General features: G+C 38.2%; 2 protein-coding genes and 1 long non-coding RNA gene across 3 annotated transcripts; 1 reads left to right on the top strand and 2 right to left on the bottom strand.

The window, feature by feature from the left end:
- Positions 1–45,826: 45,826 nt before the first annotated feature.
- LOC110920132 lies at positions 45,827–46,381 on the bottom strand. The gene has a single exon (XM_022164366.1). The coding sequence runs from the start codon at positions 46,379–46,381 to the stop codon at positions 45,827–45,829; it is 555 nt and encodes a 184-aa protein (XP_022020058.1).
- Positions 46,382–52,060: 5,679 nt separating this feature from the next.
- Positions 52,061–52,701, bottom strand: LOC110917296. The gene is made up of 3 exons (XR_002580463.2): positions 52,665–52,701; positions 52,316–52,561; positions 52,061–52,194 (listed from the first exon to the last, which is right to left on the bottom strand). It is a non-coding gene; the product is annotated as an uncharacterized LOC110917296 (long non-coding RNA).
- Positions 52,702–69,227: 16,526 nt separating this feature from the next.
- LOC118488313 (protein transport protein SEC31-like) lies at positions 69,228–71,047 on the top strand. The gene is made up of 2 exons (XM_035985683.1): positions 69,228–69,250; positions 70,246–71,047. Exons 1-2 carry the CDS (start codon positions 69,228–69,230, stop codon positions 71,045–71,047), a joined length of 825 nt encoding a protein of 274 aa, XP_035841576.1.
- The last annotated feature ends 1,042 nt before the right edge of the window (positions 71,048–72,089 follow it).

The following is a 72,089-nucleotide window of genomic DNA, read 5'->3' as shown; positions in this document are numbered from 1 at the left end:
GTTGAACTGAGTGGTTCATGTTTAACCGATGTTTTTGTCGAGACTATTTTGTATATGTGTGACAGCCTTGTATATTGTCTCGTGTGAGATATGTTGTTCTGGTTACAAATTGTGTAATTTTGTGTTTAATCAGGATTTGTTTGGCTGTGTCTTATAGTCTTGGTTCTTGAATGTATGTGATGTTAGCCTTGTAAGTTTTCTCTTGTTTAAGAGGTGTGTTTCTGGTTGTGTATTTTTGCCAGAACCGTGTAGGCTATCATCGTTGTCTGGTGTTCTTAGTCATAACAGTTTTATCTGTTTTGTTAACTATCTGTTATACAGAGTTCCTTGATTTGTTGTTTGTATTTGTGTCGTGTTATTTCAAGGGATCTCATGTCTTATCTCGTCTTATAACTTGTCTGAATTCTTGTTTGTCTGAGTTAGGATATTGGTTAGAAATCCTACCGTTTTGATTTGTTTCTCTATGATGTCCATGTATATGGCTTTGTTACATGTGGTTAGGTTGTATTTTGCATTGTATGTTTTTTGGTAAATATTTGGTGTTAGCTGCAATTTGCCTGTTAAAGTGCCATATCATTTGTATGAATCATGTTATCCATAAGAGGTCTTGTCGCTTTGAAATAAAACTGCATTTTGAGAAAGCAAGTTAGTGCTAGTATTATTGAACCTGAAAAGGTTCATACAGATATTCAGGTTGCGGATATTTTTTATAAAGGGATTGAGTGTTAACCAACATCAATTTTTTGTTGAGGAACTTGGTAATTTAGACATGTTTGCCACCTGAATGAAGGGGGCGTGTTAAAAGTGGCTTTTTAGGCTGTTATTCAGGTTACAACATGATCTTATGTGTGATAAAATTGGTATTATAGAGATGTATAATAAATGAATGATGGGGGGATGTTGAAATATATGAATAAATCATTCATTTATTATACAGTTGGGCTTGTGATCTGTATATGTGTTTGTTATAACATCAGAATTGGGCTTTATACGAGCTGTTGTTATAAGCTATATGTTGGGCTCATGTCAGTGTAACTGGTTACGTGCCAAGATTGTAAACAAGTGGAAGTTAAGGGGGCTGTATGTTATATTCGAGGGACCGTGATCATCATATTGCATACATTTGGGCTAAAGTATAAATATGAAAGATAGGATATATAAAATAGTGGGGCGTTGCGCAGATGGTAATTCACAATAGTTCACCCCTAAATTTCTTTCATTACTTTCTCTGTTCCTTCAACGATGCAGGTCGGTAATGGTTCTTGGTCAGCAATTAATCCAGTGGTGGTTCCAGTATCATTGAAAAGATTAGTTCGGTTGTTTCTTTGTGAGGGCCTGCACATCGTTCTTACTTGTGAAGATCTGCCTGTCTTGTTGTTAATCTTATCCGTGTGATCAGTTCACCCTTTTGTAGATCTTGTCTATATAAATCAGGTTGTATATGTTTTTATTTCTTTATATCTTTGTATTCTATAGATCAACTGATTAATCAGTCGATCAAAATGTTTGTATGATCTAGGGTTTGGGGGGGTGTTTTTGGTTTGGGTTAAATAATATAGTTTTACGTCACGTTTTGTCGCTTCTCTTGTGTTTTGTATCGTTTTTTGTGTTGTTTCTTTGTGTTGTGTGGAACAATCATACCATTTGACAAATATACCAGTAGAGTGGTAATAAAGACAAAGGTGAAGAAGTAAAGAACGAATGTACATTGTAGATTTTTTTAACGGCCGACAGAATAATTTTATTTATTATAGCAAGGTGCAATACACTATAATTACAAAGAACCAAACAAAACCAACAAGATTACATAGAACTTAGCCAGAAACACTAAACCGACTCCAACTTTCCCGTGATAAATTCACCTCCTTCGACCGATTTTTACCCAAAAAACGCCATTGATTTCACCTCGTCTCTTTTGTGGTGTTCGGAGTTGCTTGCCCAAATGAAACCACATTTCGCATTTTCCAAATACTCCACATTGGTACTAGAATGATAGCATATAGAGTTTTTTTTTTTCCTTTTCCTCGAACCCGGACTGAACCCGTGCAAGTCTAGAAGATCCTTAATGTCAAAAGCAATAATTGGAGGTATCTTACACTAATCCGCAATATTTTGCCAGACGACTTGGGCAAAATGACACGCCACGAGTAGATGTTCACTAGTCTCTTCAAAATCACCACATAAAGAGCAAAAACAATTCTGCACGTTAATATTCCGATTCGATAGTGCACATTTAGTCGGTAACCGTTTAATTTCCGCTCTCCATGCCACAATTGCCACTTTCTTCGGTACCTAGTTATTCCAATCAAAAACTCTAACGGGCTGAACTCTATTATGTGAACTTAGAATTTTTTTTTAAGACTTAAAACACTGAACGAACCTGTTTGATCATAGTTCCGGCGCCAGCCATCTCGGCCCGGTTTCAATCTAGCCGCACCAATGACACCTTCGATTTGTTGCAGATCAAGTTGCTCCTGGTTACTTAAAGCCGGCTTCGACCAGTTCCAGTTGAAAGATACACCAAGACTTCCCATAACCATTCGATCAGCCACCGAGCAATTCTTCTCGTTTACAAGTCTAAATAAATTTGAGAAACACTTATATAACGGATCCGACCCAACCCAACTGTCACACCCCGATATTTCCACGTATTACCGGTGGGCCCGGTGGAGAGTATCGTGACGTAGTTGATATCATCATAGTCAAACAACACAATATTTAAATGCACAGCGGAAGCAAAAGATATATATATATTACAATCCGATATAAAGTAATATCAAAGTATTACAAACGGAAAGTAAAGGATCCACAGGCGGATCGAATAAAAAGGAAAATTGTTCAACACACTTTAACATCTAAAGCTTGCGAGACTTGAGTAATGATGCCTGGAGTAGCCAGCCTATTACGTATAGTACCTGCACTTAGCCTTTTTGGAAAATACGTCAGTTTGCACTGGTAAATACAACTTAACTGACTCATTTTGAAAACGTTTTAAGAAAAATTTATTTGTATGCACGTAGGCAAAATATATTTTTATAACTTGGGACAATTATTTAAAAATAATCTTGTATACAGTTTTACTCATTTGTCGTCCATTAGGGCCGGTTTGTAGGGCCGGACTTAAGTTAACTGACACGCCATAGGTATAATGCCCACAAGGTTGATTCCTTTAAGTGGGATACCAGTTTTTACATAATGCATCTGTCAGGTGTACGCCTACACCCCGTGCTTAGGTCATGGCCATTTCTTTGAATGATGCCAAGGATATCCGGGACATGGTCATTTAACCCCCAAAAGCCATACACCAAATAATACATATTAAATAGGTTATGTAAATACATCAATCACAATCCGATTTAAATGACTACATACACCCGACCAAGCGGTACTTTTATAGTACCGTATCCCAAGCCCGTATAGGGAAAATAAGTTAAGAGTATTTACCTGAGCAATGTATAAATCAATACAGCAAGTGCACGTAGTTTTTACTGGGCTCATAATTTGGAACGAAGGTTTTAATAACCTATTAGAATCCTAACGGGTCTTTAATTAAGCTTAGACTTAGACCGGTTAGTTTTCAAAAGGAAGACACGGTTCAAACGCATGATAAAGCGAAGACCGGTTTAGAATGTGGTTTTGACCTGAAAAGTTTGGAGACTTGTTTAATATGGGTAAACTAAACACATTCTGGATTTTGAGATGAAAACGATATGGTTTGACCCGTTTCGGCTAACATATGCAAACTGGTCACATAAGCTGATCCGAACGCGAAAAATGCGTAACGAGTAACCAATTGAGTCATATGCAAGTTTCCTAAATTAATATGCCTTAAATATGTTGTGATATCAGTAAGATATCTTCTATTATGCCCCATATGAATTTAAACTCAAATTATGCCCCGTAAGGGCATTTTGGTCATTTTAAAGGTTATAAAAGAGTTTAAATATAAATCTTAGTTTCGGGTATGATGTAATTAGTGAAAATACTTAATTTACTAAGTTATATCAGTTGGGTATAATCTATATGTGAAATTTATCATTTCTAACCATATTATGCACCGAAAGGGCATTTTGGTAATTTCACTTAAGGTTTAAAGGTTAAATCTGGAAATCTGAGTTTAAAACTTTTGCTTATTGATAAATTATATAAATTTACTTAAAACATCAGTAGGTATCATGTCTTATATATCTAATATGGTTTTAATACCTACTATGCGTTAAAAATGCTTAAAAACGCTTAAAATGGCGATTTTGAGCTATTTCCGGGTTCTTAAAGGAAAGCTGGTATTCTTACTATTCCAGAAGGCTTAAAATATTCTATTTATCATACTGGATCAGTAGAAAAAGGTTTGGTGTCAAAAGGTTTGGTAAAACTCATTTTATAGCTTAAAAAGGGTAAAACCGACAACTACCGATTTAAGCTTAGAACTCTAGGTTATGCTTAGGCTAAAGATAAATAAAAATCTTCAAAAATCTCAAAATATTATTTTATATCAGTAGGTAAAAGGTTTGGTATCAAGAATTGGGTTTAGATAGGCTACATACTAATTACGCCATTTAATTACTAAAGAGTTTTCTAATTACGCTAATTAGCATAACTCTTAATCTAGAACTCAAACTGAAGTCAAATTTTAGGTACAAGTTTATAAATCAGTAACTAAGGTTTTTACTCTTTTATATTTTCAAAATTCATGTTTTAAGGTCATATGGGCATAATAGTCAACATTTAGGCATTTAACGGAAATATGCATATGAATCGGATAACTAATGAACCAAGTTGTATAATAACAGAGGGTTATACTTATATGAAACCTGGTCCCAAATAAGCTCTAAGGCATTCCTAAATCATGCTCAAACGGGCCAGAATTGAAAGTCAAAGCATAAGTCAAACTATGCGACTTTCGGTCCCGAACCGAGCCTAAACTGGAAATTGTCGAGTTGAACATGTTTAGACATGTTCTTACATTAATTACCAAGTGATATTAATGACAAAACAGGTTACATAGCCTTTACATTGCTAATTATGCATTTATTTGAAAATAGGCTTCCTGTTGACTTTTTATAATCAAGTTTGACTTGACAATTGACCTAGTTAGAGTGGGAATCAGAGGGTTCCCTTTTAAGGGTTTATTGCCCACATAATTACCAACTCATAGGTATTTTCAATTTGGAATTTGACTGGAGGTATTAAGATTAATGACGAAGTCAAATCTTAATTACGACGGTTTGACTTTACGCTAAACAACTAAGCTAAACAGAATTAAGAAGGGTTAAATACACTTACAATAGTCCTAAGAACGACTAATGATCACAAGGAATGAGTCTTGAGCTCCAGGAACCTCTAAGAAGTGAGTTGTGAAGTTTACAAGTGAATGAGCAATGAAGAACCCAAGTTCATGGCCTTTATATAGGTTTCTCAATGCAATTTGATCATGCCAAACAAGTCTATGGATGTTATGGGATCATTCCAAGTGTCCCTAGGCTCTTTAAAACCATCAAACAAGCTCCAAGTATTGAAAACCAGGCTTCTAAGTCGGTTAAACCGGCTGGAACAGGCAGTTGTGCACATTTTCTGCATTTAAGGACTTTAGGCGGGCCGCGTAAGATCCCATAGAGGGTTTACGCGGGTCGTGTGAGGGTCTGATCCGGTCACCAAGTTTCAATAATTGCAATTTTGGTCCCTGGTCCTTCCAAACTTGATTTTAAGCTCATTTCTTGCAATTTAAACCCCCACACTTGACTTTTAAGGACTCCAAGTTATAAAACAACTTTGTTAAGTCCCTAGTTATTCATACGTTCACCGAAAAGTCTTAAATTTCAACGTTGACGCTTTTAACCCCTCGTATACGAATATTGTCATAACTTTCTCATACTTAATCGAAACCTTGTGAAATTTTTATCACACATTCTAGTGAGTATAATTTATCATTACAAAGATTAGGGTTTGCTAAAAGGTCACTCAGAGGTATACTTTAAACATGTTGACACTTTTAACCCCTGTAGTTTGTAATTCCTCACTTTCTTTCACAATTCGCTTCGTATGATCCATGATTTATTCGTTTAAGGGTATAAACATAATGTAGGGTCATTGAAAGATATATTTATTCATTGTTGACACTTTGAACCCTTATATTCACATACTTTCTCTGTTTGTCAACTTTAGTCCCTCTAAAGTATTCTTGCACACGTTCAAAGCTTATGACACGTGTCAGTACATTAATGGACATGAATTTTCGAGGTGTTACATCCTCACCCCCTTAAAATAAATCTCGACCTTGAGATTTACTGAAACAAATGAGGGTACTTTTCTTTCATTGTGGACTCTACCTCCCACGTGTATTCGGGACCTCTACGGGCATCCCATTTAACCTTTACATTAGGCACATGCTTCCTCCGAAGCTTCTTAACCTGTCGATCCTCAATCGACAAAGGTTTCTCCACAAATTTAAAGATCTCATCTATGTGCACATTTGTATGTGGTATGACTAGTGATTTATCAGCTAGACATTTCTTCAGATTACAGATGTGGAATACATTGTGAATACCACTGAGCTCTTTAGGTAAGTTCAACTTATAAGCCACAAATCCTACACATTCGATGATCTCAAATGGTCCTATATATCTTGGGCTTAACTTACCTTTCTTACCAAATCGCATTACTCCCTTCCAAGGTGATACTTTTAGCAGAACCTTATCACCAACCTCAAACCTGAGAGGTTTTCGCCTTTTATCAGCATAGCTTTTCTGCCTATCCCTGGCAGCTTTCAGGCGGTCACGAATCTGGACAATCTTGTCCGTCGTTTCAAAGACAATGTCAGGTCCTGATAACTGAGCTTCCCCTACTTCTACCCAACAAATAGGCATTCTGCACTTCCTACCATATAATGCCTCAAAAGGCGCAGCCTGAATGCTTGTATGGTAGCTATTATTATAGGAGAATTCGATCAATGTGTAGGTCCCCTTGAGTCTTATGGATCGTCACAGAATCGTCTTTCCAATCAAGAGTGCGGAATCCTCTTGATCAGAATTAGCAGAAAACGTGTAGAAACAGAAACTGCAATTCACTTTCAAACCGGATCTTTATTGATTATCTATCAAACTGATTACAATCAATCAAGATCCCTCACAAACCCTAATTTCGTCCAAGTCCTAGCTCTCACGAAATTCTATCTGTCACAAACTGTTTTGGCTGATTAACTGATCAACCACGAACTGTCCTGCAAACCTTCAAATCAACAAACAAACAAAACCAAAATATCAAAACAACCAATTTTGATTAAAAACAACTTTCGAAAATAACTCAAAACCCAAAAATTTTCGAAACCCTAATTCAGGTTTTAAAAATTTTCGAAAATTTCAAGCCAATCCACCCGAATTCTGCAGCAACAAATTCTGAACCGAGCAATCAAGAGCCTAATGCTCTGATACCAATTGTAGGTCCCCTTGAGTCTTATCGATCGTCACAGAATCGTCTTTCCAATCAAGAGTGCGGAATCCTCTTGATCAGAATTAGCAGAAAACGTGTAGAAACAGAAACTGCAATTCACTTTCAAACCGGATCTTTATTGATTATCTATCAAACTGATTACAATCAATCAAGATCCCTCACAAACCCTAATTTCGTCCAAGTCCTAGCTCTCACGAAATTCTATCTCTCACAAACTGTTTTGGTTGATTAACTGATCAACCTAAACCCTAAAGCCTAACCTTGTTTATATAACACAAGGTTTACTATTTGGGCTAGGGTTTCCTACATGGGCAAAGCCCAATTCGTTCCCCCTTAACCCAAATGGGTTTAGTGTAGCCCAAACTCTATAATCTCACTAATACAAAGCTAAACCCGCTAACTGTTTATCGTTTAACTAATTACAAGATATCCAAAGACCAAATCTAAGCTGTTGTCACAAATATGCACCAACAAACTCCCCCTTGACAATAGCTTCATAAAAACTTTGTCTTGAGTCAAAACTTTGTCTTTACTCTTCTTGCAATCTTCAAGTAGTCTTGCACTGTCTTTGGTCTTTGGATAGCTTCAGCTTCAACAGCTTCTTTCAGCAACAGCTTCTTTAAGTTCATCATACTGTTTTCGAGAATTTACTGATATTTTGCTGTTGTGATTTTGCAGGATTGTGTTGGAGAGGAGATAAAATCTTCAGAATTTCGAGAAGATTGAATTTCCGAAATTACAGACCAGCGAATTTGTATGTACTAGCGAAATTATCACGGTTTCAGCGAAATTAAGCAGCGAATTTGACCAGCGAAAGTAAACCATACAAACCAGCGAATTTGTATGGTAGCTATTATTATAGGAGAATTCGATCAATGGTAGGTGGTTATCCCAACTACCACCTAAGTCAATCACACATGCTCGAAGCATGTCTTCTAAAGTTTGAATGGTACGCTCACTCTGCCCATCCGTCTAAGGATGATAAGCCGTACTGAAATTTAAGCGCGTGCCCAAAGACTGTTGGAAACTTTTACAAAAATGAGATGTGTATCTGGTATCTCTGTCCGAGATGATAGATACTGGTACGCCATGAAGAGCTACAATCTTATCTACGTACAATTGGGCTAACATATCGGAGCTATAGGTCTCCTTAATGGGCAGGAAATGTGCTGACTTAGTCAGTCTATCTACTATTACCCATATAGTATCATTTCCTTTCTTTGTCTTTGGCAACTTGGTGATGAAATCCATTGTCACCATTTCCCATTTCCAAGTGGGAATTTCAGGTTGTTGCAGCAAACCTGACGATTTCTGATGTTCAGCTTTGACTTGCACGTATGTCAAACACTTGGCTACATAGGCAGTTATAGACTTCTTCAAGCCTATCCACCAATAGTTTGCCTTTAAATCCTGGTACATCTTATCAGCTCCAGGATGAATGGAATATTTAGAGCTGTGGGCTTCCTGGAGGATAACATCCTGTAGTCCTCCATACACGGGAACCCATATTCATCCATTTAACCTCAGGATTCCATCCTTGCCATAGGATAACTGCTCTTCAGTTACTCCTAGCTTTTCATTAGGATAGTTAGCTTCCAAAACAGCTTCCTTCTACGCAGCTAACAACCTTTCATTCAAACTATTCTTTATCTCAATGCTCTTGGCATTGATTCTTATGGGCTTCACTCTTTCTTTTCTACTTAAGGAATCGGCAACCACATTTGCCTTGCCATGATGGTATCTTATTTCACAGTCATAATCATTCAAAGTTTTCATCCAACGTCTTTGCCTCATGTTTAAATCCTTCTGATTAAACAAGTGTTGAAGGTTCTTGTGATCAGAATAGATCACACACTTAGTTCCATACAAATAATGCCTCCATAGTTTTAGTGCGAATACAACGGCACCCAGCTCCAAGTCATGGGTGGTGTAGTTCTTCTCGTGCACTTTTAACTGAAGCGAAGCATAGGCAATAACCTTGCCTTTCTGCATAAGCACACATCCCATACCAGTGTGCGATGCATCACAATATACCACAAACTCATCGATTCCATCAGGCAACGTCAACACTGGAGCGTTGCTCAACTTCTGCTTCAGAATGTCGAAGGATTCTTGCTGCTTAGGCCCCCAATTAAACTTGCTATTCTTGCGGGTGAGTAGAGTTAGGGGTGCTGCAATTCTTGAGAAGTTTTCAATAAATCGCCTATAATATCCTGCCAGTCCTAGAAAGCTGCGAATTTCCGTAGGCGTCTATAGCTCTTGCCAATTCATGACGGCTTCAACCTTAGCGGGATCGACTTGGATTCCACACTCACTGACCACATGTCCAAGAAATTGGACTTCACGAAGCCAAAATTCACACTTTGAAATTTTGGCATAAAGCTTTTCTCGCTGAAGTAGTTTAAGAATGCAACGGAGGTGCTTCTCGTGGTCAGCTTGATTCTTCAAATAAATCAGAATGTCGTCAATGAAGACGATAACAAATTTGTCCAAGTATGGATTGCAGACACGATTCATGAGATCCATGAATGCGGCAGGTGCATTAGTGAGCCCAAAAGGCATCACTAGTAACTCGTAATGACCATAGCGTGTCCTATACGCAGTCTTGTGCACATCTTCATCTCTAACTTTCAATTGATGATAGCCTGACCTTAAATCAATCTTTGAGAAGTAACTTGCCCCTTGTAACTGATCGAACAGATCATCGATCCTGGGCAAAGGATACCTATTCTTGATAGTAACCTTATTAAGCTCGCGGTAATCGATGCACAGACGCATCGATCCATCCTTTTTCTTGACAAACATGATAGGTGCTCCCCATGGAGACGAACTAGGTCTAATGAATCCTTTAGCTAGCAAATCATCTAGTTGCGTCCTCAACTCCATCATCTCTGTTGGTGCTAACCTATAAGGTGCTCTTGCAACGGGCGCTGCTCCAGGGATGATGTCGATTCTGAATTCTACTTGCCTATCCGGTGGTAAACCAGGTAGTTCTTCAGGGAATACTTCAGGGTACTCAGAAATGACGGGGATGTCTTCGATCTTGGGCTTCTGCTCATCAATAGTCACTTGTGCCATATAAATGACACAACCCTTCTTCAAGCATCTAGATGCTTTGAGCATAGACATTTGCCCAGGTAATCCATACTGGGTATCTCCTTGAATGGTAAGTGACTCACCGGATGGAGTCTTGACCACCACTTGCTTCTTGTTGCAGACGATCTGGGCTTGATTATTAGATAACCAATCCATGCCTATAACTATATCGAACCCGGCTAACTTCAAAGGAAGCAAGACAAAGGAAAAGAGTGGTTCCTAACGGATATAGAACATCCATCTAACACAGTTGACGCGGTTTCTAAGGTTCCATCAGCTAACTCCACCTCATATTTCACACTTAAGGTTTTAACAGGTAAATTCAGCAACTTACAAAACTTATTATCTACGAACGACTTATCTGCTCCAGAATCAAAAGTACTCTTGCATAGACATCATTTACGAGAAAGGTACCTGTGATCACATTGTCGTCCCGAATGGCTTCATGTACGTTCATCTGGAAGACCCTAGCATTGGTCTTCTTGGCTTCCTCAGGTTTCTTAGCGTATTTAGGGCAGTTAGTCTTAATGTGCCCTTTCTCATTGCAGCCGTAGCAGGTAGCATCTTTAATCCTCTTGCAGTCAATAGTCTTGTGCTCTTTAGACTTGCACAACCCACATGCAGGTGATCCCGATTGAGACTTGGTCTCAAGCCTGCATTTTCCAAAGTGGTGTCTTTGGCAATTCGTGCACTTTGGCTTCTCCTCTGCTCGCTGATTACGTTTTCCAGACCCAAACTTCTTGGAATCAGTGTTTCCCTTCTGCTTCTTCTCTGACCCTCGTGAGTTATCATCCTCACGCTTCCTCTTACTTTCTTCAGAATTCTTTAGCGATCTCAACCTGACCGCATCTAAAGTAAGGGACAAAGAGAGATCAGCTGCTGACCTAAATGTAGCAGGTCTTGAAGCCTTAACACTGGCTTTGATTTCTGGGGCTAAACCCCCAATGAAGCGAGCAATCCTTTTGGGTTCTGGTGTCACCAGGTAAGGAACCAATCTAGACATGGTATTGAAACTGGTGAGGTAAGCTTGACAATCTAAATTCCTCATTACCAATGATAAGAAATCTGACTCAATTCTTTCCACCTCATGTTGTGGACAATAATTCTCCTTAATGAGGACTACAAACTGCTCCCATGACATATTATAGAGTGGGATCTTCCCAGCAGCTTGAATGAGAGACTTCCACCATGCCAGTGCCTCTCCTTTGAACGATTGGGATACATACTTCACTATATCCTTTTCAGCACAACCGCTCATATCAACAACGTTGTCCATTTCATCTAACAAAGTCATACAATCTATTGCCCCTTTCTCCCCAGTGAAATCCCGGGGTTTGCAGGAAACAAAGTACTTATAAGTACAGGACTTGGTACGCGCTCCATCATCGAACACTATCCTCTTGGATGGAACACTGTGTTGGTTTGAGGAATGTTCAACATCCTCTTTCTTGGGTTCATCTTTCTTAGAGGGTGGCTTGCTGTGAGCTTCTGAATGAGTCTTAGGAACAGACTTAGAGTGTGGTACTGAAGCAGTTCTACTATGCGTCCCACTAATGTCACACCCCGGTTTTCACACGTTTCACCGGTTGGCCCGGTGGGGGATTATCGTGACGTAGTTGGTAACATTACAGTCAAACAACACAATATTTAAATGCACATCGGAAGCACAAGATATATATATTTCAACCTTAATAAATTGTAATATCAAGTATCACAATAGTTGAAAGTAATCCACAGGGGGGTCGAAAATAAAATAGGAAACATTGTTCAACAGTTTTGACATCCAAGCTTGCGAGACTTATGAGGATGCTAGGAGAAAGCTAGCCTAGTTCGCGTAGTACCTGCACTTAACCTTTTTGGGAAAATACGTCAGTTTACACTGGTAAATACATTCAACCGACTCATTTTGAAAAGTTTAATAAAATTGATTTGAATGCACGAGGCACAAACTTTTATAACTTGGGATAATTATTTGAATATAATACTTGTAAACGAATTACATGTTCCTTATGCGTTCAGTAGCCCGATCCGTAGACCGGGTTAAAGATCAATAGACACACCACATTATTTATTCAATTATGCACTGACGGGTGTACGCCTACACCCCGTGCTCAGGTCGTGGCCATCTCGTAAGATGATGCCAAGGATATCCGGGACATGGTCATTAACCCCTCAAAGGCTTTAAGCAAACAAAACATTTCAAAACAGAGCATATATACGATTTAATCTCTATTCGATTAAAGATTCAATGCTGGACCAAGCGGTATTTTATATACCGTACCCCAAGCCCGTATAAGGGAAATTAAGTTAAAAGTATTTACCTTTGCAAGTATCAATCACATATAGCAAGTGCGTGTAGCTTTTACCGGGTCACCTATTCTGGAACGAAGGTTTAATATAACCTATTAGAATCCTAACGGGTCTTTAATTAAGCCTAAGCTTAGACCGGTTAGTTTTAACGAAAGATACGGTTCGAGCGCACGGTTAGGCGAAGACAGGAATAGAATGTGTTTTAGTCCTGACAAGTTTAAGACTTGTGTAATGTGGGTGAACTAAACACCTTCTGGATTTTGAGATAAAAACGATGAGGTTTGACCCCTTTCGGCTAATTTATGTAAACTAGTTACATAAACCGAACCGAACGCGCAGAAAGCGTAACGGGTAACCATGAGAGTCACTTACAAGTTTCCTAAGTTAATATGTCCTAAACATGTTGTGGTATCAGTAGGATACCTTCCATTATGCCCAAAACGAGTTTAGTCTCAATATAAGCCCCGTAGGGGTATTTTGGTCATTTTAAAGATTATAAAAGTGATTAATTAAACTCTCGTGATTCAGGTCTGAATAATTCAGTGAAATAACTTATTTTAGCAGGGTAAATCAGTTGGTGTTAAGTCTTATGTGACAAAATGGTTTTTAAAGCTATACTAGGCGTTTAATACACGTAAAAAGCTATTTTAAGCGAATTCCGGGTTAAAAAGGAAATCTGAGTTTTCTGATCAGGTTACATAGTTCAAAATACTTTATTTATTATATAAAATCAGTAGCAATTGGATTTGTGTCAAAATACTATGTAGAACTCATTTTATGCCCGAAAAGGGTATAATCGGTATTTACCGAACTAACGCCATAACCTTAGGTTATGAGCAGGTTAAAAATATTTAAAAATCTTTAAAATTCTAAAAATATTGTATTACATCAGTGTGCAAAAGGTTTGGTGTCGAAATTGGGTTTTGGATAGGCTTTATGCTAAGTGCGTCGTTTAATTAACAAAAGTTCCTTAATTGCGCTATTTAGCATAACTCCTATTCTGGACCTCGAACCGTTATGAAATTTTAGGGACATGTTTATAAATCAGTAACTAATATTTTTGCTCTCTCACATTCCCAAAAATCTCGTTTTATGATCAAAAGGGCATTATGGTCAACTTTTAAGCATTTAACGGAAATGTGCAAACGACTCGGACAATCAACGAACCAGTCACAGAGGGTTTTAAAATGCTTTTTTCGCACATGACACGTATCATTATTTAATTGGACACAAATTTTCGAGGTGTTACATCCTCACCCCCTTAAAAGAAATCTCGACCTCGAGATTTACCGAAACAAATGAGGGTACTTTTCTTTCATCGTGGACTCTACCTCCCACGTGTACTCGGGACCTCTACGGGCATCCCATTTAACCTTTACAATCGGCACATGTTTCCTTCAAAGCTTCTTAACCTGTCGATCCTCGATCGACACAGGTTTTTCAACAAACTTCAAGCTTTCTTCTATGTGCACATCTGTATGTGGTATTACTAGTGATTCATCAGCGAAACACTTCTTCAGGTTGCAGATGTGGACTATATTGTGAATACCACTGAGCTCTTCAGGTAATTTTAACCTATAAGCAACTGATCCGACACATTCGATGACTTCGAATGGTCCTATGTATCTCGGGCTTAACTTACCCTTCTTACCAAATCGCATCACTCCCTTCCAGGGTGATACTTTAAGCAACACTTTGTCGCCTACCTCGAATTTCAGAGGTTTACGCTTTAGATCTGCGTAGCTTTTCTGCCTATCCCTGGCAGCTTTCAGGCGTTCACGAATCTGGACAATCTTGTCCGTCGTTTCAAAGACTATTTCTGGTCCTGTCAGTTGAACATCTCCAACTTTCGCCCAACACACAGGAGTTCTGCACTTCCTGCCGTACAAGGCTTCGAAAGGCGCAGCCTTGATGCTGGTATGATAGCTATTGTTGTACGAGAACTCGATTAATGGCAGGTGGTTATCCCAACTGCCACCTAAGTCAATCACACATGCACGAAGCATGTCTTCCAAAGTTTGGATTGTACGCTCACTCTGCCCATCCGTCTGAGGATGGTAAGCCGTACTGAAATTTAAGCGCGTGCCCAAAGATTGTTGGAAACTTTTCCAAAAATGAGATGTGTATCTAGTATCTCTGTCGGAGCTATAAGTCTCCTTAATGGGTAGGAAATGTGCTGACTTAGTCAACCTATCGACTATCACCCATATCGTATCATTTCCTTTCCTTGTCTTCGGCAACTTGGTGATGAAATCCATCGTCACCATTTCCCACTTCCATGTGGGAAGTTCAGGCTGTTGTAGCAAACCTGACGGCTTCTGATGTTTCGCTTTGACTTGAGCACATGTCAGACATTTAGTTACATAGGCAGCTATAGACTTCTTCAAGCCTATCCACCAAAAGTTTGCCTTCAAATCTTGGTACATCTTGTCTGCTCCAGGATGAACGGAGTATTTGGAACTGTGGGCTTCCTGGAGGATGACATCCCGAAGTCCTCCATAAACAGGAACCCATATTCTTCCATTTAGTCTCAAGATTCCGTCCTTGCCACAGGATAACTGTTCTTCAGTTACTCCTAGCTTTTCATTAGGATAGTTAGCTTCCAGTACAGCTTCTTTCTGAGCAGCTAACAGTCTTTCATTTAAATTATTCTTTATTTCAATGCTCTTGGCATTGATTCTTATAGGCTTCACCCTTTCCTTTCGACTCAAGGCATCGACGACTACATTTTCCTTGCCAGGATGGTATCTTATCTCACAATCATAATCATTTAAAGTTTCCATCCATCGTCGCTGCCTCATGTTCAAATCCTTTTGGTTGAACAGATGCTGGAGGCTCTTGTGATCAGAATAGATCACACACTTGATGCCATATAAATAGTGCCTCCATAGTTTCAGTGCGAATACAACGGCACCCAACTCCAATTCATGGGTGGTGTAATTCTTTTCGTGCACTTTTAACTGACGTGAAGCATAGGCAATAACCTTGCCGTTCTGCATAAGCACACATCCCATCCCGGTGTGTGATGCATCACAATATACCACAAACTCTTCTATTCCTTCAGGGAATGTCAACACCGGTGCATTGCTTAGCTTCTGCTTAAGGATATCAAAGGCTTCTTGTTGCTTCAGCCCCCAGTCGAACTTAACTTTCTTCCTAGTCGGAGAAGTTAGGGGTGCAGCAATCCTTGAAAATTTTTCAATAAAACGCCTGTAATATCCTGCCAGTCCCAAGAAGCTGCGAATTTCTGTGGGCGTCTTCGGCTCTTGCCAATTCATGACAGCTTCCACCTTAGCGGGATCCACTTGGATACCACGCTCACTAACCATATGTCCAAGGAATTGGACTTCTCGAAGCCAGAATTCACACTTTGAAAATTTGGCGTAAAGCTTCTCCTGTTGAAGTAGTGAAAGAATACATCGAAGGTGCTCCTCATGATCAGCTTGGTTCTTTGAGTAGATGAGGATGTCATCAATGAAGACGATAATAAATTTGTCCAAGTATGGTTTACAGACACGGTTCATGAGATCCATGAATGCCGCTGGTGCATTAGTGAGCCTGAAAGGCATCACCAGAAATTCGTAGTGACCATAACGAGTCCTAAATGCAGTCTTGTGCACGTCTTCTTCTCTAACCTTCAATTAGTGATAGCCTGACCTCAGATTGATCTTAGAGAAATTACTTGCCCCTTGAAGTTGATCGAACAGATCGTCGATCCTGGGTAATGGATACCTATTCTTGATAGTGACCTTGTTAAGCTCATGGTAATCGATGCACAGACGCATCGATCCATCCTTCTTCTTGACAAATAAGATTGGTGCTCCCCAAGGAGACGAACTAGGTCTAATGAAACCTTTGGCTAGCAAATCATCCAGTTGTGTTCTCAATTCGTTCATCTCTGTTGGTGCCAATCTATAAGGCACCATTGCTACTGGTGCTGCTCCAGGGATAATGTCAATTCTGAATTCTACTTGTCTATCTGGTGGTAAACCAGGTAGTTCTTCGGGAAAAACTTTAGTGTATTCAGAAATGACGGGGATATCCTCAATCTTGGGTTTCGGCTCATCGATAGTCACTTGTGCCATGTAGATGACACAACCCTTTTTCAAACACCTAGAGGCCTTGAGCATAGTCACTTGCTCAGGCAGTCCATACTGGGTATCTCCCTGAATTGTAAGTGATTCACCAGACGGAGTCTTGATCACCACTTGCTTCTTATCGCAGACAATCTGGGCTTGGTTATGAGACAACCAGTCCATGCCTAAAACTATGTCGAACCCGGCTAACTTTAAAGGGAGTAGGGACAACGGAAAAGAGTGGTTCTTAATGGATATAAAACATCCATCTAATATGGTTGAGGCGATTTCTAAGGTGCCATCTGCTAATTCCACTTCATACTTCACACTTAAGGTTTTAACAGGTAAATTCAGCAATTTACAAAACTTATTATCTACGAAGGATTTATCAGCCCCTGAATCAAATAGCACTCTCGCATAAACATCATTTATAAGGAAGGTACTTGTGATCACATTGTCGTCTTGCACAGCTTCCTTTGCATCCATTCTGAAGACTCTAGCATTGGTCTTCTTTCCTTCATCAGCTTTCTTTGCATACTTTGGGCAATTTGTCTTGATGTGCCCCTTCTCGTTGCAACTGTAGCATGTTGCGTCTTTCAGTTTCTTGCACTCAAGGGTCTTATGTTCCGTGGATTTGCAAATCCCACAAGACCTCGACTAAGATTGGGATTTTGAGTCAAGTCTGCACTTTCCAAAGTGGTACTATTGACATGTCTTACACTTAGGCTTATCTCCAGATTGATGCCCATCCTTCTTTGAACCAAATCCCTTCTTGTGGTCATTGTTTCCTCGATGCTTCTTGTTTGACCGACGTGAATTGTCATCATCACGTTTCCTTTTCTCGGCATTCGTGTTCCTCAGCGATCTCTGCCTGACCGCGTCCAGAGTGAGGGACAAGGATATATCAGCTGCGGACCTGAAAGTAGCTAGCCGAGATGCTTTCACACTTGCCTTTATCTCTGGGGCTAAACCCCCGATGAAACGAGCTATCCTTTTGGGTTCCGGGGTTACCAGATACGGGACCAATCTTGACATTGTATTAAAGCTCGTAAGGTAAGCTTGACAATCCAGATTCTTCATAACCAACGACAGAAAATCTGACTCAATCTTCTCTACCTCATGCTGAGGGCAGTAGTTCTCCTTGATGAGGGCAACAAATTGCTCCCATGACATATTGTACAGTGGAATCTTTCCCGTAGCTTGAATTAACGTTCTCCACCAAGCTAAGGCCTCGCCCTTGAACGACTGAGACACAAATTTTACCACATCCTTCTCAGCGCACCCGATGATATCGACCACTGTGTCCATTTCATCTAACCAAGTCATGCAGTCTATAGCCCCTTTCTCCCCGGTGAAATCCCTGGGTTTGCATGACACAAAGTATTTGTAGGAACAACCCTTATCACGGGGTCCTTGATTCGGCACGATCTTTTGAGATGGGGCACTTTGTCGGTTTGAAGAGTGACGATCATCATCGTCTTTCTTTGATACTTCCTTCTTGGAGGGAGGCTTGTTATGTGTCTCAGAATGAGTCTTGGGCTTAGTATGCGGTGCGGATAGGGTACGACTCCGAGTACCGCTCGACTCACTATACTGCCTTTCCAAGGCTTTTGCAACAGCATTGTCAATTAGCGTCTAAATCTCTACACCCGCTATGTTAATCTGGGTGTTATCGTGATTTTCTTTTGGGTGACTGTTGATCTCATCCGAGTCAGCCATGTGGTTGAACTGTTACATAAGATTTTGACACTGGTTTATTATGGAATTGTCTTTTTATGGCAATTCATTAACCATGGTAAACATAGACCATATTTGGTTAATTTTTATTTTGGATTTTAATTATAATTTATCCTATTTACCAAACAATAACAGTATTATTAGCACAAAAGGCCTAGTCACAGGGACATTTTAAATAACAAGTCATGATGTCAGAAAATCATGGCATGCAGGTTTGAATATAGTTCCTTACCTTTTTCTGATAGGGAGTCGTAGACTACTACTGTCTTTTGTCTTATATGACAAGGGGTATGGCCCGTAGGCACTATACTACCAATGTATAGTCAACATATGACCATCTTACTTGGTGATTTAAACCCATGATTTATAGATCATTAATTTAGGTTTAGGAATCCTTTGAAGAATCCTTATAGAAATGACACGTGTGATTCTTAACGAATCACTTCTGCCGGATTGTTAACATGTTTACAAAGGTCAACAGGGATTTGAATCTTCTAAACATGTCTTACCATCTTGGCCAAGTCTTATAAAGACATGTAAGCTAGGTTATACCCTTGAGATTCTTATTTAATATACGGTAGGCAGATTATTTTAAAAAAAGAATGAATTTTGAGTTATTTACTTCATAATGTATTTATGCATATAATGACAAAATGAAATTTATAAACTTAGCATTCCATTAGATATAAAAAGGAATACATATTGCCCTAAACGGGAATTTTTTGAATAGACAAAATACCCTTATAGAGGTTACACTAGAATACAAGTCCACGCAGGGACCAATACTAGAATAGATGTCCACACGGGGACTAAAAAGACAAGTCCACGCAGGGACTAAAAGACAAGTCCACGCAGGGACTAAACACACAGATAAATCTCCACGCAGGGACTAAATTGTAACAACTCACACTAAAATTAATAATTAGGATGATAATTATCCAATAAGGAAGCCCTAACTGAGACACCCAATTGATTTGGCATAAACCCTAAAACTTCCGGAACAATCGGAATCAGGATCAGGGCCCCTAAAATTCAAGGGGGGGTAAAACCCTATTGATGATTATCACTAGAATTCGTTGTTTAAATTCTATTGGCCAAAACTATTGAATCAGCCAAGCTAGTCCCGAACCTAGGCACCTATAATTAGACTGCTTCCCTTACGGACCGTAAGGGAAGTGGCATACGGTCCGTAAGCGTGTCCCAAAAATCACTATAAATAGCCGACCTTGGCACTGGAATCTGGGCACAAAATCGACGTTAAAAGTCGAAATTACACACGGAGTTATACTCTGTTTACTTCTAAAAACACACACGGGTCACGAAGTGCTGCCGCAATCAGGGAAATAACTCGATCGCTATTACGATTCAACGTCCGATCGATTATAACTATCCAACGATTGTTCGAGTGCTGCTCAAATTGAGCTTATACTTTGTTATTCATCGTGATTTCGACTTGAATATTTGAGTGCTGTTCGAATTCGGACTATGCTCTGTTATTCGTTGTGAATCCGTTGAATTGTTAAGTATTTCACTTGTTGATCGTTGTGAGGGTTTAATCTCGTGAATTGTCGTAACCGCTGTATTAAGTTACTAACCCATTGTGTGTGCATTATTATCAAATTAGGTTTAATCAAGGCTAATCAGTAGGCTTATACTTTGCTCATTAAACTTGCAAGGTGAGTCATTCTCTTTTTATCAACTGTTTTACAATACTCCAAATTATTTTTCAAAATGTTATAATTACAGGGATTAAGTCGTGGTTATCTTAACCGCTGGCTAGTGGGGTATTGTGCACATTACTAATTTCTCACAGTTAGGCAATAAGCCCTAACAGGGGTTAGGCTAATAAGACCTAACAGTGACAAAACGTCACTAATTTGGGTGACTGGACCCAATAGTGGTATGACCATCGTCACATGGGTGGCAAGGCCAGATATAAAATAAGATACTGCCATAGTAATCGCTCTTATGCTGTAATTTATAACTATGTGTCGTTTTATCTAAATGAATGATTCACTCAGTATTTCATCGCTGACAAAAACTTTTTACAACATGTTTCAGGTGACTTACTGTGAATGAAATACACGTGCTACGGAGCACTATCAAGCTTGAAGTAGTGGCTCAAGTAAATAAATAAACATGTTTGTAAAACAATAAAATTATGAAATTTACGGGGTTTATCCCGAAGTGTAAATAAATAATACTCGGGCATTTTCAAGTTTAAAAACGATCCCGTTAAGACTTCCGCTGTAAACATGATTACCACGGGTTTCCTGTCCCGTGGCTCTTGGACCGGGTCAAACCGGGTACAGGATCCGTGACAGGAAAAAGGTGGTATCAGAGCCACTGATCAAGCCACTGATTTAAGCCTATTAAGTATTTAGAAAATGCTTAAATTTTCTAACTGTCATTTTGTGAATATATGTTTTATTATCTGACTAATTGAGATAATATGAGCAGATCTTTTTATGCTAGCCAATGTAGCAAATAATGCAATTCTTGACCTAAGCTTTAGCACCTTTATTATCTACAGCCTAGAAATCTTAGTTCAGTAAATAAATAAATTTACAAATAAAACCTAGTATGTTTCAAATTTTAGTAATTTTATAATTACACAATCTGGAATAATCTTTAAAAGCTTTCTATAGAAATTTTGTTATAATTAGTAATAGTGTGTATTTTGCATAGCAGTATGAGTGATTTGTCGGACGCTCTTCAGAAATTAAATCTCTATCCGGTAAGAATAGAGGTTTCCAGAGATTTCAATAGGTATATACCAGACCGAGAAGAACCTATAGAATTCAATGTTGTACCTCTTGAAAAACCCAAGCCTAAGAAAATGGAAATTGGGGAAAGCTCTAGGCAAATTGAGGAGTTACCATCTCAGGAAGAGTTAGATTTTATATTGGCAGATTATAACATTATTAAACCTGTTAATGAAACGCAGCTACCAATAAACTTAGAACCAGCTATTCCAAACCCTACAATCCACTCGCAACCTTTAGGAATAGACGAATGGTTGACTAAGGAAATATAAATCCAAAATAATCCCTATAAGCTTTTTCATCAATTCAATCCAGAACCTTCACCAAATCCACCAATGAGTAACAAGAATATGGCTGAACTCGACCACTTTGAAAAAGAACTAATGGATACTGGGAATAGGATCCGAGAGATTGGGGGACGGATCTCCTGGAAATCTGATAAGAGGAATACTAAGCTGTCGGATAACTAGAAACTAGTAGGGATGGAAAGTATGTTTGTATAATAACCGTAGTAAAATATAACTCTGTAAAATAGTCTAAAAATAAACTGTCATAAGATAAATCAGTGTGTACGGATGCATAAACATAATCTATAAAAATGGAAGTATAGAAATCAACAATTTTGGCTATACCTGTGCTGTAGAAACTTGTGTGCTTATATATTCTGTTATATACATAACTTTTAAAATTGTTTGACATTAATAATATATATTTATAATAATTACCAGATGGAAAACGCTGGTAATGAACCAGTTAATGAGATTAATCAATCTGAGCAACAAACAGGGGATCAATATATGACTAGGCAGGATGTAGAAAATATCATTGCCCAAGAAATAGCCAACACTATTCCAACAATAATTGCTCAAGGGATAGCCAACGCTATTCCAGCAATTGTTTCCACTGTTAAAAATCCAATAGAACCACAACAAACCATTCCTAGCAAACGTATTTCTGAAGATAACTTCAGTAATAGCGTAAACGGAGGCAATAATCCTAATAATGAACCACGACAAGCTCCGCTCCCTAAAAAATGAAAACTACAACACCTGGTTGCACTTACAAAGAATTTCTTGCCTGTAAACCCACTGAGTTTGCCGGCAATGAAGGGGCAACTGTGGCACTGCGTTGGTTAGAGAAAACCGAGGCAGTAATTAAAATAAGTAAATGTGTTGAGGAAGATAAGGTTATGTACGCCTCGCACCTTTTCAAGGAAGAAGCGTTAGAATGGTGGAATACAGTATTACAAGCTAAAGGAAGTGACGTGGCCTATGCCATGAGTTGGGAAGAATTTAAGCAATTAATAGAAAGAAAATTCTGTCACGAATATGAAAAAGAACAGATGGCGAATAAGTTTTTAAGCCACCGAATGGTGGATGTAGATTGTCGAGGGTATACTTCAAAATTCTTTGAGTATGCTAGAATTGTACCTACTCTGGCTTCGCCGGAACCGGTACTTATCTCTCGCTATATTTGGGGTTTGATTAGCGAAATTCGTGACATTGTCAAAGCTGCGAGACCCCGCACGATTGACGATGCGGTAGAGTTAGCCAACACTCTAACTGATGGACTGGTGCGCACTCGAGAAGAAAATAGGAAGAAGAAGTTAGCCCAGAAAATCACCCAAGGATTTCATGTTAGTAATAATAGCAATTTCAAGAAGAAAAGAGGAACGGGCGATTTTCCACTATCCCATTTTGCAATACCTGCAAGGGAAAGCATTTTGGAAAATGCAAAGGGTGCTGCAATTACTGCAAAATTCCAGGATATCGAGAAGAAGATTGCAGGAAAAAGAAGGCGATAACCTGCTACAATTGTGGAGAAACCGGGCATTTCAGACCGAACTGCCCGAAATTAGGCAACCCAGCAGACGACAAGGCGAAACCGGCAGAAGGGACTACCAAGAGAAACGCAAGAGCTTTTCAATTGACTACTCAGGAAGCCGAACTAATTCCTGACGTCATAGCTGGTATGTTTTAGTTCACGACATTTATGCAAAAGTATTATTTGACTCTGGTGCAAACCAAAGTTTTATAAATACTTCATTCTGCCAAGCCCTTAATTTACCCTTAACCAACCTTAGGCAGACTTTTACAATCGAAACGGCAGATGGGAATTCCGTTAGAATAAATAAGATTTTGCGAGAAGCAAAGATAGAACTATTAGGACATAAATTTGTTACCAATAAATTTAGCCGGATTCAATATCGTATTAGGAATGGATTGGTTAATAGCCAACCATGCTCAAATTCTCTGTGATAAAATTCCGTAGAAATCCCTATACCCATAGGAGAATTAGTAATAATTACCAAAAATAAGCCACGAAAGTCACTGAAATTTATTTCAGTAATGAAGTTGGCCAGTTATTCAAGGAAACAAGAAGTAGTATATATGGTCTCGGTAGTTATTAATACCAAAAGTAAGAAAATAGAAGACATTCCGATAGTATCAGAATATTCAGATATCTTTCCCAAAGATCTACCAGGATTACCACCCGATAGAGAGGTAGAATTTAGAATTTATCTAATTCCAGGAACTATACCGATAGCTAAGACACCATATCGGTTAGCACCTACTGAAATATTAGAATTAAAGAAACATACGACCAAGTTCCTCTCCGTGGGGAGCTCCAGTATTGTTTGTCAAGAAGAAGGACGGATCCATAAGAATGTGTATGGATTATAGGAAATTAAACAAAGTTACAATTAAGAATCGATACCCATTACCTAGGATTGACGATCTTTTTGATCAACTTCAAGGAGCGAGATATTTTTCTAAGATAGATTTGCGCTCCGGATAATTAAGAAGAAGACATACCTAAAACTGCTTTCAGGACTAGGTATGGACATTACGAGTTTACAGTCATGCCCTTCGGATTAACAAATGCTCCAGCAGCATTTATGGACATGATGAATAGAATCTGTGAACCGTATTTGGATAAATTTGTAATTGTTTTCATCAACGATATACTTATTTACTCCAAAAGTCAAGAGGATCATTGTAAGCATTTGCATGCCCTCTTAACCATGTTAAGAAAAGAAAAACTGTATGCCAAATTCTCAAAGTATGAATTCTGGCTACAAGAAGTGCAATTCTTAGGACACATGGTGAATCATGAAGGTATTCACAAAATTGAAGCAATCACCAAATGGAAGGCCCCGCAATCAGCAGCAGACGTTAGAAGTTTTCTAGGTTTAGCTGGATATTATAGGCGTTTTATTAAAGATTTTTCTAAGATAGCTGTACCATTAACTAAGCTAACATGTAAAGCAGTTAAGTTTGAGTAAGGACCTAGACAAGAAGAAGCCTTTAGGATTCTAAAGCAAAGATTAACCAATGCTCCAATCTTGGCACTTCCAAAAGGAACGGAAGACTTTGAAGTATATTGTGATGCTTCTAAGCTAGGATTAGGATGTGTGCTAATGCAACGCAAAAAAGGTAATTGCGTATGCCTCAAGGCAATTGAAAAAGCATGAGGAAAACTATACGACTCATGACTTAGAACTAGGAGCAGTAATTTTTGCCCTTAAGATTTGGAGACATTATCTGTATGAAAATAAGTTTACAGTCAATACAGATCATAAAAGCTTAAAGTACATCATTGGGCAAAGAAAGAATTAAACATGAGACAAAGAAGATGGATGGAAATTCTAAGTGATTACGACTGTGATATTCAATATCACTAGGAAAAGGCAAATGTAGTTGCAAATGCCTTAAGTCGTAAGTATCATGAGAAGCAAAAGCGAGTTCGTGCTCTTAGATTAAATCTACAGTTAGATTTAATGGAACAATTAAAGAGTGTTCAAACAACAGCAATCAAGGATGATGCTGAAGGAATGAAAGGACGAACAAAAGAATTGGAACAAGGAAATGATGGAATTTGGAAATTCCACAAGAAACGAATTTGGGTACCTAAGCAAGGAGAATTAAGAAATAAGATTTTAGAAGAAGCCCATAAATTTAGGTATACTATGTACCCTGGGAATAATAAGATGTACCAAGACTTAAGAAATAATTTCTGGTGGATAGGAATGAAAAAGGACATAGCTAGTTACGTATCTAAGTGTCTAACCTGTTCACAAGTTAAGGCCGAACACCAGAAACCTTCAGGACTACAACAATTAGAAATGCCTGTATGGAAATGGGAACTCATAACAATGGATTTTGTTACCAAGTTACCCAAAACCAGAAAAGGTAATGATGCGAATTGGGTAATTGTGGATCGATTAACCAAATCAGCTCATTTCCTACCCATGAAAGAAACCTTTAGCATGGAAAGGTTAGCAAAGTTGTATGTAGACGAAGTAGTATCCTTACATGGAGTTCCACTCTCCATTGTATCGGATAAGGGATAGTCGCTTCACTTCCCATTTCTGGACTAGTTTCCAGGAAGCAATAAGAACCCGACTAAATCTAAGTATAGTTATCATTCGAGCATCGAAACTGCTCCATTCAAAGCACTGTACGGACGCAAGTGCAGAACTCTAGTTTGTTGGGCAGAAATAGAAAAAAATCAACTATCAGAACCTGAGATTGTGCAAGAAACCACAGACAAAATAACTCAAATCAAGGAAAGACTGAAAACGACTTGAGATCGTCAGAAAAGCTATGCAGACAATCATCGCAAGCCATTAGAATTTCAAGTCGGAAACAAGGTACTTTTGAAAATTTCTCTGGGAAAGGAGTAGTGAGGTTCGGTAGGAAAGGAAAACTGAGTCCAAGGTGCGTAGGACCATTTCCAGTAGTCCAACGAATAGGACCAGTTGCTTATCATCTACAACTACCAGAAGAATTGGCTGGGGTACATGATGTGTTTCATGTATCCAACCTCAAGAAATGTTTATCTGACGAATCCCTGGCAGTACCTCTCCAAGATATAGAGGTAAATGAAAAGCTGAAGTTTGTAGAGAAACCACTGCAAATAGAAGATAGAAAAGTCAAATTTCTTAAGCATAAACGACTAGTATTAGTCAAAGTCAAATGGGACTCAAAGAGAGGACCCGAATACACCTAGGAACTGGAATCAGAAATGAAGTGAAAATACCGTCATCTATTCCAGTAAATCTCGAGGACGAGATTTTTCTTAAGGTGGGGAGGATGTAACAACTCTCACTAAAATTAATAATTAGGATGATCATTATCCAATAAGGAAGCCCTAACTGAGACACCTAAGTGATTTGGCATAAACCCTAAAACTTCCGGAACAATCGGAATCAGGATCAGGGCCCCTAAAACTCAAGGGGCGTAAAACCCTATTGATGATTATCACTAGAATTCGTTGTTTAAATTCTATTGGCCAAAACAATTGAATCAGCCAAGCTAGTCCCGAACCTAGGCACCTATAATTAGATTGCTTCCCTTACGGACCGTAAGGGAAGTGGCATACGGTCCGTAAGCGTGTCCCAAAAATCACTATAAATAGCCGACCTTGGCACTTGAATCTGGGCACAAAATCGACGTTAAAAGTCGAAATTACACACGGAGTTATACTCTGTTTACTTCTAAAAACACACACGGGTCACGAAGTGTTGCCGCAATCAGGGTAATAACTCGATCGCTATTACGATTCAACGTCCGATCGATTATAACTATCCAACGATTGTCCGAGTGCTGCTCAAATTGAGCTTATACTTTGTTATTCATCGTGATTTCGACTTGAATATTTGAGTGCTGTTCGAATTCGGACTATGCTCTGTTATTCGTTGTGAATCCGTTGAATTGTTAAGTATTGCACTTGTTGATCGTTGTGAGGGTTTAATCTCGTGAATTGTCGTAACCGCTGTATTAAGTTACTAACCCATTGTGTGTGCATTATTATCAAATTAGGTTTAATCAAGGCTAATCAGTAGGCTTATACTTTGCTCATTAAACTTGCAAGTTGAGTCATTCTCTTTTTATCAACTGTTTTACAATACTCCAAATTATTTTTCAAAATGTTATAATTACAGGGGTTAAGTCGTGGTTATCTTAACCGCTGGCTAGTGGAGTATTGTGCACATTACTAATTTCTCACAGTTAGGCAATAAGCCCTAACAGGGGTTAGGCTAATAAGACCTAACAGTGACAAAACGTCACTAATTTGGGTGACTGTACCCAATAGTGGTATGACCATCGTCACACGGGTGCCAAGGCCAGATATAAAATAAGATACTGCCATAGTAATCGCTCTTATGATGTAATTTATAACTATGTGTCGTTTTATCAAAATGAATTATTCACTCAGTATTTCCCCGCTGACAAAAACTTTTTACAACATGTTTTAGGTGACTTACTGTGAATGAAATACACGTGCTACGGAGCACTATCAAGCTTGAAGTAGTGGCTCAAGTAAATCAATAAACATGTTTGTAAAACAATAAAATTATGAAATTTACGGGGTTTATCCCGAAGTGTAAATAAATAATACTCGGGCATTTTCAAGTTTAAAAACGATCCTGTTAAGACTTCCGCTGTAAACATGATTACCACGGGTTTCCTGTCTCGCGGCTCTTGGACCGGGTCAAACCGGGTACAGGGGCCGTGACATAAATACACAGATAAATGTTCACGCAGGACTTGATTGAAATAGGAAATACAATAGTATATATAGAGATTAATGATCTCTCTTCTTCTTTCCTTTTAACAAGCTTGCCAGACATTTGAGGAATCCACGGTTGTTCTTACGCTCTTCTTCGAAATCCCGTTCCACCTGTTTAGCCGGTGGAGAATTTCTTCTTGCTCCGGTGGGGAAAAACGTGGTGGCTGCGACTGCTGACGAACCGGAGGTCGAGCAGGTATTTGGTAACCATGAGCTGAGTATCCCGTTCCCGAGGGAGTTCCATATGGTACTTCAGGATGAAGGGTGTAAGTCCCGTAAAACGGATATTTCAATGATATCAAACCTAACCTTGTGAAAGTGCGGAATCCAATCACAAGGTGATCCAAGAAAACCGAAAAATATGAAAACGAAGAACACAACGAATCACCTTTAAACACTTGCACACGATTCTATTACTTGAACAAGCAAAACCGTCTGGTACAAGTGTTCACTACCAAATCGAGTCACCTCTCTCTAAACTCTAGAATTTTTGTAACAATGAAGTTCCAAAAGGTTCAAACCCTAAAACAAGTTGTAAACTTGTTTATATACTAATTTAAGCCCAAGTCCCTACATGGGCTCCCCTTGGGCCTGCTTGGCCCACATGGCCTAAAGCTTGGCCCAAGTGACCTATAAAGGTCCAAAACCTAATATAAACTAACCCGGTAAAGCCCAATTCGTAACCATAACCCATTGTATTAATTTGATGCGTCAGTCTCACACTTCAGGGCCTAACAATCTCCCCCTAGACTGATGCCATCAAATTGTCTTCATAACTTGAATTCAGCAACGTCTTCAACAAAATCTATAGTTGTCACTATGCTGCAGATGTTGTGGAAGTTCTTGACTTCTGAACTCTCAGCACTGGGTCTCTTTCTTCAGATTTTGTGGTTAGCTTCATATCAGGATCTCTATCAGCATTTGCTTGAAATATCTTTGTCAAAAAGAATGTGAGAGGAGGATTCTCAGCAGCTCTTTTCTTCTTCAGTCTTTGTCTTTCAAGCAGGTTCACGGTACTTCTTCAAATGCACTTTCATTGTCAGACGGCGTTTCGTATCCGTTTCTTCTGACTCAGGTACATCTTGTTATTGTGCTGCTTCAGGCTTCGTCAACAACTAACAGCATCTCAATCTTCATCAACCCCTGTTCTTGATTGAAATCAAGTTCTGCACATGCTCACAAACTCATAAGCAAACATTTCTTATGCAACAGGGAGAGTACCATATGAACACTAGGTACATGAAATTTCACAATTTAAATTCATTTAACTTTTGATGATCAGTCAAATCTTCAAGAACGGTTATATTTTTTGAATTTTAAGAAAAACAAATATGCACTCTATTTTTGGATTTTGATATTATAGAAAAACAAGACACTATTTTTGTATTTTTGATTTTTTTCTATTTTTTATTTTTTTTTAATTTTAAGAGCAAGAAACAAATACGAACTCAAAATATAAACAACTACATGTACAATTACAATCGCAATGGGATCAAAATTCGTTCTCGGGCAGACTAAGGAACACTTTTCAGTACGAGCCTAATCAACTGGTCTATGCGATTGCCAATATGTTTGTCCACTTAAACTTTAACGCTCAACTTTCAATTTTCAACTTCGTGATATGCTTAAGGTAATATTATACTATTATACCTGTGTGTCCCATTCCAAGGCATACCCACGCGATCAAGGTAAGCACAACGATTCATCGTAGCAGGTGAGTATACTGATGCCACCCTTTAAGGTATCCTGACTGTGTCTAGGTCTGCATATAATCTGTTTTATCATGTTTTGATTTCTTAACAATGAACACCCAAACAAATACTAATCAAATCCCGGAAATATAAACAGCACACTCTATCATGCAAGTATCTTCCCTACCACATATTTCACAAGTCCAATCCAGATTTCTGAAATTTTAACTGGGAACAGAATAGATCTTAAGCAGAGATGATATAATATACAAATCAAATGAGATTTTCTCAGTTTGATATAGGTTTCTTGGGTTTCTTTTGGGCACTTGAGGGCCTCTTTCGGGTGTTTAATTGATCTACAGTGCGACTACGTACAGCTAGGTCAGCATGTATCTGGATGCAGCAGAAGCTGACGTTGCCTAGCACCTCCAGGTTAGCATGTATCTGGATGCAGCAGAGGAGGTACACGACTTTTTCAGAGAAAATTTCAGAGTCAGATCAAAATTGTATGTATCGGGACAACATACAGACATTCAAATAGAAATGAGCTAATTCCAAGTGACTTTCTTTCCTGGGGTCATGTACAATTTTAGTTCTGAGCAGAAGGACAGCCAAGATATCCCTGGATGATTCAACAATATAAAGACCTGAAACCTCAGATGTTGGCTATCTATCAACGCAAGATTTAAGACCATAAAATCATACGTCGTTGGTATGTTACCCACATGGTACATAGTTCGTTATGTTTATATCACTCAGTGTCTTTTATCATGTTGAGCGTCAAGCCTATCGACATATTGCAATAGATCCTAGTCCTTTCAGCTATGGCACCTTACATGTGTTAGTCAAACCCTTTAGCACAAACATTTATTTCACTTCCCATATCATGCAATTTTTCTTTTTGGCTTTTTCATTTTTCTAATGTTTTTGTATTTTTCTCATTTTCTCCCCCTAAACTCTATATATGTCTCTCTCTCCCCCTAAATTTGTGCATAAATCTTGTATTTTTGCACAAATTTACCATTTACTAGAGAAATGACACTTTATGTACAAAGTTATAAACTAAGAAAAAGAGAGAAAAATATTTTTGCTTAACCGTTCTGTCATCAGATTGAAGACTAATCAAATTCAAATCAAAGTACTGAATTTAAACGGTACCTTTTGCTGATCGTTTCATACTTCTCTAATCTCCTCCAAAGGAAACATATCACCTGTAAAAAAAATTTTGAACTTTCTGCAACAGTGAAATGTTACCCATTTTATCTCTGGAACAACCGCTATCAACATTCCAGAGATTGTCAACAGCTCCTCCTTGGTTGTTCCTGAAAAATAAGGAGATTAGTAAGACATGGGTACCCAGGCCATTGTGGTCCTGGGTTTTCCTGAAGCATCAAAATAAGACACTTCCTTTAAACATAAGTCCCCTTTTATCTCAAGGATTGGAGACATTGTTGCTTTGGATTTGGGTTTCCAAATCTGTTTCGGTCCAGCAAACGCGTTTGTTGCCTTCGGTTGAGCAACTTTAGCTGTTTCACTTTTAGAAAGACGTTTTTGTTCTTGAACAGCCTTGCGTTTGTTTTTAGCAGCGTTCCAATCCCCATCAGAAGGTTTAACCTTGGGATTCACATTCTTCATTGCCTTAGGTGATGATACCTTCATCGGCTTGGAATGATTGTTATCCTTTGGTGTAATCCTCTGATTTCGCATATAATAGGATACATGGGGACGCCGTGTGCAGTTTCTAGCAATATGACCCGCGATGCCATAGTTGTAGCAAGTCTGTCTTTTTATCGGAAAGACGTTTTGAGCAGCTTGATTTGCTCCTGCTGGTCCTGAAGGACAAACCGGTCCGTTTTGCGCTTGATGCGCCTGCACATTTCTCTTAGACGAAGACGAATTTGGGTGCTTGTATTTGTTGTTTGCAGAAGTCTTGTTGCTCTGAGCACCATTCTTCGTCTTTTCTCCCTTATTGGAGCTTTCAATCACCTTGTCACGAGCCTTATGAGATCGTGATTGTCCTTGATAAGCAGACTTCGTATACACCCGACTTTGATCTGCCCGTTTTGACTCATTCCGCTTGTTGTGAACCGGCTCACAAACATCAGCACACGAGTGAGTGTTGGCATTTCGTTGCACTTTTGGACGATGAACACAATTTCTAGCAATGTGTCCAGGAATTCCACAGATGAAACATGTCTGTCGTTTCAATGTGTGGATATTCTGAGAGCTAGCAGCATTAGCTGATTTGATGGATCTAGAACACCGAGCTTGCGTTGCATGTGTTCCATGTGCCTTTTCTGAGTTCTTCTGTACCTGTTGATTAGAACTAGCACAAGCATGAGATTCAGACGAATGATGTTTTTCGTCTTTTATAATTTTAACAGGATCATTTTGAAAAGAAGATTCAGTTTCTGTTTTAATTTCCCTTTTAGAAACATTTTCTTGTGACTTTTCATTTAATGTGACCACTTCTTCTTTTTCAAAATATGGTTCAGTTTTAATTTCAGAAGATGTAGAAGTTTCATCAACATGTGTTTCATCAACACACGTATCATGTGAATCTACTTGTGGTTTACTTTCAGCTACTGTTTCCAATGGGGTCCCACTAGACTCAACATTAGGGACGCCCACTGAGACAGATTCAAAAGAAGAATCAGGATATTCTTGATTTTCTTGAGAAGAAGTTTCAGTGGTTTCACTGAATGTGTCCTGAGGGACCTCACCTGTAACACTGTCATCAACTGAAACATTAGAAACATCACAATCACATGTATTAACTGAAAAACGATCACCACCACACTTATTGTTCAAAGATTCAACACAAACATCATCAGTTTTGCCCAAAACAACAGGCTCACTAGACGAAACATAAGCAGAAAACGACGCAAACAAAGACCGACCAAAAGCAATATCAAATTCAGTTTGTTCAAAATAATTTTCAGAAATATTTGAATGAACAACTGGTTCACTCCCATGAACATCTCAACACTTTACTTCAGAAAAATCATCTGCACATGAAGACGAAACGTTAGGATCAATTGAGCCTTTAGAAACGAAATTTAATGGAGTAGACTTCTGTTTCTCAACTGGACTGTCATTAGATGACGACTTATTGTTTTTGGGACCATAAGTCATTTTAATCTCATCATCATCTCCTCCTCAGTCATAGGTAAATACGTATAATTATCGTTATAAGGAGGAGGAGCCTGATTGAAACCCAAACCACACCCTTTCTTTTTCTTGTATGCGAGCTGTTGATCACACAAGTTTTTAACTAGTTTGCTGGAAGAATCATATTTCTTAATATTAAGTTCATTTATTTGATATCTATCTCTGATATCTTCCAGTTCCTTAGTTAAAATGCATACTTTCTCCTAAGCTTCTAAGAAACGGGTTGTTTTTACACTTACATCATCCTTGAGTTTGATGATGTCTTTTCGCTGAGCCTCAATTTTTTCTTTATAAAGTTTTTCGTTTTTTGATAAAGTAAAATTTTTATTTTTTATGTCTTGATAATCTTGAATGAGCTCAGCGTTGTGTATTCTATAGGCTTCAACCCTTTCCCTACACTCAGGAGTACAGAAGACAGAAAGTACCTCTTCTTTGGTGAGACCTTTAACTGGAGCTGAAAGAATTTGAGTCATAAGAGCTAAGTTTTCAGCTGATGCCTCCTCCTCTTGTACAGAAACTTGATCATTTGAGGTCATGAAAGCAATGTTATTTAAAGCAGCTTGATTTTCTGGAGCTGAAATGTTCAGTCGCTCAATTTCTGAATTCCAATCAAAGTTGGCGTTGGGCTGAACCACCAGGGCTTGAGCTAATCCCTGTGGTTGAGGACTTCCAGTAGCAGCAGCATCCTTTATACTAGATGTGGTCACAAGAGCTCTTTCTCGATTAGGTGTTGCAGGCTGGGCAGGAGTCTGTTCTCTATTAATCGCATGCTTTGTGCAGTTTCGAGCATAGTGTCCTTCCTCATGACAGTTGTAACAACGTAGTTTAAAGGGCACTGTAGACGCTCCTGTAAATGAAGCACCCCATCTGTTTTTACCAGTTCTTTTCATAAACCTTGTTGCCCTGAATGCAGCCATAGCCATCTGCCAAGTGATATCCATCTCTTCAACATCATCAGGATGAATCTGATGTAAGTCATCGCCACACCATTTAGGAGGGTCAATTTTTCCTGCAACAAATGCATTCAAACAATTTATAACAGAGGCTGCGATATCCAGATTTTCTTTAGTCTGTTGTGTAAAGAAAGCAATCATCTCATTTTTCACAGTAGAAGTAGGATCCGCAGAGGATGCATTTATAGCAGAAGCAGCAGTAGAAGGTGATGGAGCAGCTTGTGTAGGAGATCCGGAGTAATAGACATTTGCTGAAGTAGGAGCAGCCTTAGCAGATGTCGTATTGCTAAACATTTGAAAACCTCCTTGGGACAAGAGAGCTGCGTTGTTATCCTTTGACGAGGTAGGAGTAACAGTGAATCCTGCAGCTAACATGCTGTTCTTATGATTGGTTTCTCTTTGCTTATCATCTAGTTCACAGGCTTTGGTATGATAGATCATCTCTGACAAACTGCACCTAGCAAGATCTTTAGTTTTCTTGATCATAGCAACATAATGATCCCATCTTTTTGGCAATGCATTTAGAAGCTGTCTATTTGTAGATGCATTTGATGTATGAATTTCTTCCATTTGCATTTGTGTGACAAGCTTGACGAACCTCTGAATTTAATTATCAACAGTTTCACCATAAATATGGTTGAAGTTGTTGAAGTTTTGTCTTAGCAGATTTCTTCGACTCTCTTTCATATCTTCATTCCCTTTGTAGACGTCGATCAAAGATTCCCACGGTTCTTTGGCGGATTTGCAGGTGCGAAAACCAATGGCAATGTCTGGACCCAATCCCATGGTTAAGTAGGACAGTGCTCTTTCATCTTCTTCAATGATAAGTAGATCATCTTCAGTATATTGAATTTTGGGTTTCTTTACTTTAACACCTGGTTCAGTGGAACTATCCATCATGATCTCCCTTGGACCCCTTAAAATGCTTCGCCAAAGTTTATAATCTTTGACCTTCAAGTGTTGTTCAAAACGCCATTTCCACTCGGGGAAATCATTTGCATCAGTCAACCTTGGAATGCGTGTTGTGGTTCCAAGCTTTGAATCCAGTTCTTGTTGTTTGTTAAGGGCAGCCAAATCAACATTATTTGTAGACATAATTAATTAATCAATTAATTATTTAAGTCCAAAAATTTTGTTAACAATTCAAAGTCCAAGTCCAAATCACGTTGCAAAGTGACGTTGCGAGTCGAGACCACAGTTGCGAGTCGAGACTAAATGCAGACAACCCGAGACAACATATGGTTGCGAGTCGAAACTAAGGGCAGACAACTCGAGACTGTAGTTGATTGCGAGTCGAGACCAAAGGCGGACAACTCGAGACCGTAGTTGATTGCGAGTCGAGACCAAAGGCGGACAAGTCGAGACCACAGTTGATTGCGAGTCGAGACCAAAACCAGACAAGTCAAGACAGTTGATGGTTGCAAGTCGAGATCGAAACCAGACAAGTCGAGACAGCGGATGGTTACGAGTCGAGACCTGCAAAACAAATGTGAGATAAATCTGTTGACTCGTAATCCCTGATTGTCAGCACTTTTCAAAAATTCAAAGATATCGTAATCTTTGAATTTTCTTTGATCACCAACACTCCGAGAAATCAGCAAACAACTTTCTGAAATTACACAAACCAAAATCAGTAACTTCTTTCGATAATTTCTAAGAACAGTTTGAAGATTGAATGTTATTTCTGCAAAACAAACAATGAAAAACCGGATCAGTAGCATAAGATGTTCTTGAATCCGAATGATATCAAAACCGAACCAAGATTGGTTTCTTGGCTCTGATACCACTTGTAAGTCCCGTAAAACGGATCTTTCAATGATATCAAACCTAACCTTGTGAAAGTGCGGAATCCAATCACAAGGTGATTCAAGAAAACCGAAAAATATGAAAACGAAGAACACAACGAATCACCTTTAAACACTTGCACACGATTCTATTACTTGAACAAGCAAAACCGTCTGGTACAAGTGTTCACTACCAAATCGAATCACCTCTCTCTAAACTCTAGAATTTTTGTAACAATGAAGTTCCAAAAGGTTCAAACCCTAAAACAAGTTGTAAACTTGTTTATATACTAATTTAAGCCCAAGTCCCTACATGGGCTCCCCTTGGGCCTGCTTGGCCCACATGGCCTAAAGCTTGGCCCAAGTAACCTATAAAGGTCCAAAACCTAATATAAACTAACCTGGTAAAGCCCAGTTCGTAACCATAATCCATTGTATTAATTTGATGCGTCAGTCTCACACTTCAGGGCCTAACAAAGGGCGTGGTTGCCGCCACTTCTAGGTATGGGTCGACACCAATATAGTTGTAGTGAGTGTGAGCTGGCTGCTCAAACGGGTTATATGTCGTGGAACCGGCGTAAGCAGGTATCGGGTTATCATAACCAAATGGTGGCGGTGGTGGTGCAACTGGTGCAGAATTCACCTCCTGAACTGGGTTTGAGGGCCCACCCATTTGTGGGTCTTCCTGCAGTGGCGGGTAATGACTGCCGCTGGAGTGTCGATGGGTGCTAAAGTGAAAATCCCCTCTCGTGCGGATATCCGCGCACCTGATCTCCTACGCCTTGGTGGTTCTGGGGGTGCCTGATGAACTGGCGGTGGTGGAGGCGGTGGCGTGACTGCCACGAAAAGCGAATCCTCCGAGGGATCCTGTTGTTGCTGCTGCTGGTGGTGAGGTGATGAATGGTGAGGGGGCGTAAAGTACCATTCATACTAGTTGAACCTTGCCTGGTAACTGTCTGGACCATGATAGGGTGTTCCGTGGAAGGATGATCCATCAGAGATCTCGATGGGATGATTGGGAGTACCGCTTGCAGGCTCGACGGGATCCGTATCCTCGTCCATGTCCATTGCATTATCTTCTGAGAAGTGGTCCTCTGGTCCTAGTGGGTTAAAACCCACCGGTTCTTGGATATAGTTTGCCGGGTTAAACCGGCCCTGAAAGACAGGAGTAGGGTCGCCGAAGGAGTGGTGCGAAAGGGATCGCTGGAGAGGTATGTATGAAGCTTGAGGGTTATCAGGCTCGTTTTCCAAGTGTGGCCCAAAAGAGTGACAGAAAGAAGGTGTTGAACTGTGTGAGGCAGACCGTCTAGCGGGCTTAAAAAGGTTCCTCCTGTTTCCTTGAGGATCGGCACTCATTGTAGTGGAAGGAGTTCGCAGACGAGAAGGCCCGGCCTCATGATCGTTGGGAGCGCTCATTGGCCCCTTACCTCTTCCTCCTCTTCGAAACCTGGGTGGCATAATTCCTGCTTAAAACCAATTGAAATAAACAACAAACAATAAAGGATAAACTAACGCATCAAATTTGGAATCGTCCTAAGTTCTTGTCTAGACTCGAGTATGTGCAATTATGTCATTGAGATTAAACACAAAGGCTAGTGTTTAATTCACTCAACGTTGGCTCTGATACCAACCTGTCACACCCCGGTTTTCACACGTTTCACCGGTGGGGGATTATCGTAACGTAGTTGGTAACATTACAGTCAAACAACACAATATTTAAATGCACAGCGGAAGCACAAGATAGATATATTTCAACCTTAATAAATTGTAATATCAAGTATCACAATAGTTGAAAGTAATCCACAGGGGGATCAAAAATAAAATAGGAAACATTGTTCAACAGTTTTGACATCCAAGCTTGTGAGACTTATTGAGGATGCTAGGAGAAAGTCAGCCTAGTTTGCGTAGTACCTGCACTTAACCTTTTTGGGAAAATACGTCAGTTTACACTGGTAAATACATTCAACCGACTCATTTTGAAAAGTTTAATAAAATTGATTTGAATGCACGAGGCACAAACTTTTATAACTTGGGATAATTATTTGAATATAATACTTGTAAACGAATTACATGTTCGTTATGCGTTCAGTAGCCCGATCCGTAGACCGGGTTAAAGATCCATAGACACACCACATTATTTATTCAATTATGCATTGACGGGTGTACGCCTACACCCCGTGCTCAGGTCGTGGCCATCTCGTAAGATGATGCCAAGGATATCCGGGACATGGTCATTAACCCCCCCAAAGGCTTTACGCAAACAAAACATTTCAAAATAGAGCATATCTATGATCTAATCTCTATTCGATTAAAGATTCAATGCTCGACCAAGCGGTATTTTATATACCGTACCCCAAGCCCGTATAAGGGAAATTAAGTTAAAAGTATTTACCTTTGCAAGTATCAATCACAAATAGCAAGTGCGTGTAGCTTTTACCGGGTCTCCTATTCTGGAACGAAGGTTTAATATAAACTATTAGAATCCTAACGGGTCTTTAATTAAGCCTAAGCTTAGACCGGTTAGTTTTAACGAAAGATACGGTTCGAGCGCACGGTTAGGCGAAGACCGGAATAGAATGTGTTTTAGCCCCGACAAGTTTAAGACTTGTATAATGTGGGTGAACTAAACACCTTCTGGATTTTGAGATAAAAACGATGAGGTTTGACCCATTTCGGCTAATTTTTGTAAACTAGTTACATAAATCGAACCGAACGCGCAGAAAGTGTAACGGGTAACCATGAGAGTCACTTACAAGTTTCCTAAGTTAATATGTCCTAAACATGTTGTGGTATCAGTAGGATACCTTCCATTATGCCCAAAACGAGTTTAATCTCAATATAAGCCCCGTAGGGGTATTTTGGTCATTTTAAAGATTATAAAAGTGATTAATTAAAATCCCATGATTCAGGTCTGAATAATTCAGTGAAATAACTTATTTTAGCAGGGTAAATCAGTTGGTGTTAAGTCTTATGTGACAAAATGGTTTTTAAAGCTATACTAGGCGTTTATTACGCGTAAAAAGCTATTTTAAGCGATTTCCGGGTTAAACAGGAAATCTGAGTTTTCTGATCAGGTTACATAGTTCAAAATACTTTATTTATTATATAAAATCAGTAGTAATTGGATTTGTGTCAAAATACTATGTAGAACTCATTTTATGCCCGAAAGGGTATAAGCGGTATTTATCGAACTAACGCCATAACCTTAGGTTATGAGCAGGTTAAAAATCTAAAAATATTATATTACATCAGTGTGTAAATGGTTTGGTGTCGAAATTGGGTTTTGGATAGGCTTTATGCTAAGTGCGCCGTTTAATTAACAAAAGTTCCTTAATTGCGCTATTTAGCATAACTCCTATTCTGGACCTCGAACCGTTATGAAATTTTAGGGACATGTTTATAAATCAGTAACTAAGATTTTTGCTCTCTCACATTCCCAAAATTCTCATTTTATGATCAAAAGGGCATTATGGTCAACTTTTAAGCATTTAACGGAAATGTGCAAACGACTCGGACAATCAACGAACCAGTCACAGAGGGTTATACTATCATGTAACCTGGTCCTAAGGGAGTTCTAAGGCATTTCTAAACTCTACTAAAATGGGTCAGAACTGAAGTCAAAGCAAAAGTCAAAGTTTTGCGACTTTCGGTTCCGAACCGGGTCTAAATAGAAAAATGTCGGATCAAACAAGCTTAGACCAGTTATTATACTTATTACCAAGTTATATGAGTGATAAAATAGGTTACATGCCTTCTACATTGCTAATTACATGTTAAATCGCAAATTAAGTTTCTGTTGACTTTTTCCAAACAACTTTGACCCGACATTTGATCTAGTTAGAGCGGGAATCAGAGGGTGCCCTTTTAAGGGTTTAATGCCCACATAATTACCAACTTATAATTCGACTAATCACTGGACCATTAACGATTAATCGCTAAGTCAAACGTTAATTACGACGGTTTGACTTTTAAGCTAATAACTAAGTAAAGCTCAATTAGGGAAGTTAAGCATACTTACAGAAGTCCTATGCACTAATAGGATGACTTGGGTCTGCTTTGGAACTCCAGAAGTCTTCACAAATGCAGATGGGAATGAATGCAAGAATGTTGCAAACATTGTGGCCTTATATAGTGATTTAAATCCATTATGATCATGACAAACAAGTCTAGCATTGATCCCAGATCGTTACAAGTGTTTCCTAGTGCCTAGGAGCAGTTAGGGGTCGCCCATGAAGTGAAAATATCTGATTTAAGTCGGTTAAAACGTTTATAACAGCCAACTGCCAACTTTCTGTCGTTGGTCACTCTTTACGGACCGTAAGGCAGGACCTCTACGGTCCGTAAGCATGCCTTACGGACCGTAAGGTAGGACCTTTGCGGTCCGTAAGCCGTTACCAGAAGGCAAAAAAAAAATTTAACCTCTCTAGCTTGGAAAGGGCAACTTATGCATTATGATTTCTGGCCATGAATTATCAGTAGCATGCCTTTAACCCATGCTTGAACAGTTGTCTACCCTGTGAAGTTGTATTATTGGTTGAACTATATTGGAATTTATAAACGAAGATTGCTCGTGCATTATTTCATAGGATCCATCTTTGCAAAATTTGAAATCCATTATTATAAGAAAACATCGGATTTAAAGGTATATTGGATGTTTATAATTCATATCAGGTCTTGGGATTCATATTGAAGTCGTTCAGAGGTATAAATTAACATGTCGACATGTTCAAAAATCCAGCCATACATCTTTAATTAAATCCGGGTTTTAAAATGCTTTTGTCGCACATGACACGTGTCATTATTTAATTGGACGCAAATTTTCGAGGTGTTACAACTAAACTCCTTGAATTGCTCCTCTACAGCTTTAGATACAGTTGTATCAATCAGTGTACGGAGCTCTCCTCTGGTTATATTAATTCTATCATCATCGTGGTTTTCCAGAGGATGAGTGTTTACTTCCTCCGACCTAGCCATGTAGCTTTAATTGCTATAAAATCAAATAAGGACGAGGTTTATACGGAAGCTTACACAGTTTTATTGTTTTAAACGATTTATTAACCATGGTTTTAATAACTATTTTTGGTTAATTTTTCTAAGAGTTAACTGCCATTTTCGTCCCTGTGGTTTGGTCACTTTGGCCATTTCAGTCCATTTTTCAAAAATGCGCCATTTTCGTCCCCCATGTTCTGGAAAGGTGCCATTTCAGTCCAAAAATCATAACCCAGTTAAGTCAGTTAGTAAATAAGGACTGATTGTGAAAATTTGTAACATAAAGGACTGATTGTGTAAATTTGTAACACCACCACCACTAGCCCTGCCACCACCACCACTCCGCTGCCACCACCGCCACCACAGCCACCACCGCCACCACAGCCACTGCCACTGCCACCACCACCGCCACCGCCACCACAGCCACCACCGCCACCACAGCCACTGCCACCACCACCACCACCACCACCACCATCATCACCGTTTCTAAAATACCCTACACCGTGAGATCCCGATGATATAGACTCGATGATGAACGGAAGTGGTAGTGAAGGTGATCGGAGGTGAGGAGGTTGCGGTGCTAACGGTTGGTAGTAGAAATTTGAACGGAGGTTGAAGGTGAACAGAGATCGGAATGTGTCGGAGAATAGAGATGATCGGCAACGGTGACGATGAATGAATGGTGGTGACCGGAGTTCGACGATGATGCTCGACGGAGATGAATAACAGGAACTGAGATGAATACGGTGACGATGCTAATGAACGTGATGTCGGAGGAGGTTGCGGAGAAGATGACCGATACTACGGATGATGATTCTGGTTGAACGACTGTGTAGTGATGCGGTGTCGTAGTTGTGACGGGTGGAACACCGGAGACGAAGAAGATGATGAAGTGTGCGGTTTCGGTGTGCGAAATCGGAATCGGTGTCGATGTGGGTTGATGAAGTTGCAGGTAGGATGGTGAGATTCGAAGCACAAAGGAAAGTGATGTTGCAAGTTCTAATGGAGATGATATGGTGACTAGAAGACGTGGAGAAACGGTGACTGATGATGATACGTTGATGAAGAACACAGATGATATGTTATTGAATGATGATGATGAACTTCTGATCGCACAAGCCAGATGATATGTTATTGAATGATGATGATGATGATACGTTGGCAGTGGCTGTGGTTCGAAGAACTGTTGATGATGATCAACGTTATGATTGACGGTGGTGGCAGTGGCTGTGGTGGCGGTGTGGCTGTGGTTGCGGTGGTGGCGGTGGTGGCAGTGGTGGCTGTGGTGGCGGTGGTGGTGGTGGCTGTGGTGGCGGTGGTGGCTGTGGTGGCGGTGGTGGCTGTGGTGGCGGTGGTGGTGGTGGTGGCAGTGGCTGTGGTGGCGGTGGTGGCTGTGGTGGCGGTGGTGGCGGTGGTGGCAGCGGAGTGGTGGTGGTGGCAGGGCTAGTGGTGGTGGTGTTACAAATTTACACAATCAGTCCTTTTATGTTACAAATTTACACAATCAGTCCTTATTTACTAACTGACTTAACTGGGTTATGATTTTTGGACTGAAATGGCACCTTTCCAGAACGTGGGGGACGAAAATGACGCATTTTTGAAAAATGGACTGAAATGGCCAAAGTGACCAAACCACAGGGACAAAAATGGTACTTAACTCTTTTTCTAAATATATACATATTCGGGACCTTTATTATAATCCCTAATTATAATTTAATAATAGCACAAAAAGGCATGTCACATGGACAGATTTAATTTATAAACCAGGATTTTACAGAATCGAGGTATTAAGGTTGAATCGAAGTTCATTACCTTTTCTTGACAGGGAGTTGTAGGCTACCACTGTCTTTAGTCCCAGAGGACATTAATTATAGCCCGTGGGCACTTCATCCTTAAGGGATGATTATATAATTAAGGGAATTTAGAATAACCCAATTTAAGAATGACTTATGTGATTTTATCGTAACACATTTGTCAAGCATGTTAATATGCTTTCAGATGTTTAACAAGGTTTCGAATCTTTTAAATAGGTTTTACCATCTTGGCCATGTCTGCAAAGACATTTAGGCTAGGTCTTACCCTTAAGATTCTTTTTAATATTTAACGCAGAAGAACCCTAAATTGAGATGTTAACAAGGATGTTAATCTAATTGTGGAACTACCATCTTGGCCCTGTCTTAAGGTGACATATGGCTAGGTCTTGTCCTTTTTAGATTCTGCCACTTTATTATAATGGTAGATCTTGTGATATAGGAATGGTATTTTAAATCTAACCGTTCCATTAAAATTTAAACAAATACATGGTTGCCCAAAATGGGACTTCTAACTGAAATGACTCGCCCATGTAAGGGATAATCAGAAAATTAACAAAAGAAACAAATAAAAAATAAACGAATTGGGATTAATCCTATGTTCTTTGTCTAGACTCGAGAATGTGCAATTGTGTAACTGAGATTAAACACAAAAGGCTAGTGTTTAATTCACTCAGTGTTGGCTCTGATACCAACCTGTCACACACCGATATTTCCACGTATTACCGGTGGGCCCGGTGGGGAGTATCATGACGTAGTTGATATCATCATAGTTAAACAACACAATATTTAAATGCACAGCGGAAGCAAAAGATATATATATTACAATCCGATATAAAGTAATATCAAAGTATTACAAACGGAAAGTAAAGGATCCACAGGCGGATCGAATAAAAAGGAAAATTGTTCAACACACTTTAACATCTAAAGCTTGCAAGACTTGAGTAATGATGCCTGGAGTAGCCAGCCTATTACGTATAGTACCTGCACTTAGCCTTTTTGGAAAATACGTCAGTTTGCACTGGTAAATACAACTTAACTGACTCATTTTGAAAACGTTTTAAGAAAAATTGATTTGTATGCACTTAGGCAAAATATATTTTTATAACTTGGGATAATTATTTAAAAATAATCTTGTATACAGTTTTACTCATTTGTCGTCCATTAGGGCTGGTTTGTAGGGCCGGACTTAAGTTAACTGACACGCCATAGGTATAATGCCCACAAGGTTGATTCCTTTAAGTGGGATACCAGTTTTTACATAATGCATCTGTCATGTGTACGCCTACACCCCGTGCTTAGGTCATGGCCATTTCTTTGAATGATGCCAAGGATATCCGGGACATGGTCATTTAACCCCCAAAAGCCATACACCAAATAATACATATTAAACAGGTTATGTAAATACATCAATCACAATCCGACTTAAATGACTACATACACCCGACCAAGCGGTACTTTTATAGTACCGTATCCCAAGCCCGTATAGGGAAAATAAGTTAAGAGTATTTACCTGAGCAATGTATAAATCAATACAGCAAGTGCACGTAGTTTTTACTGGGCTCCTAATCTGGAACGAAGGTTTTAATAACCTATTAGAATCCTAACGGGTCTTTAATTAAGCTTAGACTTAGACAGGTTAGTTTTCAAAAGGAAGACACTGTTCAAACGCATGATAAAGCGAAGACCGGTTTAGAATGTGGTTTTGACCCGAAAAGTTTGGAGACTTGTTTAATATGGGTAAACTAAACACATTCTGGATTTTGAGATGAAAACGATATGGTTTGACCCGTTTCGGCTAAAATATGCAAATAGTCAACATTTAGGCATTTAACGGAAATATGCAAATGAATCGGATAACTAATGAACCAAGTTGTATAATCACAGAGGGTTATACTTATATGAAACCTGGTCCCAAATAAGCTCTAAGGCATTCCTAAATCATGCTCAAACGGGTCAGAACTGAAAGTCAAAACATAAGTCAAACTATGCGACTTTCGGTCCCGAACCGAGCCTAAACTGGAAATTGTCGAGTTGAGCATATTTAGACATGTTCTTACATTAATTACCAAGTTATATTAATGACAAAACAGGTTGCATAGCCTTTACATTGCTAATTATGCATTTATTTGAAAATAGGCTTCCTGTTGACTTTTTATAATCAAGTTTGACTCGACAACTGACCTAGTTAGAGTGTGAATCAGAGGGTGCCCTTTTAAGAGTTTATTGCCCACATAATTACCAACTCATAGGTACTTTCAATTTGGAATTTGACTGGAGGGATTAAGATTAATGACGAAGTCAAATCTTAATTACGACGGTTTGACTTTACGCTAAACAACTAAGCTAAACAGAATTAAGAAGGGTTAAATACACTTACAATAGTCCTAAGCACGACTAATGATCACAAGGAATGAGTCTTGAGCTCCAGGAACCTCCAAGAAGTGAGTTGTGAAGTTTACAAGTGAATGAGCAATGAAGAACCCAAGTTCATGGCCTTTATATAGGTTTCTCAATGCAATTTGATCATGCCAAACAAGTCTATGGATGTTATGGATCATTCCAAGTGTTCCTAGGCTCTTTAAAACCATCAAAAAAGCTCCAAGTATTGAAAACCAGGCTTCTAAGTCGGTTAAACCGGCTGGAACAGGCAGCTGTGCACATTTTCTGCATCTAGGGACTTTAGGCGGGCCGCGTAAGATCCCATAGAGGGTTTACGTGGGCCGTGTGAGGGTCTGATCCGGTCACCAAGTTTCAAAAATTGCAATTTTGGTCCCTGGTCCTTCCAAACTTGATTTTAAGCTCATTTCTTGCACTTTAAACCCCCAAACTTGACTTTTAAGGACTCCAAGTTATAAAACAACTTTGTTAAGTCCTCGGTTATTCATACATTCACCGAAAAGTCTTAAATTTCAACGTTGATGCTTTTAACCCCTCGTATACGAATATTGTCATAACTTTCTCAAACTTAATCGAAACCTTGTGAAATTTTTATCACACATTCTAGTGAGTATAATTTATCATTACAAAGCTTAGGGTTTGATAAAAGGTCACTCAGAGGTATACTTTAAACATGTTGACACTTTAACCCCTGTAGTTTGTAATTCCTCACTTTCTTTCACAATTCGCTTCGTATGATCCATGATTTATTCGTTTAAGGGTATAAACATCATGTAGGGTTATTGAAAGATATATTTATTCATTGTTGACACTTTCAACCCTTATATTCACATATTTTCTCTGTTTGTCAACTTTAGTCCCTCTAAAGTATTCTTTCACATGTTCAAAGCTTATGACACGTGTCAGTGCATTATTGGACATAAATTTTCGAGGTGTTACACCAACAATCCAACCAGAAGGCAATTGAGCTGCCGTTAGCAAGAACTGTTGAAACGGCTCTATTCAGATCCACTTCAGCATATTATAGAGCCTGTCGAGTACTTATAATGTTTTTCCACGGACCGGGTACATAAATTTTAACTGAGATGTCACTCCATGCTCTTGGATTATGATGAATAGCCCACACTACTCTTCTCCATAGGACTTCTTTTTCCGTTTCAAACCTCCACCACCATTTTGCTAACATTGCTAGATTTGCGTCTCTTAGGGATCCGAATCCAAGTACCCCATATTCAATGGGAGCAATGGTTTTATCCCAAGTCACCCAATTCATTTTTGCCTTTTCCTCCGACCCTCCCCAAAAGAACACCCTTCGAATTTTATCAAGGGAGTCCAATACTTGAATAGGAGCTTTATAGAGTGAGAAATAATAGGTTGGGAGGGAGTTTACAACCGATGTAATGAGTGTTATTCTTCCACCATATGACAACATTTTTGCTTTCCATAACGAGAGACAGTTTTTAAAGATTTCTATCACCGAATTCCAGTCCCGTACACGGTTCATATTTGCACCCACAAGCAATCCGAGATTTTTAAATGGAAACGTACCTTGTTTATAACTTAAATAGTTCGCCATATTTTGGACATCATGGTCACTCACCCCAATGCCATAAATACTACATTTCGCGAGATTGACCTTCAAGCCGGAAGCTAAATAAAAGCATCTTAGTAGCCGACGAAGATGTGTGATATTCGAAAAAGACCATTTACCCATGAACAATACATCGTCAGCGTAGAAAGCCTTTTCGCATACGTGTGACCCTCCAAGTTTTCAATAGGAGTGTGGTTGTGCTTCGCGTTCGTCACCTCTATCTTCCAAACACTTCCCTTTGCTTCCGTAAACCCTATCAACTCTAACAGTCAACCTATTTTCTTGTTACCTGTTTTCCTCATTGTAGCTACACTCTTGTACTCCCCATTAAGACTACATTGAAACCAAACCTTGAAATTACTTCCTCTTTTATTCGACCTTTCAATCACAATGACGTAGCCATTGTCCTTTCCCGTCTTCTGTAATCAAGCCACCAACTCATCACGTGACGAAAAGGTCCGGTTTGTATCAAAAGAAAATATAATTGGGTAAGAGCATTCCTCATCCTGCTCACCACCGCATCCCTGGTCGGGATAGTCTTGTTGTACATAGCTACGCTTACCACCGTAACCGTGGTCGAGATAGTCTTGTAGTACATAGCTCTGCTCACCACCGTAACCATGGTCGGGATAGTCTTGTTGTACATAGCTCTGCTCACCACTGTAACCATGGTCGGGATAGTTTAGTTGACCGTGCGGATATTCAGCCTGAGGATATGGCTTACATCCATATCCGTAATCCGAATAGCCGTGTTGTGCGTACGAGTCTTCCACAGGGATATTCAAGTCCAGCTTCACCGTCTTTTCACGATAATGAATGCCAGATACAACCTCCTTTCCCTCGTGTTGGAAGGGATCGATTTATCGTACGAGGCAGAAATGTGGTTCCCTAGTAAGAATATGGAACAACAGACTCCTCAGAGTATTCACCGAAAAGGTAGTTGCTAAACCATGACATCGTATTTTGAAGAAACGCTACTAAAACAACAAAACACCCGAAAGAATGAAACACCGTTCGCTATTTCAAATTTTGAATATCCGACCGAATGCATGGCCTGCCTCTTAAAAGCACCAGAAATTGGGGTCGAAGCGCTGCGCTTTGGCCAAAGCGCAATGTTTAGGGTTGCGCGTGACACTTTTGCAACCTCGTACAGTATATAACCTCATATCACTGTCACATCACCTTTTGTCTGCAAAAAGAACCCTAAACGCTGCGCTTTGGCCAAAGCGCGACGCTTTAGGGGGTGTTAAAATAAGTAAGCGTGTGTGAATATCAAGATCCTTATTACAAGTAAATTTAGATAGTTACTAGATAGACGATTGTATTTTCATGCTATAAAACCAAGTTAAATGCATTAAATTAGTAAAGAGTTGACTGGTTACAACATATAATTTCTCATAAAATGGGATAAGTGGAGTTAAATATGACTTGGAATTGGAGTAGATAATTAGAGCTTCGATAGCCAAAAGAATATCTTATCTTAATAGCATTGCAAACCATATTTGAAGTATTAGTGTAATTTTTCATAACTCGATTCCTAAGCTCAACAACAGATGCGTACCCTTGTATTTAAGCTTGTCACTAAGCCTATCAAATTGGGTGGGTACGGTGAGTCATTGATGTGTCAAAACCAGTTCTAAGCAAAACGTGTTTTGGTAACAACGTGCTATGACCTGAAGGACTTGGTTTGAAATGAGGCGTTTTAGAAAAAAAATATCAAATATAGATTCATCTGCTAAGGTATTAGTGATGTTGACGACGAAAGTGGTGGAGGTGGCATAGAAGGAGGTAACAAGTGGAATCAATGTTGCAGAAATCGGCCTAGACGACGGATTAATCGGCGCCTAGGCGCTAGTCGGTGGGTTACTGCCTAATTTTAAGCTAGTCGGTCAAAAAAATCGGCTATGGCCAAAATCGGTCAAAGTCAGTAAAAGTCGGATAAAATCGGCAAAAATCAGTCAAAATCGGTAAAAATTGGTCAAAATCGGACTAAACGGGCCCATGTTTTTTGACTCTAAAAACCCAATTTTTGAAACCTGGCCCATGGTTTAAAACCCGAATTTTAGTTATAAACCTATTTTAACATTTAAGTTTAGGTATTTTAACATTTAACCCCCTGTAGTTTTCACTAGTTTACATATGGTTCCTAAACTTTTAAATTTATTAATAAAAATTATAGAGTTATATATATATATATATATTGGGTGGGGTTCGGCTACAAAGTCCATTTTTCCTACAAAGTGTACAAAGCCATAAAACACCACAATTTCAGCCATAAAACACACTCAAAACCCATAAATAACAGAGTGAAGATCACTAAAACACAATATCCAAACCCTAAAAGTCCATAAAAACTTCAAACACACAATCGTAGAAATATGGATATAAAACACAACATGATAATCAACATAAAACACATTAATGTTAGTCATTCGATAATCAAAGCCTTATCATCCAAAACACAACACAAAACCCACAAATATGGCGTTTTAGTAATCTTCACTTTGTTATTTGTGGGTTTTGAGTGTATTTTATGGTTGACATTATGGTGTTTTATAACTTTTTACACTTTGTAGGAAAAATAGACTTTGTAGCCAACTCCCACCCTATATATATATATATATATATATATATATATATATATATATATATATATATATATATATATATATTATATATATATATATATATATATATATATAAATAGAGGCCGGTTAACGTACAATACCACTTATCCTACATTACGTACGCGATATTCTCAGTCGTAGGATCTTCAATCCATCAAACCAATTTAAATCATTAAATTAATCAAATTAATGTATTCAAATATTGAAAAAAAGGTTAAAATCGTCATTATGATATCTTAATCTCTGTAACTGACGGAGATTTAAATCTTAAATTCAAAATAGTATTCGAAAATCCAACGACTAATCAAAATTCGATCCATAAATCAAATACAACAAACGTAAGATTCTTATTCACCAACCTCCTTCTGCGATTTCATTATCTGCTGATTTGGAAATTCAGAACTGAAACAAATCGATAGACCGTCTATCGAAGAAGATGATGCAGGATGAAAATTATAAAATATGCGAAATACATATCAAACATGCGAAAAAAATTACAGACAAAAAGAAAGGTTTTGTTTTTTTTTTAAGTGTGCGAAATCATATTTTATAACATGCGATTTAAAAAAAAAGGTAATAATGTTTAAGATGTCTTATAGTGTGCGAATTCATGATTTATACACATGCGATTTAAAAAGAAGTTAATAATTTTTGAGATTTCTTATAGTTTGTGAATTCTTTCTTTGCAGACATGTGATTTAAAAAAGTGATGTTGTCTGGGGTTTCTAAAAGTGTGCGAATTCGTTTTCGAATCATATGCGATTTTGAAAAAAAAATGTTGCTAATACTTTCATGTAACCTTGTCCTAAAATGTTTGACTCGTAACATGCGAAAATCACCATTTTGATAAATATGTTTTACACATGCGATTTATATCATCATAACATGCAAAAACAACATTTAAAATAAACATCACATGCGAATTGCCAGACTCATAACATGATGAAAACCCAAAACAAACATCCTAAATGACGAATCCAGCATTTTCGGAATCGCCAATCTGTGTGCGGTACAGGAATCAATCTAAAAACCTACAAATCGAATTGACACGAACAATAATTAGATGGACGGTTATGAAACGAACTCGTAATCTGCTTCCTTGTTGACGGAATTCCCTGATTAACCCTCAGATGTTTGAACAGAATGTCTGATATACCCTTATCTAATTAAATTGAATCGGGACACGTGTATGGCTGTGGGTAGCGCGTACATAATGTACGATAAGGAGATTTGTACCATACTTTTTACCTATATATATAGGGGACCGCTAAAATGAGAACCACCTCTAGTTGTAAGAACCATGAGAACCTTTTGATCCGGGGCGAGTTGGACCAAATTTTTTTTCATAAACGTAAATGCGTGTATTAAAAACACATTTGTGAAAAAAAATTCAAAAAAAGTCGTGTGTGTAGTTTTGAGCACGACAAGTTTGGTGTTTACGGGTACCGTAAATTTACGGTACCCGTAAACACCAAACTTGTGGTGCTCAAAACTACACACATGACATTTTTTTTTACAAATGTGTTTATAATACACGCATCTACGTTTATGAAAAAAAAATTGCTCCAACTCACCCCGTACGGTGTAGTTCTCACGGTTTTTACAACTGGAGGTGGTTCTCATTTTAGCGGCCCCCTATATAATATATATATATATATATATATATATATATATATATATATATATATATATATATATATATATATATATATATATATATATTTGTGTGTGTGTGTGTCCAATCCGATTAATCCCTAGGCGATACCTCACCGCCCGACTAGCGCCTAGCTCCTTCTAGAACATTGAGTGGAATTGAGACAAACATAATTGACCCATTCTAAATTAACAAGTTTTATAAAAGCATTTAATTCGTTGTACAAATTGAGTAGAATAAGTCGTGGTTTCCACCTTTATTTGTCACCATCCTTGAATATTATGTTTATTACTGCACTTATTTCATTGAGTTCAAGAACGTGCTTTTTCCAAATATTGAGTACACAAAAAGTTTTCTCAAGAAAACAAGCAATTCAAAATGTAAAATTTCTTAAATTATATACTAAACTCAAAGGTAACCCCATATTACATGATTTGTTTTCTTTCGTTACTATATATTACCATGTTATAACCCGGAAATTTTCCGGGTAGGAAAATTTAATTTACAACAAATAAAAGTATATAAATAACACTTTTAACCTCTAAAGTATCCTCTTTCCCCTTTCTCCGCCTAAATTTTTAATTCAATTTCTTAAACTTTTTCTTGTTGTAAAGAGCCATAAAAACATACAAAAGCAAGATGAATATGTATATTGTTAGCAGTCTAATCACAAATTATGTGATAATTCTTAATCCTTTAATCACAAAGTTTAAATTTCAAAATTGATTAAAAGACGGTTAAAAAAGCTTCAAAGTTTAGTCTTCAAACTTGAGCAAGAAGATCCGTTGCAATATATAATAGGCATAGTGAAAAAGCCTCCTACAAAGTCCATCTATGTTGTTTGGCTTCATGTGTGAAGTGATTTTCTGATGATTATCAGCCTACAATGATCAAAATTGACTCGACTGGACTGACTAACCTACTCGAAATTAGAAATTAAGAGCGAAATCAAGTCACTAAAATAGATTCAAATATGAGTAGTTCCAATATCAATTTAACTTCAAAACATTAAATAGCTTAAAAAACATAATACCCTATCAAATGTTTTCCACTTCTCTTAACAACGAAACAAAGGCGTATAGCTTATAAGCATTTACGCCATGGTGCCGAATTGTACAAATTTGTAGCGACATATACATCATCTAATACAACTTATGAAATCTAATAACACCTTTACTTATATTTATAGGGAAGAGTAGTACCCCTATGTAGCCACTTCTTCCTGTATCTCCATGCCACCCGAATGGTGGTTGCCGCCAAGCCCCACCAGTATAGAGATTCATGCCTAAACATGGTTAAACGCGTGATTACATTCAATTCATATCCTGAACAAAAATTGTTTACAGCAGGTACCTTATTGCCATTTGAACGCGATGATTCCTCAAAAATCCAGCAAAAAAGGGTGGTGACTTCTTCAAGATCTGCAGCGCAAAGCACGAATGCCTCCACATTTGATAAGCATTTCACTGTCCTCTTGCACACCAATTTGTATCCTGGCTTTCCCCGTGTCCTTGCATCTACAATCCATTTCAATTCAGGTGTGTTTGGATGTGTGTTTTGAAGTAAATAAATGACCACAAAATCCAAACTTTGTGAAAAAAGTAATAAAAGACTATGAGAAAATAGTTTATATTATACCTCCATTAAGAGAGGAAGGTTCAAGGCACCATGTGAGGAGTTCTTCACCACATACGTCACCTTCAGATAACGTAACCACATTCCCATCTTCTCCTGTGCTCTCCATTTTCCCTCTTACAATAAAAACCATTTTGTCACAAACCCTCCTTCATATAAGGTTGTTCCTTCTTTTTTATATGTCTTTTGCCTTAATCTTTCACATATCGCGTCTAAAATCGGTTCATCCATCGACGCAAAAATCCGGACCTACAAATTAAATTATTTAAAAATTGTTTTAAGTGTAATCATTACCGAACACCGATAAAGCTTAGATATGAAAATGTCAATGTTAATAATATTTGAAACTCACTTTCTTGACAAATTTGAAGAGGTGGCGGTGGATATCTCTTTGCAGGCCTTCAGGAAAATTCTCCATTAGCACTTCTTCATTAACCCCTTGTGTAGAAGTCCAATGATAACGCTCCGAGTCTCGAACTTTTCTGCACACCGTAATCATTAGATAGTCATATTTCAAGCCAAAAACATCAAAGCCAAACTAATGGAAAATAAGAGTCTTACCATTACTTATTACTTAGAACATGGTATATGGGCAAACATATTTCTTCTACAAATTATAATAAGCTCAAAGACATAGATACAAATCATCGAGAACATAGTTGTAAGCACAACTACTTGAGAAAATTCAGAGTTAGAAAACATATTTTTGAAGTCAATTGTGGTTGATGTGATTAACAGGGAAGCAAAATATTTCTCTCCATGCTTAACAACATGACGTGTAATTTGGTCTTGGTCTACAACTCAAAGGAGAGACATTTGTCGCTCGCCAAACCAAAACAAAAACCTTTTAATCACAAACGCAGTTACAGTCTCCCATATACAAGTACCGTGGTGCGAAAGGAGGCGAATGTGTCATTTCGGGTGGCATGGTGGCAAGTAAATCAGAGTACACATGCACCAAGCCGGCCATATTGCGGTCACGTCTCGACAACTAAAGCATACAAGAAACAGTTAAAAAATTAAAATAAGACTAAGAACTAAACATCCTTTATACTAAACATATTACTAATAAACAAAGGTGTCTTAAGAATAATCTTGTTTTGTTAAAACGTTTAGACTTGTTAAGGATTATTTTCGTGATTTATAATTTAACCATCAGTTCTATTTTAATGGATCTCAAAAGTGATTAATGTAGCTTTGACCTTTTTGCCATCCAGCAAAATGATCATTCCTTACCATTAAATCATGAGTAACTCCCCAAATAATTTGTGTTTTCATAAACACTTATGTTTCTAATTTGGTGGACATAATTATATAATGAATGCAGTGTAAATTGTCACAACCTGATATTTCCACGTATTACCGGTGGGCCCGGTGGGGAGTATCGTGACGTAGTTGATATCATCATAGTCAAACAACACAATTTAAATGCACGACGGAAGCAAAAGATAAATATATTACAATCCGATTTAAAAGTAATATCAAATATTACAACGGAATGTAAGTTGGATCCACAGGCAGATCTTTAAAACAGAATGATAATATTGTTCAACAGACTTTGGACATCTAGAACTTGCGAGATTCCCTATTGACGCCCTGAGCTCCCAGCCAATTACGTATAGTACCTGTCACTTAATCTTTTTGGGAAAATACGTCAGTTTACACTGGTAAATACAACTTAACTGACTCATTTTGAAAATATTTTAGAAAATTGATTTGAATGCACATGGCACAAAACTTTTATAACTTGGGACAATTATATAAAAATAATCTTGTATACAGATTTACATTGTTCGTTATACATTTAGGGCCCGATGTAGAAACCGAGTCAAGATTAAAAGACACGCCACAAGTATAGACCCACAAGAGAGTGAGATACCGTTTCCTTATGCAACGGTCAGGTGTACGCCTACACCCCGTGCATAAGACGTGGCCATTTTCATTTTATAATGATGCTAAGGATATCCGGGACATGGTCATTAACCCCTAAAGGCCTTTATTTCAAACAAGACAGATTAAAGCGGGTTACCTCAATAATTTAATCACAATACGACTAAACATTCAATACCCGACCAAGCGGTATTATTATAATACCGTATCCCAAGCCCGTATAGGGAAAATAAGTTAAGAGTATTTACCTGAGCTTAAAAATGCAATTTATACTCAACCGTATATCCTAATCATCAAGTGCAAGTACCTTTATTAGGTCTCTTAATCTGGAACGAAGGTTTTTAATAACCTATTAGATTCCTAACGGGTCGCAATTAAGTCTATGCTTAGACTGGTTTGTTTTAAAGGAAGATACAGTTTAAAACGCATGATTAAGCGAGAACCGGATTAGAATGTGGTTTAGACCCAACAAGCTTGTACACTTGTGTAATAAGGGTAAACTAAATACATTCTGGATTTTGAGATAAAGAATGATAAGGTTTGACCCATTTCGGCTAATTTATGCAAACTAGTTACATAAGCCGATCCGAACACGAAAATGGCGTAACGGGTAACCACAAGAGTCATGAACAGATTTCTTAAGTTAATATGCCTTAAATATGTTGTGATATCAGTAGGATACCTTCCATTATGCCCAAAACGAATTTAAAACCAATTTATGCCCCGAAGGGGTATTTTGGTCATTTAAAAGGTTATAAGTGAGATTAAATATTATTCTGAGTTACAGGTCTGATTTAATCAATAAATATACCTAATTTAATAAGTTATAATAGTAGGGTATCATATATATGTGAAATTTATTAATTATAACCATACTATGCACCGTAGGGGCATTTTGGTAATTTCATATAGGCTTAAAAGGTCAAAACTAAAAACCTGAGTTTAAACTTTTCCTTACTGGTTAAAATATAAAAATTTACTGAATATATCAGTAGGTATTAACCCTTATATGTTTAAAATAGTTTTGATACATACTATGCGTTAAAAACGCTTAAAAAGGCGATTTGGAGTCATTTCCAGGTTTTCAAAGGAAAGATGATGTTTTTATTATTCCAGAAAGCTCAAAATATTTTATTTATCATATTAGATCAGTAGAAAAAGGTTGGCATCAAAAGGATTTATAAAACTCATTTTATAGCCCAAAAGGGCAAAACCTACAACTAACGAATCAAGCTTAGAACCCTATGTTATGCTCAGCCTAAAAATAAATAAAAATCTCCATAAATCCAAAAATATTATTTTATATCAGTAGATTAAATTTTGGTAACAAAAAAAAGGATATACGCTAATTATGCCGTTTAATTCATAAAAGCTTTTCATTTACGCTATTGAGCATAAGTCCTAATCTAGACCTCAAACTGATGTCAAAATTTAGGGACAAGTTTATAAATCAGTAATAAAGATTATTGTTCTCTCACATTTACAAAATTTATTGTTTTAGGGTCAAAAGGGCATAACGGTCAACATTTAGGCATTTTAACGGGAACATGCATGTTCTAGGATTTCTATGGAACCAAGTTGTATAACCTCGGAGGGTTATACTAACCTATAATATAGTCCTAATGGAATCCTAAGGCATATCTAAATTAATCTAAATCGGGTCAGAACTGAAAGTCAAAGCAAAAGTCAACTTTTGCGACTTTCGGTTCCGAACCGAGCCTATACTTAGAATTGTCGGGTTGAATCATGTTTAGACATGTTCTTATACTAATTACCAAGTTATTCAAGTGTTAAAACAAGTTTCATAGCTTCTATATTGCTAATTATAAATTTATTTGCAAAATAACTTCCTGTTGACTTTTTAATATCAAGTTTGACCCGACATTTGACCAAGTTAGGTTGCAAATCAATAGGTGCCCTTTTAGGGGTTTATTACCTACATAATTACCAACTTATAGCTACTTCTAATTAGACTAACTAATGGACCATTAGTGATTAATCACTAAGTCAAACCTTAATTATGATAAGGTTGACTTTTTTTTTTTGGGTAAAGGGTTACCCCAGTGAATCTATTATAAACCGCAAATAAGTACAAGTAGTGAGGATGAATTCCACACTAGTTCATATACAGGACATGCCCCATATATGTAAGCCAACAATCATAAAAAAACCTATGACATCACAACAAACCTAGCCTACTACACATCATGCAAAGATATCTAGCAGACAAAACAATACATAACCAAAATCTTCAACCTCCATCATCGAAGATGAAGTTGCCACGAACCGGCAGCCCCTTTAGACGAACCAATGACAAACTAACCATTGGAGATCTTTGTGGAAGAGGTGCTTGCCCCTGAAGTAGAAGTCGAAGGATATGTACCCGAATCTTTGGTTTCATCATAGACAACTTCAACCCCGTCCTCATCTAAATCCACATGAACCTGTCTACCCCCTTTATTTCTCTCTTGAGTTGAAACACCCCGTCTCCCAACACACTCGAGAGCAGAAAACGGATTAAGAGTCTGGATTTTATGGGAAGTAGAAACCTGCTGAGAAGTAGCGGCCTTTTTCTTCCTATCCACCGGTCTGTATTCAAATTTAGGCTTCTGGCTATTAACTTGAAAGCCATTCTTCTTAGCACTCTTCTTAACCGGAACTTCAGTAAAACCATCCTCGTCTACTATTGGCCTGTTAATAGGAGTTTTGGATGTTGAGCCAATACGTGTAGGACATTCCTCAGAGTCATGCCCAAACACACAGCAGTGAGCACATCTCGGAGGTTCCCATTCATATTCCACCCGAATAGTCTCGGTAACATATTTGTTTCCATCCAATTCAGGAATAGCCATGGTTACAGTGCCTTTCAAATCCTGATCAGCTGATATTTCAATGAGAGCCCTAGCATAGCTGCTCCGTCCCCAAGCCTCATTACACATATCAACAGTATACGAATCCAGCCGCACAGGAGATCCAATTTTTGAAGCCAGCATGCTTAACCCATCATCAGAATAAGCCACTAGAGGGACGTCATGCAACTTCACCCAAACTGCAACCTTTCTCAACTCTTCTTTTTTAAGGGTGTTTGTAGGGGACCAAATGTTGAGAAACAAGGGTTTGTTACGGATCATCCAAGGACCCCCTTCAAGAACAGCGTCCATTCCCTTTCTATCTTCAAACTTGAAGAAAAAGAACCCATTTGAATTCATCATCGTTTTCTGAAGACCATGTTTCTTCCAATTTGTTCTCACAAAGTAATCAACAACCGGATATGCAATTCTATCCCCCAGGAAGTAACCATAAAGAGTGTTAGCTAACCTATTGTTAACTTGACGAACAGAGTCAATAGGCAGCACTACATCCACACCCTCCAATGAGGCATCTGAGATTAGCTTTCGAAAATTGACTTTCGGTACTTGGTTAGCCACATCATTGGTCTTCCTAGCACTTTCCTCTTCACTTTGAGCCTGATTTGGATTACCACTCTGCTCAACCTGTTTGTTTAGAACCACATCAGCATACAAATGTTGTTGTACTCGAGCATTTTCACCCTGTTCCTGCTTTCGGACACGAGCAGGGCTGACATCATTTAGCGGGAGCACAAATGACACCTTTCTCTTATCAAAAACCATTGCATAATCCTCATCTGGTGAATCCGAACAGCCAAGAACGTAGTCAGTATCATTCAGCGGTACCATAAACCGAACCTTCTTATTCCCCACTTCTGAAACCGTAGGGATTTGTGAATTCTGTCTTGGCTCAAAAGGTTTCCCATCGATACTTCGGATCTTTCTCGCAAAGACGTTTGAATTATCCTCAGTTCGTTCATCCATTCAACTCTAATCAGATCAAACAGAATGGATATGACGGCTGTACACAAAGGAAATCTGACAAAACCCTAGCAGCCGTGACAAAACCTAATTCGAACCAATGATTGAATCCGAAACAATCTGATGTATAATAGCCGCCGCAAACAAACCCTAATCAATCTGATGTAACCCCAAAACCACGATTACAATGGTATTAGTGATCAATAATCAGCAAAGAATGTAGTTGGATTGCCGTAGCCGCCGCAAAAGTTAACCCTAAACGAACTGAATGAAATAATGCTGCCGTTTACCCCAAGAACAATCAGAAACGAATGAAAAACAAACCCTAGAGCACGAAACTTAATCTGATTTCAGATGATTAGAACCTAAAGAAACGAAATAAGAATCCTTAGACACTAACCAAGATCGATCAAGACCAAGATGTGATTGAATCGACTAGGGTTTCACGAAATCTCCAAGATCGCCTAGGGTGATCTTAATAAGGTTGACTTTTGGTCACTAAACTAATCAAAACTGAACTTAGGAGGTTAAGGACACTTACAAATGGTCCTTAGTACTGAAATGAACTCCAAGGATGTTCCAAATGCTCAGGATCCTCCAGAATTGAGAAGGTAGCAAGATGAGAAAGAAATGAGCAAGTTTTGAATGAAGAGAACACTTCTATTTATAGGTTGATTTGAATTAGATCATGACAAGTGTTAGGAGGGGCTTCTAGGATCATTACAGGTGTAATACCATTTTTAGAAACCATCAAAGGCCCCTGGAATCAAATGTGTGAGACAATGGAGCCAAACCAAGGCTGGTTTATGGTTTTTTGTTACTGGGCTTCCTTTACGGACCGTAAGGGAACGGTATACGGTCCGTAAGGACCATGCCATATCACCAGAACTTTCAAATGTTGACATATTAGGCCCCTACACTTGTTAATTGACATTTCCGACACATCTAAGGCCCGTTAAACCATTTTTAAGGCTATACAATGATTCCTAAACATGGGGAACATGAAACATGCTCAAAAACATGTCGGATGTCGGTTCGTTTGGTCGTACGGTCACGTTGTTCGGTTAATTACGACGAAACACGGACGGACGCTAAAAACGATCCAAATTACGCGACGAATGGAATTTTATCAAGCCAAACACTAAAATAAAATATTTTAGTGCTTACATAAATTTTTGGGTATCCGGGGATATTCAGAATGCGAGATATGCACGAAAATCCAAACTTGTGCACTTTTTGACACTTTTAGTCCCTGCATGAAATAAAAGTTTATTTTTGTGCACCAAACACCTCTAAGCCTATATCTAAGCTATATAAAGGATAAATAGGGTATGTTTAACTCATTTCCATATTCCGGAAGGTCCGAGACCCTACGAATCGACATACTTTTGCAGTTTGACGCAATTAGTCCTTTAATTGCGCAAAGTAACGCGAAATGTTGTTTAATGATATCTAAGCCTTCCATGGCTTATATGGGCATTCCCAATCATATACTTAAATGTTACTACACTCTCGTTTGCTTAAATGGTCACCGAAAGGCGTAGATTCAAAAGTTGACGCTTTAGGTCCCTCTATTGCGCAAACTTGCGCATCTCCTCATTTAATAGAATTAAGACCTCATCTAATCCATATTAGGCATTCTTGAAAGTATTATTAAACATCACGATGCTTTAGGTTCGCTAAAAGGTCATTCAGAGGTAAGAATTAACATGTTGACACTTTTAACCCTTCATCGCGCAAACTTTTAATTAATTACGCAAATGGCTACACTCGATCGACAAGTGGCTCATTTGTGAACATAATCATCGTGAGAGGTTATTTAGAAACTTATTTTAGGTATGCTAGCACTTCCAGTCCTTTTATAATCAAAGTTTTCGATTTTTCGAGAAAAATTAGTCCCTTAAATTCAATGTTTGACTTCATTAGGGTTCATTACACGTGTCAATACATCATTGGACGTGATTTTGCGAGGTGTTACATAAATATTTGGGGCAAATAAGGGTATATGTCAGTCGACCAACACGTAGCATGTCTCGTCGTCTCTAAAAGCTGGATTCCATTTATGTATAATGGTACCTGTATTGGTGGTACAGTTCGTCGTTCATCTTTTGCTACCTGTTTTCAAGAAAAAACTACAGCATTAGTCATTGGGTTTGATTAAAAAAAGCCACATCATTCTTTAATATCCATTAGCCTATTGTGGGAGTGTTGGTTTTATTTGTAGTGTGCTTAAGTGGAGAGACTAAATCTGACTTGGGCTGAGAAATAGGTTACACGGATTGGGAAAGAGCTTTCATGTGTTACCCCAATTGATTATGACTGCCCACACTCGTCACCACCCGAACCATCCCCAACAACGTACCCAACACCAACCATCGACTCTGCGACAACTACCAACAACCGAAGCCACCACCTTAGCTACCGTCAACCATCGCCACCACCGCAGCCACCATCAACCACATTGCCACCACCATAGCCATCGCCACCACCGCAGCCATCGTCAAACCATCGCTAATCTGCCACTACCGTAGCCACCATCAACCATATCCGCCACAACCCACGCCAACCGTCTCTGCCACCGCAATCACCAACAATCACCAACAATCAACGCCATCAAAACCATCATAAGTTGTGGGCACAAAACACTACACATCCACATCTACGGCCGTCTTTAGTGCGGTTCATATTCTGTGCACACTCCGTGGATCACCAGGATTAAGTTGTGAACTTGTGAAGGAAACTAATACAAATCGATGTGAGAGTATTGTGGAGTAAAAGTAAAAGTATATATATATGTTTCCAAGAAGTGGAATGGGATAGATCTATTTCAAATAAAATACTATATTTAATATAGAATTGAATTGAATTCCATTAAATAAGAGCAAACCAAAGCTCTGAACACACAATTACAAAACCCAACGCATCTTTATATCAGCATTCCTTCTATTTCTAAGTTACCCATCCTAACACAAACCCATTTTTACCTAAACTTATTCTAACCCAAACCCATTGTTATCCTTTTTTAATCAGTCCAGTCCACCCTGACCCAACCCCATCCTAACCCAACCTGCCCATTTTACCACCTCTAGTCAGGATCAAAGTATGAGAGTTGTGCTCTTCACTTTAACCTAATTCAAGAACACACTAAAAAATGACTGACAAAAAAGTAAAAAAATTGCAAAATTTCACGAGTCCGAGATATAAATAAAAAACAAATTAATGACCATAACAAAGAAATTAAACCATCCAATACGCAAATCTTGAAACAAAATAGCTAACCGAACTAAAGAAAAACGGACATAATCGCGAACACCAAACACACACCATTAAGTAAAAAACCATCAGATATCATCCAAAAAAAAGGTCTTACATCCAAGAACTCACAACAACATCGAACCAACATAGCTCTAAATCAAAATAGTCGGTAGCTTAGCATGTTGCAAATTCATAGTATATAAGTTGACTAATAATAAAATCATACCTAAAAATATTATCGTGTTCGTAAAGTTCAATGTGAATGGTTTATACCTTCCCATGTGTTCGGTTTGCGAACCCCTTTGAACCTGTCGTAGAAACTGAGCAGTCCGTTTGGCTTGTTATCGATTCCAACCATTGCCCCAACTCTAATACACCAAAACCATCCGGATTACCACCATTGTCGGTAGGTACGGTTGTCCTTGTTCAACTCAATTATCTCCACTGTTTGGGTCACAGAATGTGTCGTTTACCCTAGCCCTTGAAATTGTGGTTTCATTAGCCAAAGATAAAAAAAAATAGAAATCACAATTTTCATAGTGATTCATCAGCCAGTAGCAACTTGAAAAAAAATACTTTTGACTTTATTTAGATAAAAACCAATATTGTACGACCTCTTAACTTTGACATCAACAAAATTATAAGAGCCCAAACTTGAAAACTAACACACTTTTAAATAAATAATTTTCCTGATTAATTCATCATTTTCGCTAAGTTAATTGCACCATTCATCAAACATAAGAAATACTCAATATATCGAAAACTTTTAAATACATATCTTTCCTAATTAATTCATCATTTTCCCAAATCACATGTATATGATCCGATTGCATTATGAATCAGGTTATACCTGCAATTTAGATCCATGTACAGAAATAGAACCCACAATACCTGAGCTTCCATCTTGGATAATTAACATCCACAATATCCATACTTACAACTCCTGGTCCCTCATCTTTTAATGTGTAAACTATTTTTAAAACTTCTACAGGAAGAGCATGTTGATCATAATTGAGAGGTAGCTCCCTTGTCGGACCTGAACTCTTGCAATATTACGTAATATGGCTCCTAACACTGCCAAAACCCTGCAAGTCCCATACGATGTGAATTAGAAAACAATATGGAAAAAATGAAAAACAGAGCGTCTTGAACATTACCACATCCTTGAAGACTTGTAACTGGGAGTAAGGATGATTAGCCCAGGTTCAACAAACAAAAAAACCTAAAAGACGGATTAATAGAATCAGTCTGTAGGGTTTATGAGAAGAAAAAGAAAAAAAATGATTAACGTGATTAGAATCATAAAACACAGAAATAAAAAACAATATAAATATAAACAAAGAAACATCCTTTGATTGGATTAATAGGATTGATTTGTCTGAAGAAGATGATGATGCAAAGGTTTGGTTAGGGTTTGCAAAGAAAGGTAAACTGAAAGATGAAATGCGTAGGTGTCACACCCCCAAAATCCACACGCGGAGTATCACCGCTTGGAGGCGTGACATGACCAGGATCCAGCCACCAATCATATTGAACAATGTATTTAAAATAGATAAAATCTAATCACGCCATCTAATTGGTGTTCAAAAACTAGTTAACCAAGTTCAAATTAAACAGCGGAAACATAAGACGTAAAACCAAAACATAAGTTCAATAAGTCCATTAAGTTTAAATGTTTATAACGGGACATAACAGTCCATATCCAACAATGACCTCCTCCTCGTGCAAGCTCCATAAGCATCTAACGACCTGTAAAGCATGTAGTAACGAGTCAACAACAATGTTTAGTGAGTTCACCGTTGGTTGTCCATTTTAGAGTTGTTTCAAAAAACGTAGTTTAATCTTAACCAGTTATCCAGCCTTGGGGGTTACCCAATAGTTTGAAAACATTTATTAGTTAACCCATTTTTACTTCGGCCGTTTCAGCCGTGGGGGCTACCCCATGTTCATAATCCCTGGCTACCCAGCCCGACACTTTGGCCGTGGGGGCTACCCCATTTTTAAACTACCAGACTCGTTACCATATCGACTACTAACGAAACTAAGTTGTGCGCTAGCGTCGGTGTCTATCATCACTGACGTGCCATAGTCCATTAGTACACGTCCGTCCGAACGACACGCTGTGAGGTTTGTTAAACCTAATAGCGCTATTAACTAATGACCCGCTCGCCATTGGCCTCGGCGATTAAGTTGATATAAAATGAGGGACTTCGTTGATAGAGTTTTAGTCTAGTAAATCTAAATCCGTCCCAACAGGACGAGGAATTCACATTCCTGAACACGTCCCAACAGGACGAGGAATCCCTATTCCTTAACCCATTACCATTCCCACCGGGAATTACCATGCTTTGTAGAAAGTGTGAACTCACCTTTGGTTGCTCGGTTTGACTCTTAAAAATAGCTAACAATCAAGGTTGGTCAATCATGTCCTAATATGATTACCAGTTAGTCATTTAGTGTTTTCAAATAGAGCACAAAGTTCCTACATGTATCTACTACATATCATGCACTCACTTTAATAGTTCACACCCATATAAACGTTCCACTTATAGCTACTCAAGAGCAAGCATACGATATTGCACATAATAATTTTATTGACATATAACATGTTAGATCATCCTCAGATAACATACTCGACATTTAGACACGTAAATTACTACTTATGTCATTTCAGTTTTAATATCCTAAACTGGGCTGTATTCGGGCATTTTAATAAAATAGTTAACTTACTCCAAAAATTCCCAACTTTTTACATAAGGTCTTAAATGATCCAAATATTATTGTGTAAAAATCTTGGGATCCAATTCAATACCAATATTTTATAAAAAAATCATTTACCGGACTGCAATCAGATTCGTCACTTTCTGACTGCAGTCTACAGAAAAATTCATTTAAAATTCATCATAAGTCCGATTGACGAAATTCCAATGAGAGAATTACAATGACATCAGTGTCCATATACAGTACAAATTTCTTGAGCTAATTCTACACATATTTCAAGTTATGATGAAAAACAAAACACACATTATCTACAGTAAAAACGCAGCTTTTGCTGCTGTACAAAACGACTCTTTAAAAATAGCAAATGAAGTCCAAAAATTATGATTCCAGTGCCATTAGAACCGTATTTAGAAATAACACGTTATAGACTCAAGAAAATCAATTTTTCGTTAAGTTATGACCCGGTTACAACCGACTGAAGGTGGCTGTAACAGTTTGACAGCTTCCTGTTTTCAGCTTATAGCGTTCTAACGCAAGTTCTATTTGTTCCGTTAACATGCCTAGTGATCAACAACGACATTTAACATCACTTGCAGCAGGTTATCGTTTGTTTAACTCAGATTTATCATGTCAAGTACCATCATCAACATAAACAAAACAACATTATACTAGTAACATTTCATCCTATTTCATCTTTATGTTCAAGATTTATGTTTGTGTTCTTTTAGTGTTCATGTGATTTCATCGTGATATAATCTTTAACCACTAACACATGAAGTAAACAAGAGTTAGCAAGAATCTTACTACTAGCTTCAAGCTAGGGAAGAACTCAAGAACAAAAGATGATGAAGGTGGTGTGTAAAAGCAATGTATGAAGTTCCTTCAAGATCTCCAAGCTTCAAACTCCAAGTATCACCTCCTAGCACTTGAATAAGCTTGAAATGGATGGATATGGTGGTGACAAGGTGGTGATGATGGCGGTTATAGAGGGAGCCGAGAGGGAGAGGAGAGAGTGAGGGAGGTGGTGTGATCTTTGAGAAGATATGATGAAGATATGTAATGATTTAGTATCTAGGCCATCATACTTATAAGATTTCCTATAATATCTTGGCAAGATACACAAGCAACCTATCAAATAAAATATTGATATAAAATCTTGGTGGGGTCCTCATGTAGGCCGAAAATTATGATTGGGGGGGGGGGTTAATTATAACTTGCAATGGTAAGTGGGTAAATAATAGTTCAAATCCAATTATAAGGTTACATGTTTTAGTTAGTAGATATCTAGTGGGTGTTATGGTGTACGGGGATCATAACTAGCCAAGAAATAATTAAACAATTTTTCTTGCAATATCTTGGTGTCCCGGGTAATGTCCGGTTGTTCGGTTAGATACCGGTTCGTTAAAGTGCTAAGTTGTTCTGTATAGTGTCTTTTATGTAACTTTTTTAATGCTTTTAATTCTCAACACTTAAGAAAACATTCAGGACCATTTAGTTAATTTTCTGTACAATCAATAAGCACAATATAATATTAATTAATCGTACGGATACATGTAATTATGTGGGTTGTCACACTAGGGGATTAACATACCTCAAAGAATCGAATAAGCGGCTTCAACGGATAAGAGAAAACACAGAGATGGAAAAGAACGAAAGCGGCGATGAAGTATGTTAGGGTTTGTGAAAATATTGAATTGTGTGGAGGAAGAAATCGCTCAAAAAATATAAGGGATCTGTTTTCAAATTTGAAAAACCCATACATCCGACCCGATAATAACCGGATCCCTGTAACACCCCAAAAATTTAAATTTTATATTATAAATTAAAAGTCGGTTATGGTCAAGATAAAATAACTAGGAATAAATAACCTAGTTAGTTAAAAGACTTGAAATAATGGAACAAACATGGTTAAAATACCCTTATAAAAACTTGAATAAAGTTAAGGGCCAAACATGGACAAATGAATTAGAGCTTTAATTAAATTAAATATTAAAACATAAAACACACACATACGTGTGTGTTTCCTGCGAATTCAACCAGAGCCAAGAAAGGCTCTCATGCTCAAACCCTAAACATCAGAAATTTATCAAATTGAAAGGGAAAATCAAGCCCAAATCGAAATCCAAGCACAAATTAGTGATCAGCTCAGAAAAGAGATCATAAGGTATGTAAAATTTTACTATTTGGTTCCATCTTAAATTCTGGATGAACACATAAGATTCCAAATTTGTGCTTGCATGATTGTTGTTTGGATGAAATTGGAATGAAATCATGTCTAGGAGTTAACCCTAGCCATTAGCTTGATGAATTTTGCTCATCATGATGAAATCATAATCACCAATATAGGTGTTTAGTGGGTTATGTAAAAATATGTTAAACACTAGGATTATGATTGTCACTCTAGTGTATTTTGATCTCTATGAAGTAAATCCAGAATGTTGATGTGAAATTAGGCATTTTGTAACACCACGTAAAAACGTGTCCAATTAGGTATAGACACGTGTCCTAAACTCTAAATATGCAAAAGATTGAGTTTGGAGGACTAAAGTTGACAAACAGTGAAACTATGCTTACAGAAGGACTAAAAGTGTCAACATGCCAAACTTGTGCCTCTGAATGACCATACGTGAAGAAAATATTCCTAAACGGGTGTTCAATTGGATATAAGAAGCCGTTTGTGAAAATAATCGGAAGATTATATAACTATAAGGGTTAAAAGTGTCAATATGTCAATTCTGACCTCTGAGTGGCCTTTTAACGAAACCGAGGCTTCGGAATATTCAAATATACTCCCGAGAATAAGTGATAAAAATTTCATGTGATTCCGAGATCGTTAAGCATGTTTTCCAAACTTTGGGTTAAAAGTGTCAACTTGATGAAACTTGCTTTCATGAAGATATTTAACGAACCCGAGCCTAACGAAGTTTGGATATTCATCCTAGAGCTTCACCAAATAAACTACAAGGGCCTTATATGTCAAAAATAAGGTTAAAAAGGGTTAAAAACGCTCAGGGACTGAAACTGCCAGCTTAGAAACTTGTTTTGCCAGTTCGCAGGGACCAGGCGGGTCGTGTAAGCCCATAAGGGACTCTTACGCGGGCCGCGAGAGACTGCCAGTATCAGAATTCAGATGCTAGGTGCGGGTTAAGCTGTTCCACCGCCTTAATCTAGGTTGTAACGACCTAGGGAGCTGTATGTCGGTTTATTTAACTAGCTAGGACACCTAGGGTAATCCCAGGGCCTCCAATTCCACCTGGAAGTGATCCTTGATCATTCAAATTGCTATATAAGGGAGCCTCCTCTTGTGTTCATAAACACATTTGCAACAATTCACTTGAGGGACTTGCTCTGGCGCTTCCATCAGTAAGAAGAGGATTATCAAGTATGGAAAAGTTTGCTAGGACCTTAAGTAAGCTTCTAATCTCTGGTTTAGTTATTTAATTTAGCTTAATTACTTTAAAGTCAAACTTATCTTAAAATTAGTTTGACTTTCGTTTTAATTACAAGTGGCTTAACCACTGATCAAATTGAAAGTGGTTATAGAACCACATTAGTATAGGTGATTAACCCTTAAAAGGACATCTCCTAATTATCTCGTTTGACCAGTTAATTGTCGGGTCAAAGTAGTTTGACAAAAAGTCAAACTGGACTGAAATTGCAAATTTGATTAAAATAAATAAACCAAAGGTTCTAAATTATAAGTTAATATTCTAATGACCTGTTAATTAATATTTAATCATGTTTTATCAGTCCTAATCCGACAATTAATAGTCTAAGGTCAGTTTATAGCCGAAAGTCGCAAAAGCTTGACTTTTGCTTTGACTTTCAGTTCTGACCCGTTTAAGCTTGATTATCCCATGTTTTAAGCTTCCATTAGGACCACATTACTTAGTAGTATAACCCTCTAGAGTTATATTGCTTGGTGCCTTGTGGTTTGAATTATATGCACTTGATCGTGATTATGCTTAATAATGCCTTAAACGCCCTTTTCACCTAAAACTGAGATTTTTAGAAATGTGAATGGACTAATACCTTTGCTACTGATATTTAGACATGTCCCTAATATTTGACATCAATTTGAGGTCTAGAATAAGAGTTATGCCCAATAGCGTAATTAAGGAGCTTCTTATTATTTAAAAGGCGTAATTAGCATAAAGCCTATCTAAACCCGATTCTTAACACCAAACTTTTTACCTACTGATGTTAAATAATATTTTGGGATTTTTGAAGATTTTTATTTATTTTTAAGCTGAGCATAACATAGGATTATAGCCTAATTTCGGTTATTGTCGGTTTTACCCTTTTCACACATAAAATGAGTTTTACATAACATTTTGATGCCAAACCTTTTGCTACTGATTTTATATGATAAATGTAATATTTTGAATCTTATAAACTGATCAAAAACTCAGATTTCCTATTTTTACCCAAATAGCCCTTTTAATCGGTTTTTAAGCGTTTTTTGCACCTAGTATGGGTCAAAACTATATTTGGTTTATAAAACTCATTACCTACTGATGTTTTAAGCTAATATATGTAACATTACAGTAAGTTAAAGTTCTTAAACTCAGAAGTCTGTTTTGACCTTTAAAAGCATATGTAAAATTACCAAAACGCCCCTACGGTGCGTAAATGGTTATAAAAGATATGTTTTTCATATATTAAGTATCCTACTGATGTAACTTATCAAAATACATGTTTTTACTAATTTAATCAGACCTGGAACTCAGTTTTATAAATAAACCCTTTAATGAGCATAAAATTACCAAAATGCCCTTATGGGACTAATTTTTGTTTAAATTAACTTTTGGGCATATATGTTAATATATTACTGATATATTAACATATTTTGAGCATAATGATGATTAAGACCTGTATATAATTCACTCGGTTACCCGTTACGCAATGACGCGTTCAGATCGGTCTACGTGACTAGTTTACGTAAAATAGCCGAAACGGACTTAACGTTATCATTAGATTCTCATTTTCCAGAATGTGTTTAGTTTACCCATATTATACAAGTATCCAAGTTTGTTGGGTCTAAATCACATTCTATCCCGGTCTCCGCTTAATCTAGCGTTTAGAACAGTAAGGTTTCCTTCTAGCTAGCCGGTCTAAGTCCTTGACTTAATTAAAGACCTGTTAGCATCCTAATAGGCTAATTAAACCTTCTATACAGATTAAATAGCTTCCAGTAGAAAGTGTCTTTCAAGAACCTTATGAATCTTACTGCTATCATCAGGTAAATACTTTTAACTTATTTTCCATATACGGGCTTGGGATACGGTATATTAATACCGCTTGGTCGGGTATGGGATTATTTAGTCGGATTGTGATTTAATAAATCCGCATAACCCGTTTTAATCTGTATTGTTTGGTAACATAAACATTTGGGGGTTAACGATCGTGTCCTGGATATCCTCGGCTCATTTAAATTATTAATGGCCACGACTTATGCACGGGGTGCAGGCATGCACCCGACAGATGCAAATGCTAAATATTAAACTACCCACAAGTTGGGGATAACTCCTCTGTGGGTTCTATAAGTGGTGAGTCAGTTAATCATGTCCGGCTTTCAAACCGGTCCCACATGTATGACAAACATGTAAAACTGTATACAAGATTTTATTAAAGATTGTCCCAAGTTATAAATGGTTTGTGCCATGTGCACTCAAATAAATTTTCATAAATGTTTTCAAAATGAGTCAGTTAAATTGTATTTACCAGTGTAAACTGACGTATTTTCCTAAAGATTGATTGACAGGTACTTCCCGAAAATAGGCTGGAGCTATAGGGTGTTATAGAGGATCTTGCAAATCCAATAGATACCCGGAGTCTGTAGTTTTGTTTCTTTCTACTTTATGATCCGCCTGTGGATCTTATTACATTCATGTCTGTACATTCATAAACTCGAACGCTCAGACGTTATGGTTTGTAATAGTTTATTTACCCAGTCTTCCGCTGTGCTATATTATTGTGTGTATTGACAATGATGATATCAACTACGTCACGATACTCCCCACCGGCCCTACCGGTAATACGTGGAATATTGGGGTGTGACAGGTTGGTATCAGAGCCAACATTGAGTGAATTAAACACTAACCTTTTGTGTTTAATCTCAATGACACAATAAGCATATTCCTTAGACTCTCGAGTCTAGGCAAATGACCTAGGATGTATCTTTTACTTTCCTTGCTGTTATTATGTTTTATTTTATTTGTTTTCTTGTTTTAACAGGAAGTTCATCAGCATGCCTCCGAAAGTAAGGGGAAAAGGCAAAGGTCCTATGCAAGGGGGACCGTCGACAGCGGGGCCATCTCATAGACGCACTCCATCGGCGTCCTTCTCTACTTCTGACTCTCACGATCTGTGGGGTCAACCTTTTCAGCCAGCAAGACATTCTGTTTCGCTGAGCTCTTCACCCTCGTTTCACCCATCCTTTGGGCCACTTATCCCTGATGAGCCCCAACATTCACACCACTCACACCAATCCCATCATTCTCATCAATCCCATCAATCACACCACTCTCTGCACTCTCATTCATTCCACCATTCAGATTCCATTTACTCGCCGGCACAATTCAACCCAAACGACTTTGTGAACGACTTTCTTGGTCACAACCCTTTGGGCCCTGAGGACAATTTTTCTCAGGAGATAGAGATGGATGATGATACAGATCCAGAGATGCAGACCGGAACGCCGGGTCATCCGATTAGTATATCAAGTGGATCTCCATTTCAGGGTTCACCCTACAATGGACCCGATTCGTACCAAGAGAAAATGGCTACCTATGATTGGTTCTTTACTCCATCATACCATAACTCCCCATCTCAACCTCCCTTGAATGACCCCCAACTTCAGGCAATTTCACCTCCACCTCTTCCAGTTGAGGAGCCGCCTCAGCAGCTTACGCAACCACCTTCCGAACCTCTAAGGCAACGAAGGAATGCACGCATGTCTGTATGGGGAGGACCTCGTTTCAGTTCTCCTCGAGGTTCGAGTTCCTACCCTCCCATTCCAGAGGACCCCCCCAATTAGGTGGACCCTCGAACGCGGCGCCGGAGATTGAACTTCCGCCAATTTCTTATGCACCACCTCAGCCGCCTACGGGTTTTGACAATCCTATCCCAACTTACCCAAATTCTTCTGGGTATAATCTTTTTGACAACACCTCAGGATATCCATCAGACTATGCAAACTAGGATCCTTACCTCACTGCTGCTCAATACCATCATCTTTAACCTTCTTCGTACCCTCCAGTTTATCCAACTGGATACCCGGTACAGGATTATCAATATCCTCCGTACCATCAACCTCCTCCGCCCCAGCAACTTCAACAGCAGCATCAAACTCAAGAAATCCTGGAGAGGTTAGAAAGGGTGGAACAGAAAGCTAAGAAAACCAAGGAGAAACATAATAGCTTCATGAAGGGTCTTGCAAACCTTATCAAAGGGAAGAAGAAGTAGGGGATTGTTAATTTTCTTGGTTGTTTGTAATCATGTCCATGTGAGGACATTAGTCTATTTTCAGTATCAAAGTCCATGTGTGGACTTATTTCCTTTTCCTGTAAGCTCCTACGCGAGCAGTTTGTCTTTTCTAAGTCCCATTTAGGGCACCTGTTCTTGTTTCAATTTAATGAAATTTTATCTTTGGTTTTAATTATATATTTTATTACCCAATGTCATATCTTTTCAATTTATAATTGATCCGCCAAAGAAAACTCTTAGAGGTATAACCTAGCCAAAGTATTAATTGGCTATGACGGTACAACCTTTTTAAGATAAGCAAATCTCTGTTAACATCTGAAAACATATTGACATTCTTAGCTGTGCGGTACGAGAAACCACACAAGCTTCCAAAGATACTAGGATCTTACCAAGTTATATATAGCCATATGATCTATGCGAATCATGGCTAATAAACATCAATACGATGTATACACCAAGACATCCTTTAGAGATGTATGCCTATAAGCAAAGGTGTAATAATGACAATGAAAGTTCAAACTTCTTGTCAATAAGGCGATGAACTTTGTTCAACCCTGGAAAGATCATTGATCCAAGAGATCGGTGGTCAGATC

This window comes from Helianthus annuus, chromosome 16 (assembly GCF_002127325.2).
Source record: "Helianthus annuus cultivar XRQ/B chromosome 16, HanXRQr2.0-SUNRISE, whole genome shotgun sequence".
Lineage (NCBI taxonomy): Eukaryota > Viridiplantae > Streptophyta > Magnoliopsida > Asterales > Asteraceae > Helianthus > Helianthus annuus.
Note: the sequence above shows the minus strand (reverse complement) of the source record. Positions and strands in the feature narration are given on the sequence as shown.

What these genes read in the sequence shown, in the direction of transcription:
- LOC110920132 (XM_022164366.1), bottom strand. Translation starts at nt 46,381, where the DNA reads ATGGCGAACTATTTAAGTTATAAACAAGGTACGTTTCCATTTAAAAAT.
- LOC118488313 (XM_035985683.1), top strand. Translation starts at nt 69,228, where the DNA reads ATGAATCTTACTGCTATCATCAG. An exon ending in AATCTTACTGCTATCATCAG is followed by an intron (nt 69,251 to 70,245) that starts GTAAATACTTTT and finishes TTGTTTTAACAG; the next exon opens with GAAGTTCATCAGCATGCCTC.